The sequence below is a fragment of the Marmota marmota genome, unplaced genomic scaffold, assembly GCF_001458135.2.
Source record: "Marmota marmota marmota unplaced genomic scaffold, marMar, whole genome shotgun sequence".
NCBI classification, from domain to species: Eukaryota; Metazoa; Chordata; class Mammalia; order Rodentia; family Sciuridae; genus Marmota; species Marmota marmota.
The window spans coordinates 8,880,559-8,935,463 of NW_026000240.1; the positions used below are offsets into that span (position 1 = coordinate 8,880,559).

Below are 54,905 nucleotides of genomic sequence, written 5' to 3' on the forward strand. Positions count from 1 at the left end.
ACATTGACCTATAAGTCTACCCTCAAATGCCCTATTTCAGAAAAATCATTGTATTCACTATATTATGCATATAGAAAAAGCATACATTTTAAATGTATGATTTTGATTAACTTTTTGCAAACTGAACATACCTGTGTAGCCAACACTCAGAAATGTAACATTATTAGTACCTTGCAACCCCCTGGAACCCTTCCTAGCACTGACCACAAAGGTGACCACTCTCCTGACCAATCAGCACAGATTGGTTTTTCCTTTTTTGGATTACATACAAATGGAACCACACGGCATGTACTGTCTCCTGTCTGTCTTCTTCCCCCTGCGTTATGCTATGAGGTCCGTCCATGCTGCTGTGTACAGCAGTTGCTCATTCACTCTCACTGATTCCATTATCTGGAATTGTGGTTTCTGCTTATTCATTCTGCTGTCGATGGCATTGGGTTGTTTCCACGTTTTGGTTCTTGGGAGCAGAACCCCTTTTCAAAGTCGCTGCACAAGTTTACACCAAAATAAGAGCATCTCCTTATCAAAAGACATTCACAGAGTGAAAGGTCCGTAGGGAAGAAGATGTTTGCCATACGTACAGTCCCCTCAGAAAAAAGCAAAAAAAAAATCTTACAAATCAACAACTAAATCGAGACAACCCAGTAGAAAAGCAACACGGAATGTGAGAGAGAATAAGGGCCAAAACCACATGGACAGTTCTCAACTTCATCCGTCACCAGGGACCTGCCACGGTGTGACAGGTCACCCATGGAGTGGTGCAGGTGTTAGTGAGAATGTGCAGACTGGAAACTCCCATGCACTTCTTTCAGGAGGTTAGAACAAGTACATTAGCCTTTCAAAGTTTGCTCATGTATCACCACGAGATTTTTCACTATTAGGTGATTGTGCAGCCCCCAATTTTAAAGTGAGTGGGGGTACAAGCCTGTGGGGGCAGCACCATCCACCCCATTTCGTTACGTAACGCAGACCCCATGGCTTCCACCTGGCTCTATGCACACCCCCACCCCACCCGGGATTCACCGCCTGCTCTTGGCCTGGGATCAGGTCTTGGCTCTGCAAACAGGGTCTTGCTTGCCGGCAGCCTGCACTGGGCTTTGCTGAGGCTTCAGTCTGCCTGTGGGTCATCATCTGTGGATGCTACCAAGAACTGGGCACAAGAAGCCAAAGCAGAGACTGGAGTGGCCCTGGGGAATGGGGAGGTGAGAGCCAGAGGTCTTGGGGGTGGGCACAGAGGTTGAAGCCTAGATTCAGTTGCCTTCCTCAAAGAACACATTGACCATTCATTGTCCATTCTGTTCTCAGTCAATAGCATGTGGGTGGAGCGGAGTCCATCCCTAGTTCCAGGATGCTGAGGTGGCTAGAAAATGACCACACCAAGATTATCCCTCCCTGGCCACAGAGACAGGCACAGGAGTGTGACTAGGACTCCCGTGGTGCAGCTGGGGGGAGTTGTTTTTTCCACAGATGAGGCTGGAAAGAGAAAGCTCTGGGGGTTGGGGGGGGGGGGTTAGTCAGCTTTTTTTTTTTTTTTTGCTGCTGTGATCAAAAGACCCAACAAGAATAATTTTAGAGGAAGAGAAGTTTACTTGGGGGCTCCTGGTTTCGGGGGTCTCAGTGGACTCCACAGCTCTGAGATCCAGGTGAGGCGGAGCATCATGGGAGGGCGTGGTGAAGGAAAGTGGCACCAGAAAACAGAGTGAGATGAGAGCTCTCCTCACCACCCCCAAATACCAACCCCAAAGGCAGACCTCCAGGGACCCAGCTCCTCCAGCCACACCCCCCCACCTCCAGGTCCCCCCCCAGTTAACCCCTATCAGGGTTAGCATACTGATCAGGTTCAGAGTCTTGCGCTGTGTCACACAGGAGCTTTGGGGGACACCCCACATCCAAACCGTGACAGGCGGACATCTTGCTAGTCGGAGGGGGCTTGTCTTTGAAAGGAGACAGACCGCAGAGCAGAGAAGCAGGGGAGGCCAGGTCCAGTGACAGTGCTGGACTGCCTCGTCCCCTTGGTGCTGAGGAGCAGGCTGCCCCTGGGTCTGTCAAAGAGGGAGTCAGCACTTTTCCTCTTTCACAAGAAAGCCAGTTTGTGTTGATTTATCCCACCAAAATAAATCTGAGTAGTTCCACAGGCAAGGACAGCATGTGCGCGTGGCTTGCCGGGGAGCTACAAGATTTAAGGAATGGGTCACGTGGGTGGGAACGGAGACAAGGGCAACAGACAAGGGGCCCCAACTCTGCTCTGTGCAGCGAAGCTGTGCATCTGTCTGCTTTGCATGTTGGGATTCCATAGAAAATTTCACAAGAAAATCAGATTTTTCTCTAAAAAAATTATGCACCATTGGGTGAGAGAATTAACAGATAACAGCAATAACAATAAACACCAGCCTGGGATTTTTTTCTTAGAATGAAGCCTGTATGTCTGATTTGCCTGTCCTGTGACATACCTGGGGTCAGTTTCTAATACTCCAAGACTTCTCTGATGAGACTGTGGTAAAAGTTACTAATGTGAAATTTTTGGTATTAAATTGTAACATGTAATGTTGTTCATAATTTGATGAAGCAATATTTCCCAAATGATCAATGCCTGGGAAAGATCCATTCAAAGTGCCAGATACATTCATGGATTTTTATGGGACAGACTTGCAAAATTCATCCATGTGATTTCAGTTTCCATGTTGCAACTGACCCTTAAGAAATGACAACTACAGAGTTTTGGTGTAGTATCAAGGGAGAGCCACAGAGCCATCAAATTCCTCCTTCCTTTTCCTTAAATATCTGAGGCCAATTTTCTTCATATTTTTCAACTAAAAGAACATATCATAACTGCTGCAGTCTGGCTGGGCACAAATCACGAGCCACTGAAGCAGGAACAAACTTTATTTCTGAACTCCACCAGCACGCTCCACACACGCTCCCGGGAACTCCTCCCGAACCCCACGTGGCTTGTCCAGGAACCAGCAGCCGGAAATATCCTCCGGAAATCCCTCCTCCTGCACTTCCCCAACCAATGGGAACTCTCCGGGAATCCCCGGGAATCCCCACAAGAACTCCAAAGTAGCGTGAGAACTGCAAAGTAGCGGCCGAGGCGGATAGTAATGCCTGGCTTGTCAATCAATACTATTGGCAAAATGCCAGGGGCCATTCCGACTCGGCTGTGGCTCTCAGCACATAACAGTTGGAATGAAGAGGCAGAAGTGAGAATATAGCTGTCCTGTTTTAAACTGACCGCTGAGGGTTTAAGGGCAGGGTGCAGTGGTGCTCCCCCATAATCACAGCTGCTCAGGAGGTTGAGGCAGGAGGAGTAACTTAGCAAGAGCTGTCTCAAAATCAAGTTGAAAAGGGGCTGGGGATGTAGCCCAGGGGCAGAGCACTTGCCTAGCATGAGTACGGCCCTAGGTTCAATCCCCAGCACCACACCAAAAACAACACAAAACAAACAAAAACCCCCCAATATTTATGGAAATGTAAAATAATGCCTCTTTTCATGACGTTGTTTCCTTTGGAAAATATAGTTGTTTCTCATACATACCTTTAAAGGTTAGTATGTATTAAGTTTTATTATTTTAAATGAATTAATAGATAACTATTCAGCCAATTTTTGTTTTGATTTCTAATGGAATAAAGGTCAGTAGATCTAACCCAGGTAAATAAAAGTCCTTTGGGATCCTTGATAATGTTGAAGTATGTAAAAGGATCTGGAGGCAGCCTTGTTTGAGCCTGGCTGGTCAGTGGGCAGCTGGGTGTTTAGCTCATAAGCACACAAATGAGAACGCAACTGCCAATCATAGAGAGTGGCAGGCAAAGGGCCAGGTGCCGAGACAGGCACTGGGGCCTAATGGGAATGGAGGTGGAGGCAGAGGTGGCTTAAGCTGAGATCTGAGGGAGTGCCCCGGGTGAGTCTGGCATGAGATGGGGCAGGGGCCAAATCCTGTAGGCTGTTGCAGAAATTGCAAAGTTTTGGGTATTTTGTCCTAAGTGCATACTAGTGACCATGATAGGAGTTACTATCACATAATCAGACTTGACTCTGTAAAAGGTCACTGATTGTCCTGTGGAGGAAGGATTGGGAGGGGACAAGAAGCCAGGTGAGACAGGCTACGGTGATGGTCTAGGTGGGAAGGAGGGAGGCAGCTGTGGACATGGAACCACCTGGGTGGAATGGAGCAGGGGAGGGTGCCTCCACCAGAGCTGTCCTGCCCCTGTGCTCAGGGACCCCAATCCTAGGTGTCTCGAAGACTAAGCATCCACCACACCAATGTTATAGACACCCTGGGTCTGTGAGTATTTGTGTGCATGCACATGACTGAATTGCCATCCTGCCTTGTACGGTTTTGCTGGGGAGAGATTGATGAAGCCTCTCTCAGAGCTCCACCTTGTGGACAGTGGTGGAAAGGGTTTTTGTTTGGTTGGTTTGGGGTGTTGTTGGTTTAACCACTGGAGAAACAGCAACAGCAACTTAAGATACCGAGTTCTCCAGGAGGTTCACCAGCTATCAGCCATCCCAGGTCCTTCTAGGACAAGAGGTGTGATATGAACACATTTCAACACGGTTAAGTTTAAACCCGTTCTCTGAAAATAACTGTTCGAATTCATTCAAACGTGATCCTCTCTGATGGCTTTTTAACACAGTTATTTCCTAAAGTCACCTTTTATTTAGATAGCTCCTGATGGCTGCTGGTACCTTTTGTTTTTATGCCAAAATGTGCTCCTCTGTCACTGCCATTTTCTCCTGAGGTGGGGTGGCCTTTTGCTCCGGCGTCAGCCTGCGGGCAGTGGTGTTACCTGCCTTTGTCCACTAGGTGGCCTCCCCTGAGGCCGGGCTTTTCTGCTGCATTTTCTGTTGTGTCACCTGTGCCCTCAGCTGGGCCTTGGCTACTCCTTACTGGTCTGTCGCTCTGGGCTCCTCAGGAGGCCCTCCCACTGCAGGACTGACTTCTCCGGGTGTTGGGAAGTCCCCTGGGGTGAGGCAGATCCCTCTCTCGCCCAGAGAACGACAGGTTAGGGTTATCACCTTAGTTCAGCACAATGCTGTCATAACGAGGGAAACCCAGCCTTACCTTCTCCTCGTGGTGTCTGGGCTCCTCGCAGCTCTCTGCCACCTGGCTGGGTTCCCCAGTGTTGGTCCAGGCCTTGTGCCTGGCCCCCAGCTCTGGCCGAGGGCTTGGGGTGGGAAGAGCTTTTCTCCTCTCTCCCGGGCCTGCCTCCTCCCCCAGCATGGGCAGGGGAATGCCTGCCATGGTTCAGTCGAGTTCACCTCGGGCTTCCCCCTGCCTCCTGGCTATCTTTCCGGCCTCCCTGCGGGGCTCGTGGACTTGAGGGACACTGGGATCCTCGGGTCAGCATCAGGTTGGCTCTCTGCCTGCCTGGTCTTCTCTGTATGTGACCCCACCCCAGGCCATCCTGTGACCCACTCTCTGTGACTCCCGGGTGTGTTTATCTGCTCTAGATGCTCCTGATCCCTCCTCTCAGCTCCCCGTGTAGTGAAGGACATGAACTTGGCATTTCCTTCCCTTTGAGCCTGCTGTTCCCTTCCTGCGCCCAAACACAGCGAAGGTGTGACCTACCACGGCTCCCACTGGAGCCTGGACGTCCTTCCAGACCCCTGCTTCCCTCTCTCCGGCACCTTGGCCTGTCCTGCCTTCTCTGCTGTCACCGACAGGTGTTCCATCTGCGTGAATTACCAACCCTCTGCTCTGGCCATCACTGGCCCCACCACTGGGACGGCCGCCCAGCTGGTCTCTACATCCGTCTGGGCTCTTGCTATTCTGTTTTCCACACTGAGGCACCTTTCAAAATGCAGATCTTCTCAGGCCTCTTAGAATCTTCCCAGGCACCTCAGCGCCATGGTCTGAGGCTGCTCTCCAGAGCCTCCTCCTCCTCCTTCTCTCCAGAGCCTCCCCCTCCTTCTCTACAGCCTCCTCCTCCTTCTCTCCAGCCTCCTCTTCTCCAGCCTCCTCCTCCTTCTCTACAGCCTCCTCCTCCTGCTCTCCAGCCCAGCTCAGCAGCTGCTCCAGTTCCTTCACCCCGTCTGCTCTCCTAGGTGCCTCTCCAGGCCTCCAGATCCTCCTGGGAGACGCCTTTCTTGGCCATCAGTCCTGAACTCTGAGAGGACACGTCCAGAGTCCCTTCCCTTGGAGTGCTCACCGGGTTTCCAAGTGTATGTCCACTAAAGTGGGTTAGTGCCATCTAAGAAGAGCCCAGGTGCTCGAGGAGGAGAAGAAGGGGTGTCTGACTCACTCCCCGCATTTCCCAGAACCCCACAGTGCCTGGCGCAGGGGAATGCTAAGCCACCTGGTGGAATGAGCCAACAGCTGGTCTAGTCTCCAAGGCCTGAAGGCTATTGTGACATTTGACGTAGGTGTCCATAGTGTGCTACCTGAATCAAGGTCACAGTGTGGCCAAAGGTTGCACAGATCTGGACAGTGTGACACCAGCTTCTCTGTTACTTCTGCAGGGTGAGGTGCAGGGAACCTCAGGTCTGTTGTCCCTGCCCTGGTCTTACCTGGCCTGTGACACAGGTGAGCATGTACTGGAAACATGATCCATGCTGTTCCTTGAAGAACAAGTAATGATTTGGGGGCAGGGGGACATAATAATCTAATGTTAATATTTACAGAAGAGAAATATTTGCCATCTCCTCCAAGCTCCATTAAAGACACAGTTGGTTTAGGTCACTATTCAGAAAAATTAATATCTCCATCTTCAAGCAAATAATTTTCTCCTGCTTTAAGTCTGAGAAGGTAAAAGGACAATTTGAGTCATTTTTCTCAAAACACGGAAGTTCAAAGTGAGGAAATTTCTAGCTTCTTCTAAATAGTATAGCTTCACCTCAAAAAAATGCGAGTTTTGCTGGGTGCCCTGTTTATAAGAGGAAAACTCATCTTTACCCACATTGACATACAAAGTGATTAATACCCTTACATATCATAATTATTATATCTTTACATATAAAACATAGGTACTTAATCTTTCCTGCATTATTTTACTTATTTATAGACTTGTTCTGGGAATAATTTAACGGAGATTACAACAACATAAAAAATATGGCAAACTGACATAAATTATGAACAGATTAAAAATTCAAAGGGAAATAAGGGCAGAAACAGAATATGGTAACAGGGGTGAGCTGCTTTACAAATGCCTTTTGTGGGGTCTATGCTGCTGCCAGGGACCTGCTGGTCACCTACCAACAGCCATTCTGCTGTCCTCTGCAGACCTTGACTTTGTTCTTTGCCCAGTGTCTGGTGCTCAGTCCCAGAGGATGAGCAGGATTGAGCTAAGGGCTGTGGGCCTCCTAGCTAGGCCATTCTTGTAGAAAGGAATGACCTCATTGTCCGAGACTCCTGTGAGATCTCTTAGAGTTAAGTGCTTCTCACCAGTGCACTTAATGTGATTCCTAATTCTGCTCCAAGCTTTCCAGCTGTCAACACCAAGAGGGACATTGAGTAAGTAACAACCCAGTGTTCATTAAACCCTCACAGGCCAGCAGCTCAGCAAAAGCAACATGGCTACGTCTAAGACCAAATAAGACCAGGGTCTGTAGGGACTCACTCATTTATCTGATGTGTTAAAATCCCAAATGAAAACACTGATGATAAAGACAGTGTAATCAGCAATCCAAGCCAAATTGGCTTTCTCTTTTGAAATAATTTATTACTCACCTTGAAGTTTCATTTTCTGCATGTTCCTTAAGTTAAACATTGTTCTGGAGCCAAATGAAAATGCACTTAATAATTAATGTGGACAACGAGTGCAGAAAAGTCGTGCTTTGGAAATTGACCCTTGGTTTCCAAATTCCAAGCCCTAAGTCTGTGAGTTGGCAGACCAGCAAGGTCTAGGTGGTTCCCAGGGACATCTTCTAGAAAGAATATGTGTGACTCCATCTCTTCAAAACATAGGAAGGCATTTAACAGAACAGAGGGACCCCATGCTTAAAAGAACGGTTTTCCTCTGTAAACACTGACATGAGAGGTTTTATTTTTATCCAGGATCTTATTTTACAGAGAATAAGACATGCCTCAGTTTTTGTTTATTGATATCATTAATATTTGTCTTATGAAAAAGAAACAAATTCAACACTGGAAAGAATGCAGCAAAACCGCGATGGAAAGAGGGTGTCTCCTGGCCGGCTCCCCTTGACCACTTGGGGCCCCTGCACCTGGCCAGAGTGACCAGCCCACCAAGAGGAGCTCCCTTTAAGCCCAAGGAGCCCGTTTACCATTTGAGGACAAGAACTTGCCCACGTGGGCAGGCGAGCGTGTCCTTGGAGGGGAACGGTCCCCCTGCCAGGAGTCTCCGAGAAGGCTTGTGTTCTTGCCATGACTGAGAGGAGATGATGTACTGCCGATGACGTCACCCCCAAATGGAAGCTGGCTGCCTGCTCCTGTAGTCCCCATGAAGAACCAGAGCAGAAGAGGAACTTGGAAAGAGCAGGCTCAGGAGAGGCTTCCTATCGTCCTTGGGTGAAAGGAAGGCGTGAGGTTAAGGAGCTGAGGGTCCGCTGGGAAGACCTTGGTGCGAGAGCTGTCTCTCTATGATGCCAATGCCGATGGCACTGCGGTGGGGGGACTTAGCAGGGAGAAAACCAAAGGCTACTTGTAGTAATTTCTATGGGGCTCATGACGGGAATGTAGAAATCACCCATGCCCACCCTGGCTTTTGCACTCCAACAGTTCAGAGACTTAGACTTTATTGCACAACCTGGTTTTCTCTTTAGAAAAAGGGACCAGTCCCATTCCAGGTGATAGTGGCCTCTCTCCACTTGGTTCTGATTGCCATCTCCAGGGGAGAGAACCGTCTTCTGGGTCTGTGTCCGTCTTCACGTCCGCCCCTCTCCCAGTGATGGGAGTGTGTATCTGGGGGAAGGAACACCAGCGTCTACCCCAATCCATGCACACCCTCCCCGAGGAGGCCAGGACAGAGGGAGAAGAGAGAGGCTGGGCAGGAGGTGGGCCTGGGGGCTGTGGCCTTAGAGCTGGGGAAGTGGAGGGAGGCCCACACCCACCTCGGAGGACTCTGGGAAGTCGCATGGGTTAATGTGAGGGGAGCTTTCAACACAGGGCCCAGAACAGAATGTGTGGGCTGCCTGCGAGCTAATAAAAACACCGTGGCTTCCTCAAAGAGGAAAGTTAAATTAGAAATGGCAATATATTTTAAGGAACATCTTGTCAATGTCACCCTAAATTAAATGGGCTAATATGTGTTTTTCACAAACAACGAAAAAGAATTAGAAGCTGCACAGATAAGATGGTCACTCGGTTACTTTTCCAAGTCAGTGACAGTGATGGAGGATGATGTAATGCCAGGATATGGTGCCCAGTGCTGACTGGGATATGGCCAGGCTCCAGAGAGAGAGCCAAGGCTGCCCGATACAGACTCCAGCCTGCCTGCTTCAGGACCGTGTCCGAGGGCCAGTGCACGACAGAGTGATGAGGAGGACCTCATGAGGATTGTGGGGACTGTGCCTCATCCCCCGAGGGCTTTCCTGTGGCCAGCCAGATTCTGGCCCAGGGCAAGCCCTCCAAGGTGCCTTCTGAGCTAGTCTGAACAGAAATGCACCCCTAGTTTGTCTGATCTTGTCACTGGATGATCACCTGATGTCTGGTTGTGACACAGAATCGGCCAGTTGGAACTCCCTCTCCCCACTTTTCCCCTTCTCTTCTTTTTTTAATGTCTCTCCTCAGGCATTACATACTGCAAAAATAAAAAGTCCTGGACAAGGCTGTTTGAAAAGTTGCCTCTTTGCCCTTTGTGTTTTCTCGTACCTAAGTTGTTTGTTTCTCTGTGTTTTCCTACTGCGCCCCTTCCTTTTCCAGGGTGTAGAATGCCCACATTGAAGGCTGGGTTTAGACCTGTGGGATTGTGCCAGGCTTCCTTTCAGGACTGAGCCCAAGCGCTTTCCTGCAGAGCCAGTGTGACTACCTCACAGGTGTTAATCAATGGCCGCTGCGTCTCTGTGGGCCCAGCGGAGCCCGCAGGCCCAGGTCTGAAGTGCTCACCTACGGTAAGATGCGCGGGCCTCCTCTGCGAGCGCTGACCACTGTAGAGGTACAGATCAAAGACACGCTCCATTTTCCAGTCTGATAAGAGCTGCCTGTTTGTGCAAAAAAGGACGCTGCAGTTTCCATTGATGTTACACAGCCAGATGGGAAATCTGGGGGTCTTCAGCATGCTGCCCACCTGGAGGGGAGAGGGGCAGGAGAGGAAATGTGGGCCTCACCACCCCGCAGAGGCAAGGCACCATCACTTGGAGGAGCTCTCTTTCTCTGTGTGTGTTTGTGTGTGTGTGCGCGTGTGTGCGCGCTTGTGTGTGTGCACACCTGCGCGGGGTGGTGTGTGTTGTGTTGTGAGGCCCAGCCCGAGTCCTCCTCAGGGACCAGCTTGTGTCCTCAGGCAGGATTCTGCATTTCTGTGGGGCAAGGGGGACGCTGCAGTTTCTCTCTAATGGATTATATTCTCAAACTGCTTTTGGGGGCCTTGTGGAGGGGTGGAGGAGTCTTCACTTGGATTTAAGGCGAGGTAAAGAACAGCACAGGATGGGAGTGCAGGGTGGGGTCAGAGAACTGTGACTCTGTCACTGAGGAGGGCCTCTGCTCTGTTCCCAAGACAGGACAGCATTTCATTCAGCAGGTGGCCAGGTGTCTGCTCACCACTTCAGCTGCACAAGAGAGACGCTTAGCAGGCAGGAGAAAGCTACGGCAGTGGACCACAGACCACGGCACACGCAGCAGGCTCCCGGCCACTCTAGCTGGGAAGGTGTCCTCGAGGGCGGCGTCTGGTCATACCCCCACGTGACACCAACTTCACTGGTTTAACCAGCTTGTTTTCTGTTTCTTCCAGGTAACTGTCAGTTCCTGAACTCCCACGGCTGGTGACTAGACTCACACACCAGCACACGGCGGGGCCAAGGAGCAGGAGCAGTGGCCCGAGTATCAGTGGCCCCTGCAGGTACCAGGATGTGGTAGTGTATTTCTATAAAAAAATAGTTACATTTTGATTAAAGACTTGGGGAAACACCTATTTTGAAAAAGACTTCCTTCAGAATTCATAAAAACAAATTTTTAAACGTTAAGGACAATCTAGCTTCTACTTAAAGAGATAAACAATGAGCTACAGAGAACCCCATGATTTCCACACGGTGACCAGAAGTTTCAAGACCTCCTTCCCCACCGCCTCTAGCTTGGTCCTATCCTACAACGGAAGGACCCAACATTGCCATTTTTTTTTTCTTCTCAGTCCTCAGAGTTTACTCTTTGTTCAGGAACAAATTCTATTTTATAGAATATCCAGCTTTGGAAAATTATTACATGTTCTGTAAACCCAAGTATTAAAGGCTAATAACTTGACATTTTGGTTTCTCAATAGTTCTGTTCAAATTCCTTCATTTTCTTCTGTTCATGCTCTTCAGTTGTGGGTGAGTGGATGAATCAGAGAGGCTTTCGTCTTTAAGCATTTTGCTTTTAGCTACCAGAGAAAGATTCTATTACCGTGCTTTAAGGAAACGACCTTAGCTTTAGTTGGTGGTCTTAGAACCAGCACCTCAGTCAGAACGTGCTCCTGGTGGGTGCTCCTCTCCTCCTCCTGGCTGAGGCCCACTGAGTGTCTGACATACCCACATATTCAGTGGGCATGGGTGTGGGTGTGGGCCTGGGGCTGGTCAGAATGCAGCAGCATGTGCTGCTGAAGCTGCCCCTGGTCCAGCTCACTTGAAACTTGTCGTCAGGAACACAATAAGCCACCTTCTTAGGTTTCTTGCTGCTCTCCCTACATTAAGATCATGTATAATCAAAACACAACAAAGGACATGGAATTGCTAAGGTTGGAAAATGTGGATAAACTGGGAGATGGAGGGAGGGCTGTTTGTCACCAACTGTCATTCCACTGGAATTTCAGGTGGACATTCTGGCTGGCTTCAAATCAATGGAAGTCCCTGTACATTATGCCTGGATGGATGAAATAGAACATGCACTTACGGAACATCATTTTATAGAATGATCATAAGGAGGTGAACTTCCACGGCACCTCTCCAGGCCCACATCCACGCACTGCCACCTCAGGCCACAGCTTCTTTCCTGAACTCAAAGTTACCCCAGATATTGTTCAAGGAGGAGGAAAATGAAGTAGTCCAAGTACAGCCACCTCCAGCCCCCCATGGTGACCAGCTGTCCCCTGAGCAGGCAGACTCCATGGCTACCTGGGGAGATGTGGTGGAGAGGAGACTGTCATCTGGGACCGTCATGGTGCGTGGGGAGCTAACTCCCTGAGGGGGCCTGAAGATGACCATGAGAATACACCTGGCTTATGCCAGTCCTGCAGAAACCAACAAAACACCTCTTGCCCCAAGCCAGTCAGACATGGCCCCTCACATGAGCAGCTGGACTGAAATTTTCCATTCTAATAATTTGTATTGCTGGATAGACACCGTTTACCAGCTACTCCCAAAGCAGGATCCAAGTATGTTTTATTGGTGAGATTCCACCAAGTCTGAATTTGTGCATGTTGCCATGGTGAGCAGGAAATTAAATTGGGATACAGAGGTGCTATAAATAAGACACCTTTCTCCTTAGGTTCACTCTTGGTGCAATAAGCCCATAGCTGCTGTGTACACAGCGACCAAGCTTCACATACCACACATCCTTCAGACCAAGGTAGCATTGGAAGGACAGGAAGAAGGATGGACAGATTCCACACAGAGAGGGCCACAACCGAGTCCATGTAATTCTTTTATATGTGGCCTAGAGCGATGGTGCTCAGAGCGTGTTGCTGCGTGACGAGTTTGGTACCAAGTCCCCGAGGCCCCAGGCTGACAATCTGAACGGGAGAAAGGTGTTGGCCACGTTGCTCTGGGTCCCGGTGACGATTCCTGAGCATAACAGTTAACGGCCTGGCTCTCATCTCTGCCACCTGGAACACGGAGTCCGTGTCTCGTCCCTCACCGAGCTTGCAGGTATGTTGTGAAGACAAACTGGACGGTGGTTGCAGGTTGCGGTCTCGGAGGCCCAGAGCAGAGTGCAGTAAGCGCAGCTCTAGCTGGTACTTTCAGGGTTGGATTTCCCCTACCAGACTCTCTAAAGGGAAATGTAAAGAGGGAAAGGGCACCGCTGGGACCGTGGCAAGTGCTGCCAGGGTGCTGGGGACTAACTCGGGCCAGACCTAAATGGCTTCAATCCCTTCCAAAAATGAGAGTTGATTTCTCTTCTCAGCGGCAGGTGTGAGGATAATGTGAACCTCCCAAGGCTTTCCAGATGGTGTTAGACTCAAACTGCTTTATGTTCTCGCTTAGGTACTGGAACCTCACGAACAAACCTGTACCCTCCAATAGGAAAGTATCAGGGAAGCTTCAAAATAGAGCCTCATCTTGCAGGGAACTGGCCCCGTCCTGCAGGAACTGTCAGTCTGGTGGGCTCTGGGGGGCTTGCCATGTCAACTAATGACAGCTCCATCTTCTTTCTTTTTTTTAAATGTCACCCACTGGGCTGTGACATTGGGTTGAAAGACAAGTGTTTTTGTAGTCTCTGCAGTTGGATTGCAGAATCAGAAGAGATGGAGTTGGGAAAGACAGAGGTGGGGGAGGACAGGCCACCGGGCAGCACAGCCCCGATGACAGAGAGAGCGAGCTGTCCTTTCAAACTCAGAGACCTTTCTTACGTTAGGTTTTTGTTATCAGTACAGTACATACATATCACACTCAGGTTTGTCACACCTCCCCTCGACAGGCCACTACATACCCATAAAGCACCTACCTGCCCAGTTGCACATCATGGGTGCTGGGTGGAGTCACTGTGCCTCAGGGGAAAGGAAGGGCAGTTGCTAGGGAGGGTCTTCAATCCTGCCATTTGAGGGGGATTGTTTTGCAGCCCCCGTGGAGCTCTGGTCTTCCCCGGGGAGACTTCGGCTGGGCAATGTGCCTCAGGTCAACGCTGGGATACTGTGCAGTGTTAGTCGTCTGGTCCACTGGGGTCTTCTGGTTAGCACGTCTCTGAGTACCACCGAGCTTGTCCTGTGGTTAGAAGTTCCACATTCCTGACAGGTGTGACCCACCAAACTGGAGTCGACGGAGGCAGAGCCTATACACAGGCCCCTGAAGTTCACGATCACAGCGAACTCACAACCGCGTTAGCCTAGAAGCCGGGGGTGAAGTCCCTGCTGGTTGAGCACGACGGTCATGCCCTCTGAAACCTAGCAGTGATTGACCACTGTCCCAATGTTGGGCCCACACCAGTCCATGTGCGCATGACGTGTTACAGACTGTAGAATACAGAGCTGTGTTTAGAAGGGACTGTGAAAGGGCTGATGGTGAAGTGGAATTTAGGGACTGTCAGGCATATGCTTATCATTGACCGGAAAACAGCCCACGGCAGAGGGGACAGAACTGGGTCTTTGAATGAAGCTAGAACTAACCGGGTTTTAACTCTGCTGCGTGCCTGGCTGGTGAGTTTGGGCAACTTCCTGCACGTCCTGCGCTTTGGTCTTCCTCATCTCTAAGGCGAATGACCAAGCTGGGACTTGAAGCAACAGTGATTTCAGTTTTGAGTGGAAGTGAGGAATAAAGGAAATCATTGCAGATGGCCCCCCAGGAAGCCAGAACACAGTGGCTGTCCCCAGGATGAATAAATACCGTCATATAGACTTCCCTTAACTGCCACGTGTCGGCAAGGTGGAGAACACACACACACATGCGTATATGTAGGAAGCTACTTCAACACTACATATGAGTTAGGGATCAGTTTTATCCCAAATAATGAACTGATATGTAAAGAATAAAAAAAAACTGCCTGCAGGTAAAACCAACTTTACATGCATGTGCTTAACATGTTTGTAAGATAGCAAACCATCAGCCTATGGTTGCTCTTCAATACCCTGTTTTTGGAACCAAACCCCAAGTGCCCACAGATACGACTGGATAACCCTCCTGGAGGACCCGTGGTCTGGCACATCTTGCCCTCGTGCCAGCAGGAAAGCTCCTTTTTTGATCTTGTGCTATGACTTTAAGGTCCTGGCAAGCTAATTCTTTATTATTAGAGGGTATTTTAGACTGCAGGTGATTTTCTTTAGAGCAAGATTCAGCAGCTCCATGAGTCTGAGCTGACTTGTGTAGAAAGAAATATGTTCCAGAAAAACCCAGGGCTGGTCTCTGGGCGCTGCTGACTCTCTGGCTGAGTCCTCTCTCCCTCTTCTCAGAGCAACTCAGTAGCTATTTTGCAAACACCTGTTCAATGTTCAGTTAGGATAAGGTCTGAGGCTATTCCCGAGCTTGGTAAATGTTAAAAGGAGCAAAAACCTGGCAGCCTTCTGAAGCTGACAGCAAGCTCAGGTAAGATGCTAGCTTCCGGGTCTTCGCACCGTGGGTTGGGTTCGCACTGTGGGTCGGGTTCCCACCGAGAATTGGGTTTGCCCGTGGGTCAGGCTCGCCCCGTGGGTCAGGCTCGCCCAGCCTAAATGGATTTGAACCCTCCGCCCTGCCCTTCTTGCAGTGATTCTCAACCAGGGCAACTTGAACCCAGGGGACTTTTGAAAATGTTGAAGACATTTCTGGTGGTGACCTGGGCATGGTGCTAGAGGCGAGGACACTGCTAATGGCCCAGGACGCCCCCACCCCCCACCCCAGCAGAGAAGCCTAGTGCTCTGGCATTCCAGTGCTGAGGTCACGAGGTCCCGCTTAGGAACAGACGACTGACCCTGGCATACATCAGCATCTCCTGTGTCCAGTGTCCTCCAGACCAAAAGAAAGTGTCTTTGGGCAGAAATGACTACAAATTTCATGGGTCCCAGTGCAAAATAAAAATACAGGGGTCCTTATCAAGCAGTTATTGGTAATGCAAGGCCCCGGGGGGCTGCACGAGTCCCGCACTCATGAAGTGGACAGTTTTGGGTTTGCCCCAGGTGTTAGCAGTTTCCAAAGCTCTTCTGGGGAGTCCAGTGTGCAGCCAGGTCCACATCTGTGTCCTGCGGCACTTGTCACCTGTGCCGGTGTGTGGTACAGTGGCTGGTGTGCGTCCACGTATGGCCCAGAATGGCCCCTCTGTTTCTGGACATAGAGCTCCCAGTTAGGAGAGGCTGAGGGTCCTGGCTTCCATGTTACACCTCGTGTCATCTATCAGGAAGTCCTGCATGAGCACATGAAGCTTTCCAGCAGCTTCAGCGTCCGTGACAGCGCTTGCTCTTCACTCAGTTCTCTGGTTGCAGGGCAGATGTGTGCAGAACCGGAAACCAGCTCAGAGAGGGTCAGTGCTGGTCCACGGCACATCCCTGAAAGTGGCAGGGCAAGGCCTGCGGTCAAGTCTGCTGATGACCAAGCCAGGATGATTTCCCACACACTGTGGGAGCTTTGTCACCTTTACACCAGGTTCCAAATGTGGTGTATGTGTCCGTTGGTGGCATGTGGCATGACTGGTGGCACCAGGAATGAATTGATTTATTTATGTATGTGCTTATTTATTTACGGTACTGGGGACTGAACCCAGGGTTGCTCTACCACTAAGCCACATCCCCAGCCCTTTTCATTTTAAATTTTGGTGACAGGGTCTCACTAATTTGCCCAGACTAGTCTCAATCTTGTGATCCTCCTGCCTAAAATATTTGTTTACTTATTTAAATACATATTGGGGGGAGAGTGCATCAAGCACGGGGTTTATAATACAGCTGCAGAAAAGGTTAGACCCAAATTATAAAAGTAAGTTGATTTAAAGAAAAAACATCAAGCAACTAACAGCAGAGAATTTGGAAAGACATGACAGAACTCGAGGATTATCTAAGAGTGTTTTGAAAGCTTTGTGATATCGAACAAAATGCTAAATCATTGCTGTCATTTTTGGGTTCCCCTCCCTTGAAACTCAGCCCCATGTAGCCTCCATTTCTCTCCAACCAAATCTTGGCGTATTGCTGGGCTCTGGTAGGTACCAGACGCCAGGAGGCCACGGAGGGTTGAAAGAGAAGAAAAACGTGTGGAATGGGATCTACATATCCCCTATTTCTGGCTTAGCTTTCCTCTCATTGTATTTGTGAGATTTTAAGGTGAATTCCAAAGTTGTCTGGAAACAATGACTTGGGACTTCATCCCAATGATGAGTCCAGTCTGCCGGGGACGTACTCAAAGTGCAGCGTCACAGGAGCCGTGGGTGCTGCCTGTTGGACGCAGTGAAACGAGAGGCTCTTGGACCAGCGGAGACGTCCCTGTTAGTGTGCAAAGTAGGCTCCAAGTGGACGGAGGCGTGTGGGGAAGAGGAGGGGAAGAAGCGGGTCTGAAGGGACTCGGGGCGGGGTTGGACTAGGTCCTTAGTTTGTCTGTCACTTCTCATCCTCTGTATGGTGGGCCTAGATGACCAACTCAGGAGCTATAAGGGAACCTTCACAGCACACTTGCACCCAAAACATGCCAATTCCGCCAGAGTCGGACACTGTTTTCTTGATGTCACTGGGTGCGGGACCAGATGCCTATTTCATGAACGACAAGGTAACTGGACACTTCAGTGGGGGCAGAGAGGATGAAGTAGTGGACGTCAGGATGCCATGGGCAACCAGGGGAGCTGAAGGGCAGGCAGGTGCTGAGCAGGGGAGAGGGTGGCCTGGAGGACAGGCAGCATTGCACTGAGGCTCCCCTGCTGTCCCAGGACCACCCAGAGAAGGGCCGTGTCATGGAGTTGGCCTGGCCGCTGGGCTTAGGATGGACACGTTAGTGGAGGCATCCCACAGCAGCAGTGATGGGTGGTGGGCGACGGCTCGCCTCCTCCCTGTTGGCGCTGCAGAATCCTGACCCACTCAACTCCTGATGGGCTGCACCTTTCAGCCCTGCAGCCCTGGAAACAAGGTGGACAGGGTTCCCTCAGTGGGGTCCCTTTCTCCCAGTGTCTCTAGGAAGGCTCTCATTGATGTGTAGAACAGAACGTCCATTTGCATAAGTAAAGGGTAGGGAGGACCCATGGCTGCGGGTGTTTATCTCTGAGAAGGGAACTGTGGCTCCTGGGGACAAGATGGGCTGTCCTCTTATCTGTACACTTCAAACATTGTTTTAAAAAATGTTTACATGTATTGCGCTGTTACCTGTGCGCTGTGTACACTAAAATGCATAAAGTATCTTACACAAGATTATGTATCCAATACAGGGTTTTATAGTTCCATTTCCACTGTGTAGACTGGTTACAGTCTTTATGTCCAGTATAGACCTGGAGATCTCCATGCCAACACTGAATATCTGTGTGTATCCGTGTGTCCATGGTTCCGTGTGTGTGTGTGTGTGTGTGTGTGTGTCCATGTGTCCTGTGTGTGTCCTTGTGTGTGTGTGTTGGGGGGCGGTTAGAAGTATAGAGAAATACAGTATAGGAAGGAAGAGCTCAGAGCTGCCTTGATAGAGAGACTTTAAACATTGTCACACTATTGACGTGCTAGCTGCGAAGCTGAGAATCCGGGGCACCCACCTGTGAGAGTCTGTCATCTTGGGAGGCATCCCGACCCCACTGCAGGTAGCCAACGTCACTGCGGGCCAGGACTCCGTGCAGCAGTTCCTGAGCCTCCCCTTTCTCACAACCGTTGAACACGTTGGGACTTGCTCTTCCAGTGAGAATCATGTTCAGAACAGCCTGGGGAGTTGCATGATTCACAAACACATTTTAGGTGGCAATGAAATAAGGATTTAATTTTTTAGTTTTAAAAATTATTAAAAATAAGCATTTTTACTGAAAAAAATGAAGCCATGCAATACATAATTCTAGATAAACATGTCTTAATCATTTGGCAGAGCTAAAGCCATAGTCCATTGCCTTCACCCCCCCAGCCCCATCTTACCTGGAACCCCCTCTGAACTTATTAACCTCCTCCCTTTACATTTCTTTTAAACTTTCCTTTCTGATGTTAGGGATTCCTGGTGAGTCCTATTAAGACCCTTTCTGATGTTTCTAGAATCACGGGGTCCTGGAGCTTTCAAGGTAACTAGGGAGGATTGAAACAGGAACCGGACGGCAGCACCTGACACAGACTCAGTTCACCATCTTCTCGGGCTCTAGAAGATAACGATGTGATGTCTCTTTGCTGAAGGAGCGAACGAGCTCACTTGGAGAACAAGCCTTCGTCAGATTCTGCAATAGAAGGGCAGAGTCTACCCACGCACCTGCCTGCACAGGAAGCCTCCAGCGCTGGGCTGTAACAGATGAGGGGTGGTTGAGTCCAGGTCCTCCTGAAGCCTGCAGGAAAGGAGAAGCCATCAGCACGTGGCCAGTCGACGGCGGCCCCGGGCAGAGCGGCAGTGATGAGGCCCTGGTCACTGTCCCTCCCGTGCCTTGCACACTCCAACGTCCTCCAGGGAAATCCTAGGCCGGGACTGCAAAGTCGGGGAGCTGTGGGTGCAGATGGGGCGTGTGGCCAGTGTCAGGGGAGAAGGGAACAGACACAGATGTCCCGCGCTGTAGAACCCCTGTGTTGGGCTCTGATTGAATGCTGGGCTCACTAGGGAAGCTGTCTGTGCTGTGTGACAAGGACTCCTGGCTCCAGGTGGTGACACATGACCACGCCAGAAAGTGCTGGCCCAAGGCAGGGCTGAACATGCCGTCCCAGTAGAAGCACCAGAGAGGCTGGGGAGTCCATTTCTGGCTGTAGAAGGGCAGGGGTCAGGGCTGGGAGGGATCGGGGCTGGGAGGGGTCCAGGTACAATGCGGCTCCTGCTGTCTCCCAAGGAGCCACCGAGTACTGATATGGGAGTTGTATGTGTCCTTGGATGAAGCTACTCATGGAACTGGAGGTCATGCCCAGAGGACGTGGGTCAAGGCTGGCCAGTGTCTCGGTGGTACCAGATATAACTCTGGGCAGTGTTTTTAGATGGGGCAGATATGAGCACTTAAGACATTTAATAGTGATGTGTTTATTTTAGTGCTTTATCTTTTATTTATTAGTCTAGGCAGATATTAGTGGATAGAATGTTAATGTTTAGGAACAGGTTAATATTTAAATGGGTGTTAATTTAAATAAAATTGTTAAGCAAATAATAGCACAGACCACAAAAATGTGATAGTGGAAAGTAAAAGACAAGTTTCAAGAACACCACTTCCGGGCTATCAGCCTCCCTCCTGGGCCTCTCCTCTATGACCCAGAAAGCCTCCCTGGTGCCCTGGCAGCGGGCCTCCCCTCTGGAACCCACACCCACACTGTCTTCACACCGTGTCGCCCGTCAGGACCCACTTTGCTGCCCCCCCCAAGCCTAGCTTTGCCCTTCCTGGGGAGCCTGCAGGAAGTCAGGCTGTGTCTTTTCTTATCTGTGCTGCCCACAGTGCCGCGAGCAGGGCTTTGTATGCCACCGAGACAGAGTGGATATCCGAGGGCGTATTTACTGTGGATCTAAATAATAAAACCCATGTCCTCTACTGAGGGTCTCTGCTTGCCCCGCCACACGGCTGAGCCAGCCTCTGGAAGGACATGTCCTCAGAAGAGTGAGCCCTAGGAAACGATGGCGCTCATGGGAATGCTTTCCATCCCAAGGGCACGGCGATGTGGCTCCGCTTCTGCACCAAACACCTGGGGCACAGCAGCATTTACCTCTGGAACGTCCTGGACAAGATCAGGCTGTAAAGGAACAGGACAATGCCGCGACTCCCTTCCCCTTTGAACTGTTTGGGAAACAAAAGAGAAGCACTTTGGTCCAGGAACACAGCAGTCTTGTGTCCCTGTGGGCATAACGTCCGCTGCTGAGACAGGGCCTCCCGCTCTGGAACTCTACTCTCAGGGGCAGCCTCCCTCCTCAGCCTCCTTCCTGCCGCAGCCAATGGTACCACCAGCCTCCCGGCCCCAAATGCTCTCTTTCCCACCTTTCCAAGGTGACGCTCTTCCAATCCTGCCCAGGCCCTGGGTGCTGTCCAGACTGGCCTGCCTCCCTGCCCTGCCTCTCCTCACTGGCTGCGTCCCTCTTTACAGAAACAGAGTCACACAGGCCTCTCTCCTACTACCTACTCCTAAGTATTGACTTCTCTGATCTCCAGTCTTCTTTAGTTTTGTCTGCAATCATAAGAGGAAAAAGGAAAAAGCCCAAAACCTTTCCCTGGATCTGTTGCAAAGGTCAAGTGAATTAATGAATGCACAGTGCCTCTCTTCATCTTGGGTCATTCCAGCTCCATAGAGAGGTCAGTATTTGCCCCTCTTTAAGGCACTTCTCTCTTTTCTGGGCTGCATTACTGTTCGGCTCAGAACTCCTTGAAGATCATTTGTGATCTCTGGGATCATATCCCTCTGCCTAGCCAACGTCCAGGGCCTCTCCTGAGCTGGCCAGTGTCCATCTTCTGCCTGCAGCACGGTTGCTTGTTGGCTGGCTTTCCAGGTGCCCAGGGTTCAGGCCCCCCCTGTAAAGCCGTTGCCTCAAGAAGGGACCTGATGAGACACACGTGCTTCCCCTCTGTGGATTAATTTGCTCACCTTGCTATCTATGACCTGGCAGGGACCAGGACCCTCAGGCAGGAGAACAAATTCCAGCGCTACCAGAGTCAGTCAGGAATTCCAATGACTGTACCACGAGAGTGTGGGAGAAATGGGCAGGGTGGGGCCTGAGGCAAGCTGGAAAGACCCGTGTGTTAGCTTTCTGCTGCCACCTCTGCCATGGTGGCTTAAAGCCACATGAATTATGCCCTGGGTCCAGCATGGGTCTCAGTGGCTACAGTCATAGTGACAGCAAGCCTGTGTTCCCCTGGGATGCTATAGAGGAGAGCGGGTTCTTCGCCTCATTGGGCTTCTGAAGCTGTCTCCCTCCTTCCTTTCGAGGAAGCCTACGATGAGTCAGGCCCATCTGGGACCCAGAGAGTCTCCCCATCTCAAGGTCCCTAATCGCGTCTGCACAGTTCCTTTTACCATCTAGGGGACATTCAGGAGGTTTCTGGGGCCTGGAAGTGAGCAGCGCTCGCCTGTCGCAGTTCATCTATCAGGGCGGGCTGCCTCCACCTCTCCACCAACTGAGAATCATATAGGATCAGTGTGGCCAGATTTTCCAGAAAAAAACAAAAAACCCGAGTTCTTCTGTGGGATTCCCTGATTGTTTTTTACATTTGTTGATTCAAAAGTTGGCAGCACAGCCTTGGGCTATCCCAAAGCGTGTGGAATAGGTGTGATCATTTCCTAGGAAGCACTCGCGTGGTTACCTTGTGGTGTCCCCTGTGTATCTATCTGTATCCAAAGTTTAAATCCTACAAACATCAAGGTCTTTGGAGTACTATCTACCCCAACCCTAACCCAGAACAAGCTCATCTGAACCCGATTACATCTGCAAAGACCCTATTTTCCAGTAAGATCACATTCCCAGATACTGCGGGTTGGAACTTCAATGTATTTCGGAGGAGACACAATCCAACTGGTGACAGTAGGCCACAGGCCTCCAGATGGAGATCCAGGCCTGTGCACTGGGACAGAGGATGGATGGTAGCGATGGATTTGGTTGAGTAAATGGTGGTGGTCACAGTGAGAAGGCAATATGCCTGTCCCCAAGTTCTCCTCACCCAGAAAATGTTGCCAGCCCTTTCCTAGGGGCTGAGGTGACTGCAGCCTGGGTGGGCTCCACACAGGTGGCTCTCCTGCCACGCCCACCTGCAGGGCAAAGTCCCCTCTGCTAAGGGCCCTGGGCCAGTCTGCAGAGCTCCAGCTGTGTTCCTCGGATGCCACCCAGGCCACACTTAGGACTCCTGGCAGATGTGGGGACTTGCTGAATGTCCCCCAGGGGTCAGTAGAGGAGGCGAGAGAAACAAAGAATGTCCTTACCAGTTTTTGCTGAAAGGGTCCCTTCTTAAGTGGGTCCTTTGTGTGCGTATAACTCTATCCCTGTCTCCTGTCCTCAACCCGGTATCCCTAAGCTGGCTCCTGGCTCAACATTTCATGTCAAGGAATCAAAGTCGATCATAAGGTTTTCCGGGTTGCATTTTGCTGCTGTAGCAATTACCATAAATTGAACAGCTTAAATCGGGGCTCGGGATGGAGTTTGGTGATAGGGTGCATGCTCAATGCCCCGTACCAAATAAAACAAAATGTGAAATTAAATAAAACCAAATGTTTAACACGTCTTGTGTCATAGCTGCGGAGGTCACTGAAACGGGTCTAAGTGCACTGAAATCACGGTGTCGGCAGGAGAGCACGCCCTCTGGAGACTCCCTTGTCCTGTCCTGGCCCTGGCCTGTCCTCCTGGACACCCGTGCACATGCCTTGGCTGGGGCCCCACTTGCACGTTCAGCGAGGGCGACGCTCTTCTCAGCACCTTGAGGACTTCCTATCCCATGTGAGGACCCTGTGGCTGCCTGGGCCCACTTGGGTCATCCAGAATGACCCCTCTATCTTAAAGCCATCGGACCAGCCTCGGTCACTCTCCTCTGTCATGTAATGTGCATATTCACAGGCTCTGGGGGCAGGGGGTGGACACCTTTCTGGGGACCATCCTGCCAATCACACAAGTGAACAGCAGGCCCATGAGAAGGGGGGCAGGTGGGCCTGGGCAGCTGGTCATCCAGACCATAGAGCTATAAGCCACTCGTGGCCATAGCTCCCCGTGTTGGCCTCCTCAGCCTTCCAGGGAATGGAGACCACAGTCCCCTCTCCACTCACCCCCACAGGCCTCGGGGTCCATTGCTGTTCTGCTGACTCCCTGCTTCCCGCACACGGTAGGTCTCTGATTCTTCAGGTAATTGGCTTTCGTTTCTTTCTCTGCGGAGTCTTTGAGAGGCCCTTTCCCTCTCCTCCTGCTGCCTCCTGGTCTGTGCTCCCACCCTCCCCGGGGTGGGGGCTGTGGGAAGAGGTGAGGGGCCACCTTAAGGCCAGTCATTTACCCAAGGCAGCGTAGATAAGGGCCTTCCCTAGTTTTCTACCATTTCTGTTTTTACCCATCGGATTAGGAAAGACTGTCTGAACAAAAGACATCCTGGCCCGTGCCCTCAACAGTACTGTGCTCTGGGTTGATTAGCCAAGGAAAGGGGCCGTAGTGAGCGGGTCTCCGTCTGATCTGACCTCTTTCTAGGTTGTGGGGAGGGAGAAACAGGCTTCTTCCACTCATCCCGCCCTTTCCCAGCCCTTGGAATGACCTGGTTTTCTTAACAAGCATCATTAGCAACGCGCCTCGGAAGAGAAAGAGGATCTCTGTAGGGTGGTCCAAGGCAAAGGCACCACCGCAGCCCTCAGACACTTACACTCTCCAAGTGATCACTGATGAATTTTTCAGCCGCTTCCTTCTCTGAAAATTCAAACAGCTGAAGCTACAAATCAGGAACAGGAGATAACAATGAGGAAGAGGAAGGTGCCTCCAAGGGACGCCAATTCTCTATCATTTCCTCGAGGGAGATCTTTGTTTTGTATCGAGATCACATTGCCATATGGACATGTTCTTACACAAGGCCACGAGACACACCCGGGGATGGGTGGCCACCGCCGTTGCCCTCGGAGTGCTCAGTTTTAAGCCCACGTGATTTTCGAGCAGTAAGACAATAAAGAGATTTTCCCCCATAGGAAGGATTCAGCTATCTTTAGGATGATGGATATGGACATTCAGGGATGGTGATTTTGAATTATCTGGAAGGAAATTCTCTTTGGGACCCTCCACTTTCGCCGCTTGGGTCATTATAGCTCTGGGCACTCTCCTCTTTGGGGTGCCTCTTGCCACAGCAGGCATGTCCAGGGGCATCGAAGGGCTCCATTTGGTCTCCATGGACGCCCTGCGCGTGGTGGGACTGCACTTACCCTCTCAGTGAAGTTGTCCCTGGAGTAGTCAGGAGTCCAATCAACATAGGTGTCCTCGGTAACCAGGCAGACAACGGCCTTCTGAGCGGCTCCTGAGACCCACAGAATGTCAGTCAGCACGGCGGCCAGGGCTCGCTCCTGCTGCTGCCTGCTCAGGTCCTGTAAACTGCAGGAGGGGGAGGGAACAGGCACAGGGAACAGCGCCTTGCTATGTGTGAGGTCCCCAGGGTCATGCCCCCTCTGCACACAGCAGCATCACCTGGGCTCCTTCACCAGCCTGCTCCCGAGCTGTGGCTGCAACTGGAGTCCTCACAGCAGGGTCTGGTTTCTCTAGGGATCTCAGCCAGTCCACCTCCTGTGTCTCACCCAGTAGGGCCTTTGCTGTCCTCCGTCCTGAGCGACAGCAGGGGTCAGCCTGAACACTTCTGCCCACTGACGGGCCTTTTTCAAGTGCAACGCCCATAACCTCTCTTTTGCAAAGCCTCTTCCAGGACTGGCCAGCCTGGACCTGCTTTCCGCTTTCATCTGTCCCGTCCTAGCAGCATAGGAGGTCTCCCCCAGATGGGCCTGCACTCGCTGTATTCCTGCACTAAGCACTTCCTGTATGTCACCTTGTCTGGTCGCCTAAGCCTCTAGGGCACATACCACTGCTGCTCCCACAAAAAGGCACAGAGAGGTTAAGTAACTCGCTGCTGTTCCCTCATCTTTAAAGTGGGGGAGCAATGACTTGAATTCAGGCTGTTGGGGTCCTGAGTCCCTGCTCCTCACTGTTCCACTGAGCTGAGTGCCCTTGAGGACACACCTTCCCAGGAAATGCGAGCCAATCTTCTATGAGACGTCACTCTGCTTACTTTCTACATGTGTGACATTGACAGGTGTGGCCTATACAGAGGGACACACGGCCGTGGCTACAGTGAGCTCGATGATGATTTACACAATCCTTCTAGCTCTGTGGCAAGGCACAGATTTATGACAAGGAGTCTGAGGGCCCAAAACTCTAGCACAGAGCGGAATGAGAAGAGGACAAAGTGTTATGAGGTAAGGGGGAGGGCAGAGAGAGGCTTGTGCAGGGGGCAGAAGCTCCCTGGAAAGTGACCCTTCACAGTTGTTCAGTTTACCACAGACTCGGTGCTGTGCTAAGTGCTTTACGTCATGTAGCAACTGTGTGTGTGTATGTGTGCATGCATGTGTGTGCTGTGTGTGCATGTCTATGTGCATGTGTGCATGTGTATGTGTGCGTGTATGCATGTGTGTGCGCACATTCATACACACACAGCTCAGTGTGCACATGTGTGTACATGTCTGCGTGTATGCATGCGCACATATGTGTTCATGTTTGCATATATGCATGTGTATATGTGTGTGCATGCTGTGTGTCTGCATATATGCACGTACACATGTGTGCATGTGCATATGTATGCATGTGTGTGCATGTATGTGCCTGTGTGCATGTGCACGCTGTGTGTTTGTATGTGTGTGCATGTGTGTGCTGTGTGCATGTCTGCATGTGTGTGCGTGTGTTCACACGTGTGTACCCATGTGTGTGCAGTGTGCATGTGTGTGCATGTGAGCATGTGTGTACACATGTGTACACATGTGTGCTGTGTACATGGCTGCATGTGTGCATATGTGCATGTGTTCATGCATGTGTACACGTATGTGTGTGTTCATGTGCCCACAGGCCCCATCTTCACTCCCTGGGTCCCCCCATTTGGCACTGGGTGCATTCCCCAGACACTTCGGGTCCTACTCTAGTGGCTTCCACTTTTCATCCTCCTCCAAAGGATTGGAGCCGCCTGGTCCACAGGTGACTGGGAGGGGTGCCCATCCCTGTGGCTGGCTGGGAGCCAGGGCTGGCTGGGCAGGAGGCGCCCCCTCCCTTATCTGAAGGTGGGGCAGGCTGCGTTTGTGCCCAAGCTCCCCCGGCGTCGGCCGGCCTCCCTGAGAGCCACGCTCTTCCTCAGCTGCTCCTCTCTTGCCTGTTTCTCCTGCTCTCTCACGGGGCTCTCTGGAGGGCACACCCAGAATAAATCACCGACATAAAAATCCCCACTGTGTGCCGTGCTTCTGCGGGAGGGACCTGGCAATCCGTGACCTTAGAATACATTATATATTTTGTTCCTGGTGGGGATGACTCATCTAGCCCGAGGGCAGATATTTGCCTTTTACTGATTTCCATTTCCTCTGACACACAGCACAGGGCTCTCTGCACATGATGGGGGGGCGGTTGTTAACCTCTAAGAATAACGTCAGTTTGAACAAGTTTTGAGCTGATTTTAGTAAATTAGTAAATAGGAACTATTTTAGTAAATAGTAATCACGGTCCCTTGTCAGACTGGTAAAGTAGGAGGATGGAGCCTTCATTCACCAGGTTTGAACCACCTCCGTGGTTCCCCCTAGAATTGTTAGATTACGGCTTCCCATCAAGTATGGACAGGTGAGCTCACCTGAGACCTGGGGCATAATTTTGCCTGACAGGGTGGTCCGCAGTGGAGCATGAAACCTGTCAACCTCATTCCTGCTGCTGGACATTGAAGGGACGGCAGGAGGCCCCCCATCCCAGGGCTGCAGCCCAGCCCCTCTGGGGGAGCTGATCACGTCTGCCTTCTGCTTTAGGAGCACAAGTCCTTCCTGAGGCCACCCACCCTGTCCAGTATGCTTATTTAGCATATTAAGGTCTCCATGAAGCTGGTCACTGTTCCGCACTGCTCACAGTGCTCTTACCTGCGAAGGTGGCAGTCTCTGTCCTTCCTGGTAAACAAGAGATGTTTGATGATGGACCCTTGTACAGCCATCTGAATGCTCCGGGGGCCTCCCTGGGACGGGGAGGGTGAGCAGTGAGGGCGAAGTTGTGCGATGGGCTCTACCACTGCAGCAGCACCATGGGATGGCAAAAAGCCCCTGGGAGTGGACCTGGTTCTCCATCCTGCTCTGCATCCCACCCCCTCCTGGTACCCCAGGGCTTCATGAAGGGACACTGCTCTGTCCTCGTGCACCCCTGCCCTTTGCTGTAGCAGGGTACCGTGGCTGGCTAGAATCTGCAATGACTTGTAGAGCCCCCAGACAGGTTCCTGGGAACCTGTTGCCCCCCATACTCCCAACACTCTGCCCCTGCTTCTAGTCAGACTTGCAGACTCGGAGCAGGCACACAACTAGCTGGCCAGGCCTGGGAACGTGGGTGTGCCTGTGACCACACAGGAATTGTTGAGACTTCAAACAAGCCAGAGGGAAGTTTGTAGATTTCCCTCTGCTTCTGAATCTTCAGGGATGCTTAGAATTTGGGAAGAAGAGACAGGAGAACAAGGAGGTGGGGACTCTATCATAACTAGGCAGTATGTGGTGAGGTTGAAGTCTTTTATCATTTGAGGTTACATTTCAAATTGTGCATGTGTGGTTGTGATGAAAACATGGTTCATGCCCACACAGAGGGAAGGAGAGAGACTAGGGATCTAACAAGACCACCATCTGGCTGTTACCTTTGCCACTTCCAAAGCAAACGCGAGGTCAGAGAAAGGACTGTGGAACTTGAAATAGGCCTTGTTCCAGTCATAGCTGAAGATGTGGACAGTGTTTCCAAAGAGGCTCTGCCGCAGCTTCTGAAAGGAGAGGAAGTAAACTATCAGCCAAAGAGAGTCCTCCATACACCCTCCTGCCCACAGTCCATGACCAGGTCTTCAGGCACCAAGTGGGGGCAGCACGTTCACATCAGGGTCCACTCAGCGTGTCCGACACGCCGTGTCCCTGGTCTCATGTCCCCTCCTGGTCATGTCCCTTAGAGTCCGCCACGTGCTGCTGCTCTGTTCCTGGCCTCTAGCCCCTCTGGCCCTGACTATAACATCTGCTTCTCCTGCCTCTGGGGTTTTTCTCTTGATCCAGGGGGGAAAAAATAAGGACAGGATGGGACCTCATGTTTGTGGCCTCAGCACAGTAGTGACTCCAGTGAAGTGAACAAGCATTCCTGCTGGGATCTCGGAAGTTGTCCTGGGTGCGCAAACTGCACACTGAGATCTGAGAGGGTCTTTTAGATCTTCCCAGAAAAGTAGGAACAAGTCTTTATCAATGAAACTCATGGAAAATAAAAAAGACAGGGTGGGGGTCCATTCACAGCTGAAGACTTACTCATCTTTAACAGGTACGAGCTACTGTGGAGTGCGGGCAGGTCAAAGTCTGACACCCAAAGTGCTGTACAGGACAGAACCCTGAGACAGAGGGACAGAGACCTTAGGCTGAGTTGCCCAGGAAGGCTTCAGGGAGGAGATGTTATTTGAACTAGGCTGGTGAACAGCCCCTGTCACCTGTTGAGACTTCCCCATGCCAAACCTGGGCTAAGTCCTTTACACTCATTGCATTCACTTGATTCTGTGAAGTAGCTGTGGTACAAGTCTCCTCCCACCAGGCAAGGGAAGCACCTGGCCTCAGGCAGCCCTAGGTGGAAACAGCAGGGGGTCCCACGGTGTCCCACGTCTTTCCCACCATGGTCCTACATGGGCCGACTTTGTGTTTTCTACCATTTTTGTGTGCCAACTACTCCTTAATCAACACCTTTAATTAGGTTGGTGACTTCTTGTGATTTAGAAACCTTATTTTGAAAGGACACTTGATACCACTTCCTTACATGGAAGTCAAGTTCTCTTGCCATCCATAAGGAACCCAGTGGAAATCAAGCAACTTTATCGATCACAGCAAGAAACCTCTGCTGTGAAAGCTCTGGCCCTCATCACCACTGGGAAGGGAGTGAGAAGGTAAAGGGGTGCAGCCAGGACTGCCCTTTACCCAGTCTTTCCCCTGGTCTGCCCGAGTGCGCAAGGGAGGACACCCTCCCCGGAAACCAAAATCATCTGAGATGCGTTGCGTATGTTACATCCCTAAAAGTGCACGTTCCAGCAGAGGCACAGGTCCCCACACTGAGACAGACCACGCAGCAGCCTGAGCAGGGGGATGGGAAGAGGCTCTGCAGACATCCAGGCAAGTGCCCTGGGCCTCCTGGATGGGGAATGAGAAGTTCAGGGTGACTAGGAACTTGTGGGGGTGGGGTAGGGACAGCTGAGTGGACACTGAGAATGGAAAGTCCCTGTAGCCATACCCTAAAGCCAGTTGAAGAGTGTGAACAAATGGAGCCCAGAGCCCAGGTGGTCCAAGCCGTGCCACCTTCCCAGCAGAGCCCGAGAACAGCTCTGATTGCTTCTCAGAAGGGGAAACACAGAAACATGCATCTAGAACACTCTTCCCGAGCCAGGCCCAGGTTGGTTTCATGGCTGCAGGTTTCTTCCTGATCATTTTTGCTCCCAGCTCAAAAGAAAAGGTGGTCTCTCCAGAGAAATCAAGGCAGGCGCATCTCAGTGTGAAGAGGACCTGGTCGTGCGCTTGCAGAAAACCTACGCGGCGGTCTTGGGCCCAGGGTGTTGGAGGAGAGGCTCTGGGAGGAGAGACGCAGCGTGTAAGGTGGCTGGAGAAGGCCACCAGCCTCCAATGTCCCAGGGAGGGCCTCGAAGATGACAGGAGGGTTTCCCTGACATGATGATGGAACAGATCTCGGGAGGACCTCCAAGGGCCGAGAAGCCCATCTCTGTTTCTTACTGGCCCCAGGAACGTGGGGAAATTGCCAAACCTTCCTTCCTTGCTAATTCAGAAGTGGGGACTCCTTCTTGGTCCACATCATGGCTAGGACTGAAGGAGGAATATGGAAAAGGGCTTTGGAAACCCAAGTGCTGAGTGAATGTAAGCGTCGTTGCCTTCGTGAAAACACAGCCTGTCTCTGCGGGGACATCTTGTGCTGTGTGGAAGAAAGTCCCAACACAGATGGAGAAAGACCAGAGATTGGCAGGAAGCAGGGAGGAGAAACCATGCTAAGTGTGAAAGATTAAGACTGTTGAGACTGGAAGCCTGAGAACTCGGATCCAATTTGAAAATTCCTGCAAGCCGTCCAGACTCCTTGTTCTGCTGCCAGCTGCCGCCTTCCACTCAGCTCCGCCCGCCCGCTGCACCTCTGGGAGGCTCCCCAGCCAGGCCACCAGAGGCAAGAGCGAGCCCTCTCACCGCAGGACATTGTTCCACATCACACAAGAAGATCTCCCTACGCAGGTTTGATGGCAGGCCTGTCTGCTGCCCTGGAACAGGAGGCGCGTGGTGACTGCCTGTAAGTGACTGGAGCAATCACTGCAGCTTAACACGTCCAGGGACAGTTCACGGTTCCCCCTTTGCGCTTTGTGACACATTCCCCTCTCCTGGCTCTGCCTTCCATGTCACTGTCATGATGACCACGATTGGCATCAACAACACACACACAGAAGATGGGTCCCAAGTCATTCTTCCCAAGAGGTTGAACTTCCTACCCTGACAGTCTTGTCCCTCGTCCCTGGGGTGAGAGTTTCCCACAGCCACCTGTCCCCATCCAGTCCCAACTTGAGTTAGAATAACCCTCGTTGAGGCTTCTTCCCTAGATTTCTCTTTGCCTCATGAATTTGGGACTGCCATGGAATCCGAGATTCTGGAATTCCCCAGTCCTAAGCCAGTCATGCGCTGGGCCATCTGATTGTGTGGTGGAGTCCTGGCTGTCACATTTGTTGTAGCTTCTCAGATTCCAGCATCACCCCTGGAATGTGGAAGGCTGGCCGTAAGAATTCGTTGAATGAAAGCATCTCATTTTGCCCTTTCATGTTACAGCTCCAGGACTGGAGGCCCAGAGCAGCGAGTGGCATGCAAGGTCACATCCTCAGAGAGGGCAGGTCTCTGGTGCAGACCAGCAGGATCCCAGTGCCAGGCAGGTGGCACTCTCCAACCAGGATGGTCAGCCGGAGGGAAGTTTAACACGACACCCTCCCCAAGGCTGGGCTGGGTGTGGGGACACCACCGTGCTAATACAGTTTCCTAGCAGCAGTTGGGAGTCATCGTGACCTCTAGACCTAAAGGAGCGTGGGGACAGGAAACAGGAAGGGACTTCCAGGAGAGCAGAGGGACTAAGCCAGCGCTAGGCAATCTGGCTCCCTTCCCCACCTGCCCTCAGTCTCCCTGCAGGACTCCCCATTGCTCAGACTCAACAGGAGGTCAGAGGAGGAGGGTGCTGCATTGATGGAGAGGACAGGTTAGCGTCCTGGGCTAAGGCAGGTGGGAAGTGCAAGAAGGGCCCCTGTCCTGTATTGATTGATTACCATCCTCTGAGGTCCACTTGGGAGCCAGGTGTCATGTGTAGGGCACCAGGCTCTGTCTCACTGCCCGCTAAGCCACCCCTGCCTGACCTCCTTCTATGACAGCTCTGTTCATATGGACTCCCAGAGCCATCTTTGGGCATCTTGGTGATATATTTTTACCACGATACTGCCATGGGCTGGTGCTGCAGCTCATGAGGGGTCTGGTCCTTGGTTGCCAATAAGAGTCTGAGGGAAGAAATCCCAGGCTGGGTCTCTAAGAAGGGCTGGGGATGGAGGAGGCTGGGGAAGGGCTTCTGGCTGGGCAGACGCATCCTCTCCATGATCTCACAGGGCCAGCAGCCTTGGCCAGAGCTCCTTCCACCAGCAGGTTGAGGGACAGAAGGAAGCTGCCCAGCTCAGGAGGACAACCCAAGGCAGGAGGTAGGAGCCATGAGGCCAGTGCAGGCACAGGGCCCACTGATGCAGCCTCGGCATCTGAGCGGGTCCCGGTGGCCACTGCGTGCCAGGGTCAGGTGTCCCAGGCCCCCCTACTCCCCACGGAGAAGGGCAGGAGGACAAAGGTCTCCCCTGGGCCAGCAGGACCCAATAGCTCTGTAACTTGCCAGGTGACTGTGCTGTTGAAATGTGGATCAGAATCAGCCAAGCTTCCAAACCCGCCCGGGACAAACATTCAGAACCCCAAGCTCATCATCTGGGAGTCCAGGGCGTGTTTAATTAATGCTGCTGCTATTTAAAGGACATACTATCATCTGGCCCACGTGATGGGAATAAGTCCAAATTCATTTTTTAAAAAAGATCAATTATCTCTACTTCTGGGACATCCCCCCAATTCAGGCTGCAGTGGTCTGGATCTTGTCTCCCCGTCTTTTGCAAAGGGAGAGAATCACCTTGGAAAAGCCACTGGGGAGGTCTCCAGGCACTTCTCTGTGTGTGTTTGTTGGTAAGTGGGAGCATCCAGAGTAGGTCTGCTCTCCTATGGAGAGAAAAGACTTCACAAACATCTGTGAGTGCTTTTCTATTTTTAAGATTTGTGTGTTTTTAAAAATAGAGAGTACATTTGCATGGTTCAAATTCCAGAGTCCAGAACGTATGTTGTGAACACACTCCCTCCTATCCCTGTCTCCCATACCCTCTGAGCCCCTGTGGTATTTGATGAAATCTTCTGGGATTCATTTTTTTTTAATACACAGGCAAATATCATAGTTTTTCTTTTTTCATATAAAAGGTAGCCTATTTTTCAGAGGTGTATTACTTTTTAAATGATATTCTCCATAAGAAATCTGTGCATAAACAAAGAATATATTTTTATGAAAGATTTTTCATTAAAACATTATCAAGTAAAATGCACATACGAGCTGATTATCCCTCACTGAAAATGCCTGGGTAGAGCAGAGGGAGGATTCAGGGGGAGGGAGGAGGAGAGGGAAGGTGGACATGCTGGGGAGTGAAATTGATCAAATCATGTTATGTGCGTTACGACGAGTATGTCACAATGAATCCAATATTGTCTATAATTGTAATGCACCAATAAATTTTAAAAAAGAAGATGCCTGGGGCTGGAAATGTTTTGGGTTTCTGGATTCTGTAATATTTGAGCATACATAGTAAGACCCTCTGGGAATGGGTCCCAAGTCTGGACATGATTCACTTATAGTTCAGATGGGCCTTGTACCCACAGCCCAAAGGTAATTTTATATGATATTTTTAATGTACCTGCATTTTGACTGTGACTCATCATAGGAGGTGACAGGTAGAATTGTCCACCTGTCACGTCAAGTTCTTGAAAAGTTTTGGATTTCGGAGCATTTTGGATTTCTGGTTTGGGGTTTATACTTGCTCTGACCTCTGGGCTGCACCATGTGGGCAGCAGGCCCACCAAGGACTGGGCGCTGACAGGACTTAGTGTCACTATCTTCATTGCTGAAAGGAGGGTACAAGACACATACCTTCCTACCAGGGGCATCAAGGCCAATGAGCACAGCGCAGCCTCTCAGAGAGCCCCTGTCTGCCTGTCTCCCCTGCCAGCCGGAGAGGAAGGTGGATGGAGGCAGCGTGTTCACAGGAGAAAGGGAGCGAGGCCCAGCACATCTGTACAGAAGTGTGGCAGTGGAGAGCGGCTCAGGAAGCCTGAGAGGTCACACAATCCCAAGGAGTTCAGGGGCTCTGGTCCCCATGTGTATCTGGGGAGCTTCAGGAAAGGCTAGACTGAAAGGCTGCACTTGGGGTCACTCACCCATAGCTCCAACAGCAGCCAGAGGCCCTACCTGAGGCTCTGTGTGGTTTCTCTGAGGGTTTGGCCCCACCCACTCCTCTCAGCAGGTCCCTGTGTGCAGCACACAGAATGCCCGACTTCACATACATGGTGGCCTGGTGCAGGGCAGATGCTGCCAGTCTTTGCCCAGATCTGGGCTAGTCCTGGGGCATCTCTGCAGGTGTGCCAGGTGTGTGGGAGCATGCTCTTGGGAAGGAAGTGCCTCTTCCAACACTTTTTCTTAGGGCCCCAAAGAAAGGTCCCTGCCTGAGGCTCTAGAGTGTCATGGGTGTTTGAGGGGTGGTGCCAACCTGGGTGGCTTGTTCTGGGAAGCCTGAGCTCCATTACAACTTAAAGCACCATGTTGGAGAGCAACCCAACTGGAGGGACTCTTACCTGCCTGGTATTTCTGCTTTGACCTGCCCCTGCCCTCACTTCCCATTTCCAATTGTGTCTTTTCAACCACGACAGCTGCTCCTTTGGACATCTGCCAAGACATCACCTCCAACTCGGCCTATGTGACCCCTGAGATATCTCTAGGTTCACCTCCTGGCTACTTCTCTATATCAGCCTCATCTTCATCCTGATCCAGACTCGAATCAAACAAACAGTCCCTGGGACCAATATTCCAGATCCATTTGGATCCTCAAATGCCAGGTTCTTTTTTAATCTATATATTAATCAACAGTCCCAAGTAAGAAGCCCTTCCTGAGATCAGCTCCTGTCGCAGGACTGAGCCCCCTCCTGCCCCCACGCCTGCAGGGTCCTCTCCTATGACTCTTCTTTGCCCCGAGACTCATGCATTCCCAGTTCTCCGTGGTCTGCCTGCTTCTTAGAGGACCGACCCAGTCTACCTTCCAGAGAGAACATTTGAATGCAACTCCCTCTCTCGAATTTAACTGTCATTTTGAGGGAGTCAGTAAAGAGAGACTTTCAGAATTCATGAGGAAATGGCTACTGTCACCCGTGTCCTTGGGAAATGCCATCAGTAAGTCATTTAAGTTCTATTCTCCTTTCACCAATCCCAGCCATCTGTAGTCTGATCTTCAACAACACTCTCCCGAGAGCGGGTAAGATTCCCAGTCTGGTTCTGCCAAGACCGGGTCCTGTTTCATGTTTAATTGACCAGCTATACTTACTGTGGCCACCGTCAGGGAGATAGGAGAGCCGCCCAATTTTGAGGAGATGACGGAGGGCCTGGGAATAGGACAAAGGCCCCTGGGTGGCCAACGTCCCTGTCCTCTGGGCTGAGTTGTTCCTGTCCCATCTCCAGTTCCATCAGCAGACGCAGCATTCCCCTCATGGTTCTGTATAAAATGCCAGCCGCCCAAAAGAGACAAAGCAAACAGAATAAAGATGAAAGACAGGATAACCTGTTCCACGTCTTCTCTTTCTCTTTGAAATATCAGTGTTCAGAAAATGCTGTCTCACTTTTAAAGATGCCTGAAATTTGTAATAAATAGCGATAAAAGAGATGGAAATATTTTTTAAAAATCCCAGGGTCTGTGTCAAAGGAGTTTCTTGTAAGTTTTATGAGACCCAGAGAGGTGAAATGTAACTATGGAAACATAATTAATGCTATCGAGGCCTTGACTTGAAATTATGTTTAGAGAAGAATGTAAATGTCACCGTTGCTTGTTTGGAAAAGATAGCGTCTTAGGAACGTGGGCTGCTTTTTTTCTGTCCGTGGGGCACCCCCATCATAATGCTTATTGGCCAATAAGTGAATCGAGTTTCCTCTGTTCAATTCTTTCCGATTCCTATTGTCCCATAAGGGAGTGTAATAATTTTCTTCTTTAAATGCCCACCCCCACCTTTTAAAAAAAAATCTCTTTTAACTTTTCTTGACTGATTTCGCTGGCATTTCAGCACAAGTTAGCCTCCACGCTTCCTCTGATTTATTCAACATGGGTACTAACACCGTGAAAGGAACTTCCCCATTGGAGCTGAAATGTGAAGGACACGGCCTTCTTCGTTTTTCTGTATTCCTAGAGGCAAAGATGCTTTCTTATCTCAGAACCGCAGCATCTGAGGCACAGGCTACTGATGGGAGAAGATGCATTTTGTAAATCAAATGGAAAATCTTTACATTTGTGCCAGTGGGGTTTCCCTGCCCTGTGTAGAGCATAACTTGACACTTATTTACTTTTTGAGATTGTTTTATCTTTTGAATGTTTTATCCCCCCGAATGTAGCTATCTCCATTTAATACTTTCAGGACGAAAATAGAAGTATTATCTCCCAGATTCTAATTTAGACTATGGTTAAGAAGGCTTTAGCACAAATAAGGCTTTTGATCACAGGTTACTTGAAGCAAGATGCTTTAGCATTACAGTTAAAATTTTAATAATCAAATTGCTTGATCATATGTATTAGTGCTAGGAAAATCACCTAAATATTTTATGCTGTGTTGGCTCAGAAATTGATGTACTGCCTGCAGTACAAAGTCCATTACCTCTCAACCTCTGCAGGTTACGTGAGGTACAAACATCTTTCATCTTATACTGAGTAAGAGATTTTAATATACTGATTACAAAACACCTTTTTTTTAACACCTGAATTCAGTCATCTCTCCCTTATTTGAAAATGGTAAAGGAAAGCAGTTTGTCAGATGCTGAATAAAGATGATAACTATTTTCAAAATTACTTTTCTTCAGGGACATTGACGCGCTGGTTTGTCAGATTCTAGTGTTATTTCACAAGTGTAGGAACTTCAAATTCTATCACTTTTTTTCTAAAATAATAACCATATGGTGCTCTTAATGATGAAAAGTAGCTCTTAAAAGTAAGAAGACATTTCTGAAGGGAGAAAGCACCAGATAAAATCTTCACAGGCTTTCTAGTCTCTCCAGCTTTCACGCATTAAATGCTAGTGCCTGAGTGACATTATGTGCATTGAATAAATGCAGATTGTGCTGTTAATGTGATTGTTTGAAGAAGCTACTAGAGGAAAACACATTGGCCCGGGGAAAGTAATTACCTGCGGAGTTGCATTATTGGTTCCCAACCTATAAGTGAAGGAGAAAACATGGAGTAAATTACCCACTGCATCCGAAGCTCACATTCTCGAACCTCCCCAAGCCCCAGCCTCGCTGGGGAAGTCTTTGTCGCAGCTCCCCAGCAAGCATTCCAAACGTGCATCTCTAATGGAAACTCCTCATGCAGCAAGCATCAGAGTTGATTACTTAACACCCCTAGCCACTCTGTCTCTGGAGAAACGGGAGAACAACACCTCTTACCTGTGATAACTAAAGATTTCCCTCCATTTATCAAGAAATACCATCTTCCTAGTTATTTCCTCTAAATCCAGCTCTGGAGGGCTTTGCTTCCCACTGGAGACCTCCATATTCGTTTGGGTAACGTGAAGAAGTGGAAGCAGGAGTTGTTTAGATGGGAGGGAGGTCTGTCTGGAGCAGAAGGCCGGATGGTGGGGATGTATGTCCCTGCTTTGGCCAGCACAGAGAGCACACCTGCTGCTCAGGGCTCATGAAACCCCTGCTGTCAGATCCTGATGAAACTTTCATTGGAGGTCAAACGCGGTGTGTTTGTGCACTGTTTGGGTGCCATGAATGTTTAATCCAGGACACAGATTTATAAATGAAGGGATTCCAATTACTTACTGTCTCAAAGCACCTGAGACAATTTAGTTGATGAAAGATGCCTTGTGGTGGAATGTGATAGCTCCTTATGCTGGAGGTCTCCTTGGAAGAGTCTGTGGGACAGAAATACAATGCCAAAGGGAGAGAAAGCCACCCTGCTCGCCCCCAAAGCTTTATCACCTACCGTGGTGTACTCCATAAGCCAAGGAAGATACCAGCTTTCACATGGTTGAAGAAGGAACTAGTTTTCTCTGTCCCGGGAGAAATCTAAAGGTTATCATCTTCTATCGGCTGAAAGAATTGTAGCTGCAGTAACTGGCACAACAAGGAATATTGATGGCCGCGGTGGCTAATTTTGCTTGTCAACTGGACTGGGCTGTGGTGCCCATATCTGTGCCCTTAAACACCAGTCTAGATGTTGCTGTGAAGGTTTTTGCTTTTTTAAAGATGTGATTAACTTTTAAATCAGGAGGCTCTTAGTGAGTGAGACCAACTACCCTCCATCTCAGGGGGGGCCTCCCCCAGTCAGCTGAAGGTCTTAGGAGAAGACTGCTGTCTTCTGAGCAGGAAGACACATCACTCTGACCAGGCAGAAGCAAGTCTTCAACACCCATCCTGTCTGGGGTTCTAGCTTGTTGGTCTACCTGCAGAATTCAGATCCCCCTCCCCCCAAAAAACACTCCTTGGATCCTGCAAGCCAGTGTGTGTGTGTGTGTGTGTGTGTGTGTGTGTGTGTGTGTGTGTGTGTATGTCTCCAGTTGATTCTGTTTCTCTGGGGGACTTTGACCAAAATGATGGGTTTTATAAAAAACCAATACTGGTTACCAGAACACTTTCCTCGTCTCTTCTGACTTTTTTGAACCTCATGATTGACCCTCCTTAGTGGCAAGTTGTTTTCTCTATAGATATTTCTGATGTGAGTTATATAAAATCCCAGGAATGCTAAGAGGTCGAAAGGCAAAGAGGTGACTTGGATGTATTTTAGCTGCAGTGGTGAGGGACTAGGGGATTGGTTATTTGTAATATTGCAAATACCTTAAAACAGAAAGGTATCAAATAACCCAAGGTGGACCTAAGTTTCCAAAGTCTGGCTTGGGAGTCCTCTGCCAACAGTTTCTTAAGCTAATTTTTGTTGATGGTTTAACTATTTCATATTCACAGGTTCATAAAGCTCTCTCAGATTTAGGATTTTTGTTGCAAACAAAAGGGGCATGAATAAATCTTTTCATATTTTTTTTCTAACCATAAATTCTCCTATTTTTAAAGAGAAGGTGTTGTTGCTTTCCTCTTTAGTTGTAATGATAGCATCAGTATTTAATATTTATTAGGCACCCCTAGTGTAGAAAAAGAAATAAGAAATTACATGAGCCTTACTCTCAAATAATAAAATGATGAGAAATTTTCTGGCATTTCCTATTTAGAAAGTCATATTAAAAAATAAATTCTAGATCTGTCATTTAAATTATTTAACAACCCCAAACCAGGAAAGGGAAACAGCTAAGAAAACCATTTTTCTTAAGAATCATTATTAAATCTGTGAATTCTGGCCGATGTCTGGGTCCTAATTCACATAGAATTCTGTAAAGGCTGGAGCGTAAATCCTGGGGATTAGACAAGTCCATTCTGTTGGGTTCAATATGCATGTTTTGCATGTTCCCTCTGTGCTGGGCACTTGGAGATGCCAAGGTGAAAAGGTATGATTCCCACTCTTCTGTGGTGGAGGAAACATAGGCAGTGCAGGCAACACACTGTGAGGACGTGTCCTGGGCCCCAGGAGCACAGAGGACAGGCAAGGGGGCAGGGGACCTCTGGTCCAGGCTGCTGGTTCTGAATCATAGTTTTGTCACTGGAGGAGGTCTGAGGAGTCCCCAGGGGAATCAGAACTAGTGGGGTTTTTGACAGACATCGTGGAAAGAAATTTAAGCATGCGTGGAATAGAGGTACAAACAGATTTACTTAGGAAAGTGAGGGAAAGAGAGAGAGCTGGGATTTCCTGAGTGTGAGAAGTCCCGCCTTGGTCTGGGTGCTACTATTTCACCAGCGACAGTAACCAGGGACTGGGCTGTGGGTGGAGCTGGGCGAGTTTTGCAATGTTGAGCTAGTTTTCCTTGCCTTGCCCACGGCCCTCACGTTGTGCTTAAGGTACAGGCTGGGTGCTCTGAGCTGCTTGTTCTGTTGGCTCATGGGTGTTTCTTGACTCCAAGGGCTCATGGGCACTTTTCTTTTGAGATTCCGTGTATCTTTTTTCTCTGTGTCCCCAGTTCCTCTCTCAGTGTCACCCATTACCAGCTGTATGGCCTTAGACAGGTTATTTAATTAGCCTGTGCATCTGGTTATTCATCTGTGAAATGGGAATAATTTAGAAACTTCATTACATTGGGACCTCTCATCTATGAACATGGTATGTCTTGCTGTTCAGCCCTTCTCTGTCTTCTCATTGCTTATTTGGACTTGATACTCAGAGGCGGGATGGCTAGGTCAAATGGTATGGCCATTTGAAACTTCAACACTCAGGTTTCATCATTGCTCAAGGCCATTCCTTGCTCAGCCTCTCCTATTACTTTGATCCCCAGGTTGGGCTCCGTGGCCCTCTTGTTCCCTCACCGTTCTCTCCACTTCTGCAGATGGAAAGGGCTGGTCTCTGGAGTAGTCCCCGAGTTAAGAATGTGTTCATTCATGTCCAGGGGAAACTACCATTCTCTTGGGCATTTTGTCAACAGACCAAGAACAGCAGACCTGGGTGTAAAAAGTAGAGTGGGAAGAAAGAATGGGGCTGGGGGACCCTGACCCAGTCTGGAAGGAGGAGACAGTGGAGGGCACAGAATGTGTGGAATCTGGGGTTGATGTCTTCATTTTATGCCCTGCCCCCACCCCACAGCATAGGAAGTCACCCAAAGCTCCTGTCCCAAGATGCTCTGATTCTGTAAAGGACTGGGGTGGAATACGAGATCTCAGGGACTGGGGCTGGGGCTCAGTGGTAGAGCGCTTGCCTAGCATCCACAAGGCACCAGGTTCCTTCCTCAGCACCACATAAATGTAAAAATAAAGATATTGTATCCACCTAAAGCTTAAGATTAAATATTAAAAAAAAAAAAGAGAGAGAGAGAGAGAGAGCGAGCTCAGACAGCCATGTGTCTGCTGCAAAGATCCAGTTCAAAGCCCTGGGACCTGGGGGAGGAAGGAGAGCTTCTGCAGCGTGCAGCAGGATGATGGGGGCCAGGAGGGTCTGCACCCATTCACCTTCCCAAGCACCACACGGCATGAATGTAGAAATCAGCACCCAAGGCCACGTGCTTTGTTCATAATCAAATACAACAATATTAATAACATTATGACAAAAGCTAGTATATATTCTGAACCTGAAATTCAGAATGTGAGAGTTCAGCATTATTAACATTTGCTCTAGACCCCAGAAAGCAAGACTGATCTTAATGATCACACACTCAATTCAGCCCGTAGTCAATTTTGAAGAACTTGGGTGTGCAAACACTTCAACCAGCTTGCAAAATGACCCCCCCACACCAGAATTTCTTCTTGCTGTTTTCATGTGAGTCTTTGTAAACAGGAATCTGGAAGCAGAATTTTAGAGGCTTTTGATTTTTTTTTCTTAAAACACAATCTCGTTAGTGTTTAATTAACCTTACCACTGAAAAGCTCTTCCTTAGGATTAAGTTAAATCCTTTATGCTTTAATTATCATTCATTTTCTTCAGTTCTACTTTCTGTGGAGATGGAAATTTCCTGATTATATTCCTTCCTGAAAGAATCCTGCCGTCCCTAAAGCTGGGAGGTGGCTGATATGTTCTGCTTTTGTTCTGGTGCTGTGGCGAGGAGGAGGAAGGTGGGGGGAAGGCCCAGCGTCCAATGGATCTATGTCCTAACCAGATAGATGGATCTATGTCCCTCTGCCACAGCTGTGTGACCTTGGGCAAGTTCTCTAGTCTCTCTCTGAGCTTTGCTTCCATACCTCCTCTGACGTACCTCGTGATGATCATGGTTTGTCTGAAAGCTCCTAACCGTTAAGTGTTTCCTTGTCTCTACAGGTTAAAATGCCCCCTTAGAAGTTCCATATTCCTATCTTTGTAGACTTTAGGAATAGCAGCTTGGGTCAGGGATACAGCTGAAAGTCACAAGTCCCACGTGAGGGACACAGATGTCGGTCCTGGCCCACTCTCTCAGTCAGTGGCCTTTGGACACTGGTCACTACTGTGGTCCTGTCAACACCTCAAAGGCCTCAGAAACCACCGTGTTATAATGGGGAATATGGATTTGGTCTTTGATCCTGGTGCCGAAAACCCTTGGCATTTCCTGAGCTGACCTTGGTGGCCCCTCAGCAGCTTCAGTGTGGTTTGAAACTGGAGAGGCTGGAGAGTCTGGTGAGGCTGGGAAGGCTGGAGAGGCTGGAGAGGCTGGGGAGGCTGGGGAGGCTGGGGACTGAACTACCAGGATGGTTCAATCAACAACGCCTACGTCAGGAACAGGCTCCAGGGAGCTTCTCAGCTGGCGGACACACCCTGCCGCAGTCCAGCTGCAGCAAAATAACCCGGAAGTGACGAACAACTTGTGTACATTGATACAGCAGGAGTGGGAGCCGTTTACTGTAGGACAACAGAGGTATTTATACATTCCACACAGCTTATCTTAATTAACATAAACTAGATACAGCAGTCAACCAATAAGGAATCTCCACACTTAACGGCTTGCTGGCGCCACCTCACAAACCACTCCCCCTGGCAAAATGCCAGGCGCCATCCTGACTTGTTTACAGACTCTAACAACACCCAGGTGCCAGGAGGGCAGCACCTAGCTCCACTGGGGACAGAGACCCTTCCAGACCCCACCATTACACACCTCTTCATCCGGCTGTTTATCTGTATCTTTGTAAGAAGCTGGTGACCATAAGTAAGTGGCTTTCCAGGTTCAGTGAGCCTCTCTATCAAATCATCAGGGGGAGTTGGATCCTGGTCTTGCAGTAAGCAGGTCAGAAGTGCAGGAGACCCAGGAATGGCACCTGTACTGAGGATGGATCTATGTCCCAACTAGTGGACTGCAGATGGAAAACCCTGGAAGGAGAACCAGGCAGGAGCTCAGCGGTGGGTGCTGTCCCACACGCCCCAGGCCTGGGGTGACCCAGCACAGCAGGACAGACCCACCGGCACACCTGCCCTCGGCGTGTCCTCACACAAAGCCCATTTTATAATAAGATGCCAACGATCTCGTGCTTCACTGAGTGCTGTCCTGGGCGTGCACAATGGGACAGGCCAGTTTCCATGCCATGGTCAGGCTGAGCACCTTGAGGGAGCCCCTGCCAGGAAGGCATGTCACTGCCTGCCCGGGTGTCGGGGCTTGGCTGTCCCATGGGACTCCATCCTTAGACATGCTATGTCTGACAATGGGTCTAGGCCACTAGTGTCTGCGCTGAAGTGACCTCAGGACTCCGGGCTGGGGCAGAATTGGCTGGCGTTGGGGAAACCGCTCCTCAGGTGCCAGCACTGGAGAGCCATCGGGTGAGAACCTCAGCGCCCACCTGTGCCACGGTGTCTGAGTGTCCGGGTGCACAGCTCTGCTGCTCCCCAGCTCAAGCTGCTCAGGTTGCACCTAGGGCCGCTGGGCCTGGCACTCTGGCCACACCTGGGGTCTTTGCTAAGCTTACACAGCTTTTGGCAGAAAACACTTCTCTTTAAGGGTGGCACTTGCTTCTTCCAGCCCAGCAGAGAAGAGGCGTCTCTCTGCTTGAAGCCTCTGATGGTGCAGGAAACTGTGGTGCCCAGAGAATACTCTCTGCAACCTGGATGCTCTTATTCCTGATGGGGGACCTCAACGACGTCTGCAAACCCCTTCTCAGGCCACGAGGTGATGTCATCACAGGAGAGACAGCCCCCACCCTGGCCGTCTGTAAGAGGCAAGGCCTGGATCTGCCCGCGCTCACAGACAGAGTGTACAGAAGTGCACTCGGAAGCAGGGTGTGTGCACCACGCCCCCGGCAGTGACCTTGGGCCCTTCATTTCACCTCTGTGCCTCACTTTCCAGCCTTGTCAAATGGAGATGGTCACAGTGACTACATCATGAGGGTGTTAGGAGTCTTAACACACATAAAAACACTTAAAAAGGGACACGTACCAATTGTGCAGTGACATTTAACTGTTTCACTTTAAACAGGGACCATTCCTGCCCCGTGACCTCCTACAGTTGCTCCAAACCCTGGGGTGGGAGGTCTCTGTCAGCCGAGGGGCTGAACAGACAGGGTGGTCTGTCTTTCGCCTTCTCAGGACCCTGACTGTGAGGAAGAGCAGCTCCGTGTGAACTGGCTTAAGCAGAACTGAGGAAAGAGAACCCAGGAGTTCTTTGATTCCCAGGGAGTCCCACACAGAGGTGGCTGAATGTGCACACTCGGGCGACACTGTTGGGGTCTGGCTGTCCCCAGCCATGCTTGCTGAGTCTTCAGAGAGACTTTCCTGGGGGAGGAAGGCAGTCGGGCCCACTTTTACCAGCTCAGCCCCTCCAGCAAGAGCACACCTATTTCTGGTCCCGAAAAATCGCAGGATGGATTCTAACTGGGTCATTGCGGGTAGCACCTGTGGTTGGGGCCACGAGGATCACTGATTGGCCAGACCGAGGAGGAGGACCCCAGAGCCTGGACCCCAGGGACTGAGAGTGCGGAAGGGAGCATCATCTCCAGGGGGAAACCGAAACACTGGTTCCAGCCGGGGAGGGGGTGTCGGCTTTACATAGTGTGGGCCCCAAGATAGACCTGCCCTCTAGTAAACCAGGAACAGGGCTGGGGTGCAGCTCAGCGAGAGCATTCGCCAGCTTTCGCCAGGCCCTGGGTGCCAGCCAAGCACAAAACAGCAGCAGCAAACCGCCAAGAATGAACAGAATGCAGGAGTCACTTCTGGAAACACTTGTGGTCTCGGGTCAGTCAGACCATCTGCCACAGGGACCCCACAGCCACCTGGGCCAGACGTCACCCTTGCCCTGCATCCCTGATGACAGTGGCAGGCACCCTGGGACGCTGCCAGCTGGGCTGCTTTCTCTCACCCTCTGCCTTCTGTATGTCTAGCCAGGGCAGTGGCTTGCTGGGCATGCCTGATTTCCTCTGTCCTTACTGCTTTGGCACCCATACCCACCTTGCATGCCTGGGGTGTCTGTGGGTGAGTCGGGGAGAAGCGCTGGATGGGCAGCTGAAAGGACAGCATTGAATGGACCCTAATCCTTAACAGGCTAGATCACCAGCAGTATGTACCACTCACTTTAAGCCGTGTGTGTGTGTGTGTGTGTGTGTGTCTGTGCAAACACGCGCAAGCACACATGATAAGATACACACCCCAACTGTGGCTTCTGAGCACACAGCATTCCTGGGTGGATGCCCATTCCTGTTGTCCAGGAGCAGACTTCCAGGTGGACAGGGCCACAAACCCAAAGGACCTCCTCCACAATCAGTGGCCTTGAAGTCCCTTCCCTGGAGGCTCCCGCTGCCGGGAGCCCCGCTGTTCTTCACAGTTTGAGGGAAAGCCACTCCTTCCTCTGCTCTCCCATGACTGTGCATGGCAGGGAATGGGGACAGAAGCGAAGAGGAGCGGTCACTCCTCCTGTTGGCCCCCCACCACCCACCCTGTTTCAGGGCTGCTCAGGTCTAGGAAAGGCAGGCGGCCTGTGATGGCTGTGTGAGCCCAGAGCTCACCTCCCTCCCTGCGGGGACAAGGTGTGGGACACACGGGGTGGCAAGATGGGCCCTCTGTGATGGCCGTGTGCTGGCCCTCATCTGGCTCCCACGTGCCCGGCGGACCCCAGCTCCGCCTGCGCTCTCCTGCCTCCAGTCGCCGCCGCCCATGCTGCCCAGGGTCACCAGACGCTTGGTGTCCCTCCGCGGACGTGGACTGTCCAGCGTTCTAGGCACCAGACGGTCCCTCCGGAGGTCACGGAGGAGCCAGGTTCCTGGAGCCAGAGGAAGAGGGCAGGGGAGGCCGGTGTGCCGGGCTCCCAGCTCCGCAGGCCCACGGACTGTCCTGCCCGGAGCCCTGCAGCTGGACCTGCTCGCCCCGCCTGGGCAGCGGTGGCCCGTCTGTCCTCAGACGGCGGACCAGGACTTCCACTCTCCTAACTGAATATAATCAGGTCGCCCACCCTCTCCACTGGGAAATAAGTTATAAATAACAAGCCAGAGAGGCTGTGGTTACTAGGAAACGGCCCGCAGTAGGGTTCTCTGCTGTCACTGTCACCATATGGTGGGGGATCAGCTCAGGTTCTCTGTCCTTGGCCTTTTCAGTGGTTCTCAGATGACAATTCCTGCAGATGACAGGATTCTTTTGTGCATTATAAGGGATAATTCTAATTTGGTTTGTCGTTGATTTGCTGTGCGACTTTGAGTGAATCAGTTGGGCTCTCTGGTCCCCAGTTTAATGCTCTGTGAAAAAGATGCAAAGGTTGGGCTAGGTCAAGGTTGGCACGCTGCAAACACAGGCCAAATTGATTCTGCCATGTTTAGGTATGGCCCACAAGCTAAGAATGAGTTTTACATTTTTAAATGCCTCAAAACAAAAGAATGATATTTCATGACACAAGATGCTATACTTTTTATAGCTTAATATAACATACATCATGCTGATAATAATAATATAATACATAGTTACATATAATTATACAATACAATTTGCAATGATATCGTGTTTTGATGTTTATGAAATTTAAATTTGTGCCATAATAAAGTTCTGTTGCAACCCAGCCTCATTCTGTTGACGTGTTGTCTATGATGACCTTTGCCCTCCATAGCAGAGCTGAAAACAGCAACTGGACTCTGTGTTCCGCCAACCTTAAAATGCACGTTATCTGCCCTTTTGTAGAAGATGCTGACCACTGAGCTAGGTGGTCTTCAGGTCCCTGCAGCGGATCTTACAAATGACCTAAGCCTGGGCACAGCTCCATCTGGGCCTGGGACAGGAGGCCCAGGCCCTCGCTGCCCCTCCGGGCCCTCTGGCATGTTTGCCAGTCCTGAAAAGGACGAGGAAATGTGTTGGCCAGAGAAGAGACCACAGCTGGCCCTGCCCTGGGGGGGGTGCCGGCCTGGGGGCTGGGGCGGTGAGCCGTGGACGTACTTGGAGAAGCAGGACTCGGTGGCTGGGCTCAGCCCAAGACAGCAGAGCCGGGAACACACGGAGGCCTGTGCGTCTTTCCCATAAAACTCCCCTTCTGTGCATGAGAAGAGACACGTCAACCGTGAGAGCTGGGATTTATTTGCATTCTACAGAAAAATCATGACCTATGATAAAAAAAAAATTCCTTGAAAAAGAATAGCTATGTCAGAAATTCAAAGTACTGGGACTGGGGATGTGGCTCAAGTAGTAGTGTACTCGCCTAGCATGCGTGAGGCACTGGGTTTGATTCTCAGCACCACATAAAAATAAAAAAATAAAGAAATTCAAAGTACTTAAATTTTTTGATGGATGGAATAAACTTCATTAATAATTTTTATTGCGTATAGTCACTTCAAAATTTTAAGTAGATAATGAATTAAAACAGAAATTGCCACCAATGTCCTTGTCAAATAGGCCTATCTTGCTTTTCTGTATTTTCAGTTGATATCCATCATGAGAACATTAAGCATTTGCAGGGTACTATGAGACTGTACAGGATACATAGCATTTTATTACTTGAGCACATCTTGGCCTTGGAAGCAAGCCTGGCTGGTCATGTTGGTAGACGCTTCTAATCCTCAGGTTCCCCTGTCCTCTCACTTTGTGGCTCTCCCATACTCTGATCTGACTTTCATCTCATGATCCAATATAGTTGCTGTGTCTCCTGCCATTAAACTGAATTCCAGAGTGAAGAAAAGGGAAAGAGAAAGGACATGCCTCTAAAGGGCATGTGTCCCTTTTGTTCATATCCCTCGGGCCAGAATCATGTGGCCACCAGTTGCAAGGAGGTTGTACATGTGGCCTCCACTGGGCAGCTGTCCATTCTGCTGAGAGCATTACTACAACACGGGAAGGGAGGCTGGCTAAGGCAGTGGGGTGCGCCTGGCACAGATGCCCTATGGCGAGGTGGGGTGCAGCTCAGGGCCCGCGTGGTTGGCTGAGCCTGTTCCTACCTTTCCCTCCTGGCCTGCAGACCCCAGCCCTCCTCCCTCCCCTGCCTTCTTGACAGCGGCTTGGGTCGGGCCTGATGCCCCATCCATCCAGCCTGGGTGGTTCTCTGCCATCTGCTTTTGTACTTGACAGTCGGCTGCCCCTTCCCCACCCACAGATGCCGTCTTGGAGCCAAGTGGGCTCGAGTCCTGCCTTCCTCATCCTATCTGTGGCCTTGGGAAAGCCACCTTCCCTGCGTACACCTCGTTGTCCTTGCCTGAGGAGAGCCTTGCTGCATGGGGGGGCGGGGACAGACCCCGGCTCCACCCACCTAGTGAGAGCGTCCTGAGGATGCTGGCTGGTTAGAGGGCGCCTGCTGCGAGAAGCCTTGTGGGAGCCCTGGTGCAGTGGGCCTGCCCTTCCGTCCCACTGCCTGCCCCATCGTCCCATTGCCTGTCCCTCAGAGGCTGCCCAGGACTGTCTGCACAGGAGGCTTACCCAGCCAGGCTGGTTGGCACCAGGTGGAATCTGTGTCTTTGGACTATGGCACTTAGACTGGCACAGAGTCCCATTAGTGGCTGAGGATTGCGGGGACCATGCACAAACCGCGGAGGTCAAACGTCCTGTGTTCTGAGCGACGCCTTACTCCTTGCATAAATGTCATTTCTTTCCTTAAATGTTTTAGTGTACTCTGTCCCTCTTATACGCAACCTAGCTAAGCAGATGGATCACTAGCAAAAGTGACAGAGTTTGACATCTGGTGTCACCTAAGCCTGTGCCCTTCCACCCTCAAAACAAAAGGTTAATTGCGATTTCTTCACTGATTTCATGTTCTTTCTCTAATTGAAACTTGCCATTAGAAGAGGCTCTACCAGCAATGACATGTCATCCACATGCCCCCCCAGTGACCACCGGAGGCTTCCTTCTAATTACATCCTAAAATGCATTTTTACGGATGAGGAATTCTACCTGTTGGAGAGCCAAGGAGTTGGGCTTTCTGTAGGAGGAAGAGCCCCGACCTCTGCATCTCCTCTTGCTCCATGCGAGGTGGGCTTCCCGGGTTTGCCCACACTGTGGGCTGGGCCAGGCTGCCCTGAGGCCAGTGGCCCTGCGCCTCCTTGCGTGGCCCTTTCTCCCCACCCTTGGAGGCATCATCCAAGCACCGAGATACCTGCACGGAACCGAGAGGTACCAACCTCAGGGCCTCCCCCAGGCTCCAGCTCTGCCCATCTTCTGACTCCTGGTCACCTTGCAGTGCGTGGGTGGCTTGTTTGGGGTGTCATGAAAGGGCTGTGTACAGACACCTGGCAAAGCAGCAAGTCAGACTTTCTGTGAACTGCTGCAAGAGGGAGCCAAGCCTCCGTGTGGACCGAGGGGACCCCAGCTTAGCCAGGTCTGTTCCTCACTGCTCACACTGCTTGTCACTAAGTCCCAACTGGATGTTCTTGAGTCTCTCCACTGTCTAGTCAGTCCTCAGCCTGCAGGTGAGTTTCCTTGAAGTACCCCACTGGCTGGCCACTCTCTGGGCCTCTCTGTCCCTGTCAGGCCCCAGTGTGCTGTTCAGTAATGCAGACCGACCATGTTAAGTGCCTTCCAGGGCCTGCTGGAGGAGGGCCTCCCCAGCCTCCCAGGATCTGGGCTCAGGCCCCCGTGGTGCCTGCAGAGGGAACCTTCACCAGGATGCCGGCACCTCCTCATGGGCACTGAGCACGCCTTCCCTGGCTCCTGTGCCCTCACCTTACATCCTCTCCCTGACTTAACCAGTGTAGGGATGCGGCCAGGATTAATTTGACTTGGATCTGCAAAGTTTGCAGCTCATGAAGAGCTTCGGACAGAGACGGAAGCTTCTGAGCCAGGAGCAGATTTGGAGAAGCGCCTGACACCCCAACTGCCCATTTCAAATTGGCCATGTAAAAGTGTAAAAGATGTGAGCCTTTCGCTGATTACAGAAAAGTGAAAAGGAGATGTGACCTAAAGGGAGAAGGGAAACGCCTAAGGACAGCCAGGAACAGCAGGCACCCTGTGCAGAACACACTGCAGGATGCCCCTGACGTGAGACGTCCACATAGGGCGGCCCTGGTGCCCTCTGCCCATCAACCAGGGCAGCAAACACTCCCAGTGAGGGCTGCCCCATCAGGTGGTGGACTCCTCCCCACCACTGAGGGGCACCATCTTTCATGTGGTAGAAAAAGGAGCTACAGGCTGAATCCTGGCTCTATGGAGTGTGGGCTGGAGAACCTTCTAGATGCATTGATCAGACATTGATGAGAACGGACACGCGTGAGACTTCTCCTTCTGGGTTGGAGAAGATTTTGCAGCTGGGTGCCTGGTGGGAGAAGAGCCAGTGTGGGTGGCCCTGTGGCCACCCAGACAGGAGCCAGGAAGGAGGCGTCTCAGCGCTGGCTCCTCTCCACCTTGCCCGCTCCATCATGGCCTCACATGCTCCACAGCTGCGACTGCACAGCATGTCCCCATCATCCTGGCCAGCAGTTTTCTCCCAGGTGCCTCAGGTGGATGATACACTGAATTCTGAGGACCCAGGAGGACTTTGAAACTCCCAGAGTGACATGGCAGGGACTCGAGGACAAAGCAAGATGGGAACAATGCCTTGGTTTTCTATTTGTAGGGGTGTTATTGTTCCCACCTGGCATGTCCCCCGAAGACCCATGTGTTGAAGGCTGGGTCCCCAGGGCAGCCCAGTTCAGAGGTGGGGCTTTGGAGAAGGCACTGGATCAAGAGGGCATCGACCTTACCTATGGATTGATCTATTAGGGACGCGTTGGTGGTGGTGGCACTATTGAAGGTGGTGGAAACTGTAGGAGGTGGGACATGGAGACAGTGTGGGTCCTAGAGGGTGTGTCCTTGAGGACTATCTAGTCCCTGGCCCCTTCCTCTCCCTCTTTTTCCCAGCTGCTGTGTCCTGAGCAGCTTTCCTTCCCATGCCCTTCCGCCATGATGTTCTGCCCCACCTCAAGCCCAAGCAATGGACGCGGCCACCACTGACTGAGACCTCCGAAACTATGCGCCAAACTAAGACCTTCCTCCTTCAAGTTGTTTTTCTCAGGGATTTTGTCTCAACAAAAGCTGACTGATACAACAGCTCTCAGGAGCCATCGAAACTTGGGAATTAATTCTTGCATTGTCTCACATGTGAGCTTTCAGGGGACACCACATCTAAACCATAACACATCCCAACCACTATCCTTACCTCCTGTAAAACACAACCAGCAACATACCAAATGAACTGTGCCAAAGTAGAAGGTACATGGTGATGTTTTGGTGTTTGAGTGTAACACAGAATGTTGGAGATAAAAATTATGATCCAGAGAACACTGTTTAATCCATTATGGTTCATTCAACATTATGAATCTGTATATCTGTAAAGCGTTAGCATTATAGTTTAAGAAAATAAAAGAAATATGTGACAAGATACGGAAAAAATGCTAAAAAAAAAACAAAAAACAAAAAACAACAAAAAAAGAAACTTGGGAATTAAGACTAGCGTGATAGTTATTTATGCTGATGCGCTGGAGGAGTCTGGAGACGTTTGGGTTAGTTCTGGACAAGAAAATAAGGGTCAGGAAAAGTTAGTTTACGTCCCAGCATCAGAGACCTGCATGGAGGAGAGCCTGGGCTTAACCTTCCTCCCTTCCCTAGTTCAACAAGCTGGGTCAACTGGAGAAACCGTCCCCACGTTAGGGGCAGTCTGTGGTTTTTGGAAACTGATTGAAGAGCAGGAGCTGGGGCCTGCACTTCTGTCATGCAGGGCCCATGGTCGAAGCTCATTCTGCATCTTAGGAGCCGTTTGATTCCTTGCGAGATGCAGCACCGCGGTCTTCCCTCCAGGCAGAGGTACCATCGCGGTGGTACCTCTCACACGACCCCCTGCTTCAAAGTGGAGGTGTGGTGGTCTAGTCAGAGCTAGATGGACGTGGAGGAGGAGGACATGAGTGCTGGACTGTAGCAGGATGGCTGGGCGCAGGGACTTCAGCCAGAGTAGGAGCCGTCCGTTCTCTGGAGCAGAAGGAGGGACTGAAATAGTGATCTTGTGCCTCACGACATGTCCAGCAACATTCTGGGTTCAGCAGGGCAAAGACAACTGACCTCCAGCGACCCCGTTTTGAGAATCAAGCTATGTGTTATGTACGTTTCTCCTCAGTCCTGTACAGCCTGGTACGCCCATAAGACATGGATTGCAAAATGTGTATCCCCCCTGACCTTTTCTGGGGAGTACTGGGGATTGAACTCAGGGGCTCTCCACCACTGAGCCACATCTCAGCCCTATTTTGTTTTTTATTTAGAGACAGGGTCTCACTGAGTTGCTTAGCACCTCACAATCCTCCTGCCTCAGCCTCCCGAGCCTCTAGGATTACAGGTGTGCACCACCGTGCCTGGCCCACCTTGCAATTTACAAAGATCATGTGATTAATAAAGAGATTATGAATTCGAAGTAGAAAAGACAGACGTTAAGTAAATACATGGCTCCAGAACTTAAACCTGAGCTAGGAATGCATTGCTGGTCCACAGATATTCCCTTGAAATCTTGAACACGGGGCTACAGATGCAGCTGTGGACTCCCAGAGACTACCTACAGCATTGGCTGTCCCACCCCAGGACAGACAGACAGCAGCAGCCACAGAAGCAGCTGTGGAAGGGGAGCGGTTACTTCTGGTACTCAGGCCGGAAGGAGACACCTCTGAGAATCCTTCAGAAGTAGGGTGCTCTGTGGGAATGGCTACAGGACTGTGTCAGGAACAAGATGCCCTGTGCATGCTGTCATCTTGAGCTCAGGGGCAGACCTTGTGAGCTGATAGGGCATCTCCAAGTGAGGTCACCCCTGGTGACTGAGGCCCTGCCGTACGAGGTGGCAAGGATGTTCAGCCCAAGGGAAGGTGCATCTATTGATCCTGTGTGTGTCTCTAGAGATAAGGAGCTTCTGTGGGATTCACAGCTGGGCTGAGGCCAGGCAGCGGAGAGATGAGAGGCTCGTTGGCAGTGTACTGCAGAGAGTGGCGCGTTGGCAAACTTGATCATTCTCATCCCGGCCGGCTGGTTCACTGGGTTCCTCTGGTGGCCACAGGTGTGCTGTGGGGAAGGAAGAAGGACGGGATGCAGATTGTCCTGTCACAAGAGACAGAGCACGTGCAGGAGGGAAGCCTCGAGTGTGCAGTGTGTGAGTCCCGGGGGCACTCCTCAGGTAGCTCAGCACATGTGGACAAGGTGCACACAACATTGAACTGTGTGCAAAGTGGCGATGTCTTTCTCTTTCTGACTTTAGAAAACAATGAAACAAGTTGGAGATTGTGAAGAACTCTACAGCAGGAAGCTCCTCTAAGTTAGTACTAAGTAGAGTGGCCTTTAAACATCCCAGCCTCTGGGTGGTGTGGGGTACCTGCCGGTCCCACATTCTCCTCTCTGAGAACCAGGCTGTCCCCACTCTGCCTCTGCACCAGAGCCCTGCAGCCCTGCTCGTCCCCCTCACCTCAGGTGTGCAGAGCCAGGATGGGCATGGGACCTCGGGGCCCTGTCCACAGCTGCTCTGGAGCTGGAATCAGGTGACAGAGTGAGGCATGGCAGGCGAGTCCAGGAGCAGATGCAGGTCCCATGATGGAGGGGGAGCCCCAGGGCTTAGGAAAAGCAGAGGTGAGTGGGCAGAGAAGGGAAGGAACCAGAAGCACAGGGAGAGTCGCGGCCAGAGTGTGCGGCCTCAGACACACACGGACATCAGGCGAGCATAAGCACACATGCACACACATGCACACACACGTGTGCAGGCCCCACCATGCCACGGGGGCAGGGAGGGCAAGGGAGCTTCTCCTGCTGGCTTGCCTACTCCTGCAGCCACCGTCCCCGGGCCGACACTACCCGCATCCCAGTGTTGTGGGGACCCACGCGTCTCCCAGCTCATCTCTGCCTCTCCCCCGGTTCTCTCTTCAGGATGGTGTATGTGGGTTTGGGGTCTCACATTTAATGTCCCCGGACCAGAACATGGAGTCAAACAGGAAGCCTTTCTTTTCTTTGAAGTAACGGACAGAGGTAATCACTGTGGCAGGCATGCTGTGGTTTGTATACTTATATACTTTGAGAAAGAAATAACAGACTTGTTTTGGGAAGGGCAGCCGTGAAGTTTGTCAAATGGCAGACAAGGAAATCTGAAGGGCAGGATTCCTGTCTTAGTGTTAATACGTGTAATGAGATCCTACATCTCATTGGCTCTAGTGGATGTGCTCCTTGCTCCCAGATCCTCATTTCACTTCACCAGCACCCTGGAACCTCTGACTGGCCCGGGGACTACACACATGCTTTGGGGAGAAGGGGTTGATCCTTTTTATTGTTGTTGTGTGTGTGTGGTGCTGAGGATTGAACCCAGGGCCTTGTGCATGCAAGGCAAGCACTCTACCAACTGAGCTACATCCCCAGCCCAGGAGTTGATTTTTGATGCAGAGAACAAAAGTGATTTTTAAGTTCAATAGCATATCAGGAGGCTTTTCATTACTGTAACAAAATACCTGAGGCAATATAAAGGAAAAACAGTTTATCTTGGCTTCTGATTCTGGAAGATGAGATTCTGGAGGTGTCAATCCAAGATCAGGCAGCCCCATTGCTCTGGGCCTCTGTGGGAAGCAGCACACCACCGTGGGAACACACAGTGGAAAAAAAAAACCTTCTATCATAGAACTAAGAAGCAGAAAAAGACTGAGAGATGGGACTCCTACAGTCACCACCCTGTAGATCAAGACTTTAACACATGGACTCCCAGGGGACGCTTATCCATGTCATAACCAGCTCAGGTGTAAATCATTCCTGCAGAATGAGCTTGTTTTTGTCCTCAGACTAGTAGAGAATTCCAAGAGCTGGAACAAGCAGAATGAATGTGTAAATGTAGACCCTGTTGGAGCCAGGACCTGAGTCGGCGGCACCTCCTCTGCTACCAAGCCAACAGGGAGCCTGGTGACCAGCCACCAACCTGCAGGAAGGGCTCCTCTGGGCTCCACGTGCACTTTGGATCCAGAACTGTGGGCAGTCTCCATTTCAATGCTACCCGCCCAGGGGGCTGGGAGCAGCCTGCCTCCCAGAAGGAGCCAGGTGGGGCCCCCAGGGCTACCAAGACAGAAGCCCCCCACTTCCCAGTCAGCTCTCTAGATACATTTTTGAAACTCTCCT

General features: G+C 50.8%; 1 protein-coding gene across 1 annotated transcript; it reads right to left on the bottom strand.

Annotated features, from left to right (window-relative positions):
• Nucleotides 1-8,718: 8,718 nt before the first annotated feature.
• On the bottom strand, nt 8,719-37,428 carry Mindy4b (MINDY family member 4B). The gene is made up of 12 exons (XM_048794430.1): nt 37,322-37,428; nt 37,063-37,090; nt 35,223-35,390; nt 28,161-28,280; nt 27,409-27,500; nt 24,685-24,850; nt 24,138-24,203; nt 20,527-20,597; nt 19,109-19,181; nt 18,420-18,581; nt 10,005-10,185; nt 8,719-8,861 (listed from the first exon to the last, which is right to left on the bottom strand). The coding sequence occupies exons 1-12, from the start codon at nt 37,426-37,428 to the stop codon at nt 8,719-8,721; spliced, it is 1,377 nt and encodes a 458-aa protein (XP_048650387.1).
• Between the last annotated feature and the right edge of the window lie 17,477 nt (nt 37,429-54,905).

Excerpts from the sequence above, each read along its gene's own strand:
- Mindy4b (XM_048794430.1), bottom strand. The coding sequence starts at position 37,428 with ATGGAGGTCTCCAGTGGGAAGCAAAGCCCTCCAGAGCTGGATTTAGAG. Across the intron at positions 24,851-27,408 it reads AGAGACTGCCACCTTCGCAG|TTTACAGGACCTGAGCAGGC; the intron begins GTAAGAGCACTG and ends CCCCTCCTGCAG. Across the intron at positions 8,862-10,004 it reads GCCCGCGCATCTTACCGTAG|ATACACACTCCCATCACTGG; the intron begins GTGAGCACTTCA and ends TCCTTCCCCCAG.